This window comes from Oculina patagonica, chromosome 3, assembly GCF_052425735.1.
Source record: "Oculina patagonica isolate OP01 chromosome 3, crgOcupat, whole genome shotgun sequence".
In the NCBI taxonomy this organism is placed as follows: Eukaryota; Metazoa; Cnidaria; class Anthozoa; order Scleractinia; family Oculinidae; genus Oculina; species Oculina patagonica.
This window is the reverse complement of record NC_135760.1, coordinates 14,500,903-14,570,404: the sequence shown is the minus strand read 5'-3', so window position 1 is coordinate 14,570,404 and position 69,502 is coordinate 14,500,903. Positions and strand designations below refer to the sequence as shown.

Here is a 69,502-nt window from a genome sequence, read left to right as displayed (position 1 = left end):
TCAAGCAGAGATCCAGTTGACCGATTGAAATCCTTGGTATCAAGAAATAATGAGGAGTTTTTTTTCCGCAGCAATAATCCGTGCATGTTCTCCAGAGCTTTGAGTTTTTTTCCTGTTTTAGTGCATTTTTTCCTCATAGTCACCAAACTGCTACATTCTTTATTTAGCTCATTCATGCAGCGAAGCACGTAAATGAATGAGATATTAAAATAAATAAGATGTAGACGGAAGTTGTAGTTAGCTCCGTGGACGGAAGTTGTAGGCCGTAGACGGAAGTAATTTTACATAGTACCCCTCCCCCTTAGTAAAAGTCAAAAATAAATTCCATGAAGTTCAGTTACACATGTAGAAAACAAGAACGCCTTTTATTATATCGTAATAAAAAATTAATTCCCATAAAGAATGATGCGTCATTCTTTATGGGAATTCTTTATGCGTACCGTATTTACTCGAATAAGCGCCGTGGCGCTTATTAAATTTTTCGCGCCTCAAATGCGGCGCTTATTCGAGGGCGGCGCTTATTTAAAATTTGAACGCCACAAAGAATCTTATTTTTTACTGTAATTGAAAATAGCGTCTTTTGATTGTCAGTATTCGCCTCTTGCTGAAGAGAGAATTGGCGCTAGCTGTTGTGGCAAAGTTCGCGGCCTTCACAACGTTTACAGAACTACGTATTTTAAGAATGTTGGATAGAAAAACTAATGGGCGAGCGGTAAAACAATCACTTTGAACTGCAAAACATCGCCTTTGATGGAAAGAAATGTCCAAGATTGTTTTAGAGTTGCGCTGTAGTGCTGCTTTTTGTTAAACGGAATTCCTCGAATAAGCGCCGCATCGGGACTGCGGCGCTTATTATCTTTTTTGTCCCAAATGCGGCGCTTATTCGAGGGCGACGCTTATTCGGGGGCGGCGCTTATTCGAGTAAATACGGTTATGCGTCATTCGATTGCGTGCGTCAACGCACGCTGACGCACGTAATCGAATAATGAAAATCGGAGGTAACTTGGCATGGTACCCCTCCCCTTTTAGTTTTTGCTCCGTGGATGGAAGTTGTAGTTTGTTCCGTGGACGGACATTCTTCGTAGACGGAGTTAATTTCACATGGTACCCCTTCCGCCTTAGTAAAAGTCGACTGAAATAGATTCCACAAGGCTCAGATACACATGTGGAAAGAAATGAAAACTTTTTATAGTGTAATAACTAAATTAACATCAAAACACAGTTTCGGAACTTCTAAAAATTTCAACGTGGATCAAGAAGCCGATATGAACATGTTCTTGTTACAGTCAAAACACCTCAAGCGTTCCTGTCAAGGGTGGATTAATGATTCCGTTATTGCAAATTTGATTTCATTCTTGAATTGAATATTTCAATGTTCAAACGGCGACTCGATTGTGTGAAATCCTATTACCAACCACGAAAAACGTTCGTGCAAAAAAGTATATTCCACAAAAATTTACTCCTCGCTTTAATCTTGAAATAGAGCGAAGACGTAATCGAAATGTGTATCAGGCATTTCATTACTATGGTCATCAAACCCTTATGGGTTTCATTTTTTTTGGAAAGTGTTAAATGTTATCGTAATAGACTAAAATGTGTTTACAACTGCACATCCGTCGTTTATCTGTATTTTTTTCATAGATCAGAAAGAAAACAAAGTTACGTTGCATTGCGAACATGTTTTAATTAATCGGGCGTGGCCGATTTATAGTTTACCCTTTGGTCGTCCTAGAGCATAGTCTCCTGTCGGCCAAAAAGACGGGGATATCATAGCTTGGGGTTGCTACAAAACCGCTACGGGTGACGCATACCGCAATGGTTTTCATTTTAGTTTTGACAGGAAATCGTTGCAGGCACACTTGGTCGACTTTTGGGTTAATGTGTAATCAGGTTGTGTTTTTTTGCTTCGGCGGAAGGACAGAGAAAAAAGCTTACGGGGCAAAGCACAGTATGGGGCCCAGTTCTCGGCCACTTTTGACGTAAACTTGTATTTCTTACCTCAGAAGAACCGCAGGAACTTGAAATTTCTCCCAGAGCTAGCTACATTATTCAGCTTTTTGGTGTAAAGCTATCGATCGGTCAAAAATTAATTTGCCCGAGCAATAATAAAAATAAAAGCTCCATTTGTGGGCCCAGTTCTCGGCCACCTTGGCCCAGTTCTCGGCCACTAAAAAGCTTGTGCGCAATTATCTGTAAAAAAAAATGCTCAATTAATTTTCACAGTCATAAAATCACTCTGTAAACCTATTTATGTTATATCGATCCCAAATTATTTTTATGAGGCTTTGTTTTACTTTAGAAAAGAAGGATTTTAACGCGCCTAGTTGCCTATGTGCAGGTTCTGGCAAAACCGCATTGTGTGACCCGTGCATTTAGATGGTTTATTTTGCAGTGAAAAGGTCTTGAAAGATTTAGGTGTTGTAGAAATAATAGACAAGACAAGAGTCAGCTCAAAACTTAGAGATAAGATTGAACTTTATTTTTAAAACATTTATTTCTTTCATTCTGGCAGCAGCAGATGAAATTATATTAATAACAGCAAAAGTGAGTCCGCTATGCGAACATGTGTGGACTTTCTTTTGAATAAAAGTTGACATTATGAAGTAATCAATGAGTTACTGTAGCAGTCAACGACTTCAAGTTTCGAATCGAGTAATTCGAGATACAAGGCGAAAAAACAAAGAACTTATCAATCAATTTATTTTTTACAAGACTGTTGGAAGAACAAATTGTTCTATTACTTGTCTTATGTACTACGCTTCAAGAAACACACGTTACCATTGCCGCTTGGGATGTCACGCAATTTCAATGAGCGTGGTGTGACCCTTTGTCACGTCGTTCACGACAAGTGCCTTTTTTCATGCAAATAAAAACCTAGAATCCTACAAGAACAGCAGTTATTAGACCAAAAGTCTTTTCTTACCGCTAGCAAGATAGGATACTATTTTCATTAAAAAAAAAAGAAATGTTGCGTGGAGCACGTGAACTGTCTCGCATCGCTTGTTTACACAACCCTTACTTTTTGTGTAAAGCTTGTGTAAACAGCTCATCGAAAAACTTGTTAACCGGGCAGAGACTGGGCCGAGCCCGGTTCATAAATCGCCCGGAATTTTTTCGTCGTAGTAGTAGTCTTGTCGGTAAATCGTTCCAGACCCGCTCGGCCGCTTCCTTGGCCAGGATTCAAATCACGCACTTTTGATATTTATTCGGCAGGAGCTATTAAACCCGGCTATTAAATCACTCTTCTATTTTAAATTTTATCTAAAACCCTGATTTCTGTTTAGCGTGAAATATATATATGTTTGTGTTATACAAGCGTTTGGATTGCGAAACCGGTGATTGTTTTGACAGCTCCAAACCGCTACGTCAGTCACGCAATGTTTTTGCAGCAAGCTTTACGCATAACTGCTCTTTTAAAAAACGGCTGGTAGCCAGAGCATTTTTGAGCCGGAATACTTTGAAGATGCTTTTCATTTAATAGGAAGAATTATGTCCATTTTCATCCGTGCACAGTTGAGCTGGCAAAGTCGCGTATCAGAGACGATTGAATGTTTGCACAGCAAAATAATCTTATTTTGGTTCTTGATGTAAAACACTTCCCAAGACTTCAGTAAACAAAATTGTAATGTATAGTATTTCTACGAACTATGATGGTATTTGTGAAGGGATCCGTAAAGCCAGCAAGTAAAACAAATGGTCTGCAAAATGAAAATGAAATCTTGGCGCGGGTAATTTAATACATGTAATTAAATTCTACCACGGCATACAAAATTTCATGTTTTTGAAATTTTCTAAATCTTTTTGCCTTTTAAAATGTTTCTTGACCCCATCTTGAATAAAAATTCATCTAAAACTTTTTTCATGTTTCTTTTTTCTTTTTTCACGTTTGTATTAGTTGCCTTTTTAGGCTTTTGAAACGAACACGGCATCTATTTATAGATTGAGGCACCTTGTGATGTTTACATATTTGCGTCATTTGTCGTTTAAGTAGTTCACTCGGCCGCTTTCTTGGCCAGGATTCAGATCCCGCACTTTTGATATTTACTCAGCAGGAGCAATTAAAATTTTATCTAATACACCGATTTCTGTTAAACGTGAAAGATATATTTTTGTGTTTTTATTCAAGCGTTCGACTCAAGCGAGTTCTGGAGTCCGAAACCGGTGATTGTTTCGACAGGTCGCTGAGGTCAAAGCTTTTTTACATCAGTCACGCAATGTTTTTGCAGCAAGCTCCTGCATTTAAAAAAAGGCTCCAGACTCTACTTTGAAGATGCTTTTCATCTAGCAAGAATTGTGTCCATTTGGACTATTTCCATCCGTGTACAGTTGGGCCGACAAAGTCCGTGTGTCACAGACGAATTGAATGTTTACACAACAAAAGAACCTTATTTTGTTCATGATGTAAAATCTTTACTTGCACACTTTTCAAGAACTCAGAAAACAAAATGGAAATGCAAAGTAATAATATAATAATTTCTACAAACTAGAATGGAATGTAAATCGTTAAAGCCATCCTGTGAAACTGAATAGACGGCAAAAATGAAAACTTGCCCTTTGGCGCGTATAATTAATTAAATTTTATCACGGCATGCTATTTTCACGGCTTTTAAGGATTCAAAATTTTTAATGCAACTCAAATGTTTCTTTGCCTCATCTTGAATCTTTTTTTCACATTTAGTTGAGATTTTTAGAAGCATCTGTTATCTAATACGTGTGGTCTAATGCATGCCCTTTTTTAGTCTTTTTATTTTCTTTTGTAATTTTGTTTAGAAATTTTTCTGTTATTCTTGATATTTGACTCGTTTTATTCGTTTTTTTTTTATTATTTATGTGACTCGTTTTATTCGAGGAGGAGCCAATACTGTAATTTTCTGGTTACTCCACTCTTTTTAGCGAGGAATATAAAATATATATTTTTTGTTTCTCATTCAAGGGTTTTGAGTTTCAGTAGTCGGAACCGAACGGCGATGGAGAAACGACCTGCAATGAATCACGCAATCAAGAACTTGCGTTTGCGTGACTGCTTCCCAAAATTGACGTGAAGAGCTTGCATGTTTGAAAGCTGAAAAGCTTTCTTATCTTGTTCTTATTCCCATTTTTTTGGTGTGGTACATTTTTAAAAATGTTTAAAAACGCGTCTTAGTTTTTAACCAAATCTTTCAAATTGTTTCTTTGTTTTGGTCGGAGATCATTTGTACTGCCATTTAACTGGTATGAGTTCATTTATTCAAGATTGCACACAAAACGTTTTCAACACCTAGGTTATTCAGTATTCGGAAAAAAAAATAAAAATTTGAAAGCCTAAGCAGGAATTTGTCCAAGCATGGACAAGCAATCCACAGACTTGCGTGTTACTCAATATAAATTAAATGGTATTTTAAACGTTTTTGCTGTATTTGTCTAATCAGGTAGTTAAACATTAACTGCCCGGTTTTAAGCATTAAGCTTTAGGCGTCTTGTTTTCTTTCAATGAGTTCTTTTTTAACCTTTTTGGAATAACAACGTTTCAATAAGCTTTCACAAATAATTTCTTAGTAGCTTGCGTAGAAAGGCGGAGAAATATATTTTTCTGTTCACGAAATATTCACTTGGAGTCGGTGTTTTGAGAGGCGGCGAAGGACGTTATTTAAACCGACAATTAGATTATTTTGTCGCACGGTTTGGATATATGCATATTCTACGGTTCGATGTTATTTTTATTCTTTTCGTGACAATGTTTTAGTTCAGTGCTAAATTCGACATCGGTCTTTTGCTAAATATACTACTTGAGAGAAATGGAGCTGGTGAATTATATCCCGGAGTCCAAGACAAGTAAAACAACATGATCAGCGAACTTGTTTTGATACAACTCGTTGTGCATTCCTTGTGTGTGGCAAAGCTGAAAGAAATAAATAACCAGACATTTGATTCGTTTTAATATGCGAATCAAAAGTGCTCAAGCCGCACAGAAAAACAAACAATACGGAAAGTGAGTCAAAAGTGTGAAAAAAAAAGAAACGTGACCTGCGACCGCAGTTGTTCAGCTTATTAGATATGCAGGATATGCACATTTCGGCCGTCGCGATTGTTATTTCACTTTTCATCTACGCCACCGCTGCCTTTGAGGTTGTTCCTTGATGTATATTTTCCAGCCACCACACGCTCTTCGAAAGATGTGTCAAAAAAGGCTTCTAGATTCAAGAATAAAGTGGGACTTACTCGATACTGATCGAATTTCTGGGTTTACTGCCTTGGCTGCCCATCTCACCGAAACTTCGGATTCTCCGATCACTGTCGAAAACTTCCGAAAGCACTAACCCGAGTTATCACGGAAAGTGACCCCCCAATCGGAAAAAACTGCATGACAACAATGTGTAGACTTTAAAGTCCACACAAAAACCAAGCGCTAAGCTGTGATAGCGAGCAGGGTGGCCGAGAACTGGCAAATACGCAAACGTCGCAAGAAAAAATTTCGAAGTAAATTAAGACCAAAAAATACAACGGTTCAACGAAAAGTTAACTAAAGCAGAAAGCTGAATTATTCTACGTTTCACATGCCAAAAATTAGCTCGTATGGTGGGGGCTTTTGGATAAAATACGAATTTAACTACATCCATGAATTTTAAGGAGCCGTAAACAAACAAATTTTTCGGGAATGCAAATTCACCTACCTCCGCGTAAACTCGACGTGTGAGCTTTCTATATCGAATTGAACGATCAAACTCAAGATACTTAAAGCACATGAATCAGTCTATCGTTTGAAGGAAATACCTTTTTCTTTTAATTCAACTGGAGTGTGAAAAAACGCGTTAAACACAAAGTGGCCGAGAACTGGACCCGGCCGAGAACTGGGCCCCATACTGTACTGATATTCACCATTGTGAAATTGCACTTACTTTGACAAAGTTAAAGTTATTTTTGTAAATGAAAAAGGTAACGTCATTGATGTCACGCAGTGTTTTTTTTTAGCAAACTAGATGGTTTGCTGGTTTCTGACTATGAATGGGGGTGTGATCTTGCGGTATATTTTTTGAGCCTGACTCCGCCGTAAAACTTTTTTTTTATTTAGCAAGAACTGTGTCGATTTTCATTTCTGAACAATTGGTCGTCAAGTCGTTTGTCACAAAGAGTAGAATGTTTGTACAGCATGTTTGGAATTATTTTAGATTTGGTTAGTAAGACGCTTCTGAAGACCCGAGCAAAACATTGGGAATGTACAGTATTAATAGGAACTTGAATGGAATTTTTCACAAGTTGGATAAAGGTATCAACTGAAAAAAATGGACTTCAAAATGAGAACTTGGATTTTGTTGTAATTAAATTTTATCGCGGATTGGATGCATAATATCACGGCTTTGAAAGTCTTCAAATAATTAGAAAGGTTCCTTTCTTCCTTTTGATCTTATTGTTATTTTCATGTATTGATTATTCGAAAGTGGTTTTCGTTGATACGAAAAAAAACGGGTTTTCACTGAATTGCTTGAAGTATTTTTAGACGTGATAATATTGGCTTAATCAAATTACATTGTCCACGAAATATTTGTTATTCTTTTGTCTTGAAACTTTGAGGAAATTGAAATTTTTGTTTGACAGTAGTGTATGAAAGGCATTTTATAGAACTGAATAAAAAATAAGAAACATTGATAAAGGTTATTTCAAAGATTCATTTTGCCTGATTTTGAAGGGTTTCAGGAGTTTTAAAAAGTGCTGGTAAACGGCTGTATGTTGTTTGTGATTACAGATCTTATTTAGTTTCGAACGCTCTAATTTTTGAAAGGTTAAAACAGGTTAAAACCGGGCGGTTTCATGAGTTTTTTGGGTAGAAAGGTACGGTGGTGGTCAAAAAAAAAATGTTTAGAAAGGAATGACTGTAGTAGCACGTAAGTCGGAGGTTTGCGTGAGTCACGGGGTATAGTATGCGTGAGCTGGATTTCCGGCGTCATAACGGCATGTTTTGTTTACTGAAAGATACACTCGACGTTTAGTTAGCTTAGTCGGCTTGGGAAACTATTTTAAAAATGAATGTTGTAATAGTTAATTAATAGTAATCTAGAATTAACCCACTCTCGATTGGAGTCTGTTCTGGATTCGCGCTACCTTTTCGCCGCGAAGGAATTTTGTAAAATTTCGCTAGTGGAAAGAGGTACTGTAAGAACAGTATCAATAACTCAAAAGGAGGAACTTCTTTGTAGCTCTGAATTAAGACGTATGATAAAATTTTAGAATAAGAAACTTTCGATATATGGTTTTCATATTGTTTTTGTCAATTTCCTTTTGTGGCAGATTTTTTGAGAATCAGCTTTTCTTTCGTGTGATGACAGACACAGGACAGAACGAGAGGTGGATGAGAAAGATGCCGAAGATGAATAGGCACCGAAAAACGACAAGAACCGTCAAGGACTTATCTTTAGAGGGCGGGGAGTTTTGGCATACTGTATTTCGAGGACTGGACTGGACTAGTAAAACGCGGACTAGTAAAACGCGGACTTGTAAAACGCGGACTAGTATAACGCGGACTAGTAAAACGCGGACTTGTAAAACGCGGACTAGTAAAACGCGGACTCAGGTAAAACGCGGACTTGTAAAAGGCGGACTAGTAAAACGCGGACTTGTAAAACGCGGACTAGTAAAACGCGGACTTGTAAGACGCGGACTTGTAAAACGAGGGCTTGTTAAGCACGGACTTGTAGAACGCGGACTTGTAAAACAAGCGCTTGTAAATCGGATAAAACTAAACGGTTTAGCGAGCGAAACAATTTGTGTTTGAAGCTCTTGTGTGTTTCTTCGACGGCATATTTCTAGCTTTTCTGAGCACTCTATGGTCTGTTTTAGCGTGGAGATGTTTTTGCAGTATAGCACATGTTCGTTCTGCAAACCCCTACTAAAACAACGGGATTGATGCTATGAGTTGTGTGCATATGTTTCTTTCTTTCCACTACTTGACGTCTGTTGAGTGCAGTCGTTTGTATTGCTCGCACGAGGTAGAACGGGGCCCGTCCAGAAATCAACAGTCAATGGTAAATAAAGGTGACGGGCCTACACGACTCCTACGTTCGTGACATTAGAATATTTGCCGTTAAATGTTTAAATTCGGTCTTTCGACCTTATTTGCTTCTGACTTCTTTCTGAGGGTACTGTTTTAATTTGGGGGCAGTATGTGGTAAATAAAGGTGACGGGCCTACACGACTCCTACGTTCGTGACATTAGAACATTTGCCGTTATATGTTCAAATTCGGTCTTTCGACCTTATTTGCTTCTGACTTCTTTCTGAGGTTACTGTTTTTTTGAGACATTATGTATTGAAGAGAGCCGTAAGATGATTGTGGCCAAGGAAGTGTCTAGAGGCGTTTTACAAGTCCGCGTTTTACTAGTCCTCGTTTTACTAGTCCGCGTTTTACTAGTCCGCGTTTTACTAGTCTAGTCCAGTCCAGTCCAGTCCACAAGTTAAAGACACATCAAGACCACCCCACTGTGAATTGCCATAGCACAGACAAAATTATAGTCAATATCTTATGTGTTTTTAAGAGAATTACATAAGAATCAAGGCATGTCTTGTCTTGCCTTACATTGACATGCAATAATTTGGAAATACTAAGCTCGTAACAGTTTAAGACAGAATCCATCAGGAATTTGAGTAACATTAATTTTAGTTACGCAAAAATTGAGCACCAGAATAATTTAAATCCTTGTGTTCTTTCATACCTTGTTAAAGGCTTGACATGTGATAACACCAACATAACACCAACAACAGTTCTTTATCAGTGGGGATTGAAGAAAAAAATGGAAACATCATCACACAGAGTGACCCCCATGCAAAAACACTCCAGGATGTCACGGGACTGTTTGGTGTCCGTCTGCCAATTTCTAACTTCAAATTCCAATGTTAAATTCACATTAAATTTTCAATATTTCTTAGTTGTCTAAATTTTACTAATTCTTTTAAAAAAACTATCACCTGCCAAACATCTCCAAAAATCACTCAAAAAATTACAAAATACCGCAATACATAGATACATGGGATGAGTGAAGTTTCCTTGGATTCCTTGAAACACCAACAAGATATTTCCGTTTAAGGTGGCTGATAATGGGCTTCAGTATTTCCCAGTCCTTAGTTCAGGACTAAAAGCCTTCATCAATTGCTATTACAGTAATGGTATGAAACAAATGTTCAATCATTCATCAACAAGTTGTGATCATTTTCTTGACAATAGTAGTTCCCCGGTAAACAGTTGTAGTACTGTCCCATCAAAGTGCAATGCCTGGAAAATACCGAAAAGCACACGACCTTCAGGTGAAACCGCACCTTACAGTATTACCAATACACTGCACTTTGCTAAGTCTTAAAACTTTACATTTTCTAGTCGTCTACTTCAATCGTTTATTTGTATTGTGTGAAATACATTTATAAATTGAAACCATCATGTCATTAAGAGTGTATCCATAAGAGGACCAGGCAACAGGTGATACAGCTCATATCACCGATTTCGCCCAAACTTAGCATAAATGTTGGGTATGGTGAGCTATTTACTGTGGCAAAACATCAACTCAAAATATTTTATTCCCTTCAAGTTATGGCACCTTTTGCAAAAATGGCCATTTTTCACTAATTTATGCATATTTAATTAGCTGACTTTGATTGACCAGTTCCACAAGAAAAAAAGACTTCTGAAAATAAATTTCACTGCATTATATTCTGCGGTTATTAGGCTTTAAGTACAATAATTCACTTCAACCGTCTGATTTGATTTCTTCTCCTCAAACGGTCTTTTGGAAGGTACACATTTCGTACTGTTGGAAATAGCCTTTAACTAGTGCCCATTATCTCCCATGAGCAACAACTTATATACATTATTCTTACATGGGTAATGAAATCCATCATTAAACTTCACAAAAATGCCACAAAATGTCTGGGGACTTCAATATTCTATTAGTATTGAGGAACTAAACACACGTGACTTAACGATTTCTTGCTATTTCATCAAAATTCACCGAAACACAGAAGCCATTTATTTGCCTCAATTTGGCACAAAATCGGTACGAAATAGCTAATCAAGCATAAATTTATAGATAACAATCAAAATATTGGCGAAGATTGGCAGTTAGGGCATTTTTCGGAGCGTTTTCAGAGCCATATAATTCGGCAATGTTGTGATAGTAAATGTAAAAATAGCAGCGAAAAATTTTCTTCAAAAGCTCGCTCAATTCATCATTTAGGCACATCAAAGTTAAGAAACAAGAAAGTAATACTACATACATGCCACTTATCGACACACAGATGCTTTCTTTTGAAGAATTTGTTCTTCCTCGCTGCATTTCGATCCTTCGATCGATCTCAATTGACATGTACTGTTGCTTTGAGGCGCGATGAACTTAGCCAATACATCGTGGTTCATTCTTCGTGAAAGGTGTAAACAGGTTGTCAATAAAGACATTCAAAGAGCTGTTTAAAGTTCACGGAAGGACACTTGTCTCAGCCAGTTTGAATGAAATAAATTTAACTGGAAAATAAACAGCCGCCATGTTGTATTTGTACCTTTGAGCCTGCCGTTTCAGTCAGCGGTAAAGCCGTACACTTGGGCAAGTACGTAGTGTAGTCATCATATAGTTGTTTGACTAAATCCTATATAGGGATGTTCATAGAGGGGATACATAGCCTAGCCCTACACAGCTATACACGCCTATACATAGCCCAACACAGCTATACACAGCTATACACACGCGTGTTCATTTGCTTTTCCTCCGCAAATGTTTGTTTTCGTCGGAATAAGTAGCGGATGGTGTTATCTACCCTCTGAACAACCGGGGCTTGATCTTAGCCTTATAAGTAGTGTGCGTTTCTTGTAAAAGTGAGAATTTTTTTCAACTTCTCCATTGATTTTTTTTTGATAAATAGTTGAAGAGAAATATACTGGATGCAGTGTAATGTATGCTATGCAATCGGTTTTGATGCTCTGAAATTGAGCTCTGAAATGTCGGAAACCGTTAAATAATCAGAGCAAGTTTTTCCATCTTATATCAGGTTAAAACTAGTATTAAAAGTTCAAGCAAGCAAACCGTGTACGATCTCCTACCGGTATACGTTGGATCAACTGAGTGATCTAATCGGTTTGACACATAGAAAACTGAAATTGAAGAAGCAGAGACCGATACAACGTAGAATGAGAGAGTTAGTCTTGTACTATATTTCGGCTGGCCAAACCAGCCTTCTTCAGGTACAAAACTAGTATGTTTATTTTTTGTTGTTGTTGTTTCTGTCTTTTTTGGGAGGTGGGGGAGGGGGTGAATATGGACATTCGAAGAAATGGCGGTCAGGTTGTCAGCCTGGCCTGTGTACATCTATTCCTTCTGTTCAAATCGTCTATATTATATTACACTTTGGCAGCTAGGAGACTTAATTTGTACCCACTCTCTTTTTCGGGATCCCACAAAGTTCTCCATCTGTCCATTTACCGATAAACGTCATTACTGCAGTTTTATTAATTTGTTTTAGAAAAGGGCTTTTATGGGGACAAATTTTTCCTCCTGAATGCCCACATTGCAAGTGACGAATTGCGGCTTCAAATGATAATTTTCTTCATCACCGACTCAATTTAAGTGGCTATGTGAGTTACAAAGACGCGAATGCAGACTTTTGTAGAGAGCTTAAACCCCGCATTAAAACTAAACAAATTTATTGCAAGACTAGGACTACGCAAGACGGCAAAACTTATTAGCTAATGTTTCAACCAGCACAGGTAGTCTTCTGTCTTCTTCGAGGTCAACGCGAGGGAAACCCGTTTTATTCTTTGTTGTTTTCTCTCTCTACATTCACACCTTTTATAGATATATGTATATATTTGCTGCGCCATATAGACTGCGTCGCTAAAGGCATTTCGTACTTGATAACTTTGTTCAGTTCAGCACAGTCGCTCCCCCAACTAAAGCACTTGCGCAAGAAACGATTACAAAACCTACCTCGCTATCCACCGTAAAGTGATTTATCCCGTGGTAAACGTTATTCTCCAATTTTGCTGAGTTATTCATTTTTTCCCATTTATGCCCCGGGGGTAGGGGAATTTGGTCCAAAAATGTAATCGTTATGCGCGGTATTAATCACTATTTCCGCCAGGGGAGGGGAATTTGAACAAGCAATAAAAAAATACAAATGTCTGGAAAGTAACTGGGAGACGTTGACATTTTGATTTATTTAACTGTGTAGCGTCTTTTATGCTAAAAATAATTGTTTATGCTCCAAAATGACGCTAAATGGCGGTATAAAACTGCTCCGACGTTTCGGCAATACTGCCTTCTTCAGGGTGCCACCCCCAAAAAGGCAGTATTGCCGAGACGTCGGAGCAGTTTTATTCCGCCATTTAGCGTCATTTTGGAACATAAACAATTATTTTGATTTGGTTGCCGTGCATGGCGACCGTTGAACAGAAAAATCAAGAACTCTGTTTCGGTGAAAGTCAAATGGAACAGTATTTTTTCTGGAAAATCTCTTCGGAGATTGACGGAACGTCAGAAATTTTCTTACCATTTGTAAGGTTTCCCAGTTCTAGTCTCCCATCCTTCAGGTCTCCCACCAACGGAAAGAAATAACAGGAAACTGAGCTACAAATGGTAAGCGACATCTATTTCGGTTAGTTTGCTATTTTTGGAAAGAAGCCTTTCCATTTTTCAGTGGTCATTCCAACCGGTTCTCTCCAACAAATGGTAAGCACCCTAGAGTTCGTTCAGCATCACATTGCGGTAAACACGTCAAGCTGTAGCTTTCCCTACGACAATTTGAAAATATTCTCATTTTCATCACAAACGCATCCAACGAACACTCGCGGAGGAAAAGCAAATGATCGCGCGTGTGGTCACGCGTGATGGACGCGTGATGCCCAGTGAACAGCCGTACCGCTGACTGAAACGGCAGGCTCAAAGGTAGAAATTCAACATGGCGGCTGTTTATTTTCCAGTTAAATTTATTTCATGCAAACTGGCTGAGACAAGTGTCCTTCCGTGAACTTTGAACAGCTCTTTGAATGACTTTATTGACAACCTGTTTACACCTTTCACGAAGGATGAACCACGATGGATTGACTAAGTTCAGCGCGCCTCAAAGCAACAGTACATGTCAATTGAGATCGATCAAAGAATCGAAGTGCAGCGAGGAAGAACAAATTCTTCAAAAGAAAGCATCTGTGTGTCGATAAGTGGCATGTATGTAGTATTACTTTCTTGTTTCTTTACTTTGATGTGCCTAAATGTTGAATTGAGCAAGCTTGTGAAGAAAATCTTTCGCTGCTAACTTTACATTTGCTATATCACAACATTGCCGAATTATATGGCTCTGAAAACGCTCCGAAAAATGTCCTAACTGCCTTTTATTCGCCAAAATTTTGATTGTTATCTATAGATTTATGCTTGATTAGCTATTTCCTACCAATTTTATGCCAAATTGAGGCAAATAAATGGCTTCTGTGTTTCGGTGAATTTTGATGAAATAGCAAGAAATCGTTAAGTCACGTGTGTTTAGTTCCTCAATACTAATAAAATATTGAAGTCCCCAGACATTTTGTGGCATTTTCGTGAAGTTTAATGATGGACTTCATTACCCATGTAAGAATAATGTATATAAGTTGTTGCTCATGGGAGATATTGGGCACTAGTTAAAGGCTATTTCCAACAGTACGAAATGTGTACCTTCCAAAAGACCGTTTGAGGAGAAGAAATCAAATTTGACGGTTAAAGTGAATTATTGTACTTAAAGCCTAATAACCACAGAATATAGTGCAGTGAATTTTATTTTCAGAAGTCTTTTTTTCTTGTGAAACTGGTCAATCAAAGTCAGCTAATTAAATATGCATAAATTAGTGAAAAATGGCCATTTTTGCAAAAGGTGCCATAACTTGAAGGGAATAAAATATTTTGAGTTGATGTTTTGCCACAGTAAATAGCTCACCATACCCAACATTTATGCTAAGTTTGGGCGAAATCGGTGATATGAGCTGTATCACCTGTTGCATGGTTCTGCCCTGTTCTCTCACGGGCACACTCTTAAGTAATAATGCAATCTCGAAAACTTTCTAGATATTATATTATGCACACTAATACAGCTCATGCAAGCCCTGTGACTTACACAAACACAGTTGGACTGAGTGCTACTTAAGTAACTGCTTCGTGGTTTCTGCTGTACTGAACCCTGCCTTTCAAGGCAAAGCGCCCGATTTTAAGCTTCTCAAGCTTCTCAATGTTCTTGTTCTAAATGTAACAGACCTGACAGGCTTACTAAAACCTCAAACTAAATCAATCTCTAAATTTGTTTCGTTTTAGTCCAGTATCCTTCTCAGTAGTATGCCATAACAAGCGATCAACCACACACCATCTTTCTGACATACATTCATCCCTTCACTTAACCTGCGATCAGGCGTTCTTTTTTCGATAAGAAGGGAGGGAGGGCATGATCTCAGGTTAGCCTTTGCTACACGCCCACCCATAATTTAGCGAGCTAGTTTGTTTACAAGGTCCCAAAATTCAGTTTCACATTTAATTACAGTAAACTTTACTTTTACGTTCCAATAATTCGGTGGTGGAAAAGGAATAATTGGACCTCACTTATTCATTATTCCTTTCAGTTTTCAGAGTTACTGAATCGTAGATATTATTCAGTTTCTTCCACGTGAGTGGCCATATTGTATTTTTAGAATCTTTACGAGTGAGTCAGTTAGAGCCATATAGCAGTTTAACCAACATGTCATAATTCATTTCTCGACAATAAACAAGCACGCGGTTACCTTCTACGATCTGAAGAACAGCCAAAAATTATCCAGTTTGAGTGTGCTTACTAAAATATGCCGAGCAAATATAATGCTGTTTGCAGGAAAAAAAACTAATTAACACTCACTTGATCGAAGTCTTTAATAAGAACGGCTAATATGCGAGTAATTTCAAACGTCATAATCGTTCATTACGAAGCCTTGACGACTTGATTAATATACTTTGAAGATTGATTCGTCTAGGTTGGTTTACATTTTTAACGGCATTCTATTTTAAAACTACATATTCAAGTTTACTTATGCCACGTGGTGAGAGGCGATCTTCAAAGCGAGCCCCTCCAAAGCCGGTTTCTAGCGTGCCAGCAGCCAGACCATCTTCCAGCGTGGCGCAACCCGCACCGCAACAACCTGGACTGTTTGGACAAATGGCTTCCACGGCTGCTGGGGTAGCGATCGGTTCAACTGTGGTGGGTACATGTGCTTTACAAAAACAGGAGCCTAACAATAACGCACTTAGCGCAACTGAAACAAAATATGAATTTTCTTTCGATCGATTGATCAATATCGGAACACTGTTAAGCGCGCGCATTGACAACCATGCACGAAATCGAGTATTTTTGCACCAAACTGGAGCATGCGTCACGCCCAAATCTGACATTCAAAACTTTCATCTTAACACACCGTTAAGGAGAGAATCACAGTTGATGCAATGTGTTTCGTTCGTTTTAACGCTATTCGCCAGTTATCTCTTTGAGATTCATGCACTTAGATTAGGTACTCCTCTCGTGAACTTCAGATATCAAGCTGAATATCTTTTTTTGATAGCCTATTTCTTTTTAACTGAAATGATGATTTAAAAACAACGACACAATTCTTGGCGAAGATTCGATTCCTACGCTGGCGCAATTTAAAGAATAAAGATAAAACTATGCAGTGAATAATAAGCCTGAAATCTAAATGAAAACCACTTACTTGTGACAGTCACTGTTTTGTAGCATCTTAGTACACAGCGACTGTTTATCCCTCCCTCGTTTTTAATATTAAGGTTGGCATTCATTTGTCCTTAGGGCGATGCTGTGAGTAGCGCTCTACTTGGTGGCAAGGACGGTGAATCAACCAAACACCAACGTTATGATGTACACGAGCAGGGTCCGTGTCAGTATGAACTACAGCAATTTGTGGAGTGTGCGCAGAGTCAGGGGGAAGTCACACTGTGCCAGGGATTCAATGAGGTTCTCAAGCAATGCAAACTTGCAAACAGTGAGTGTTTAAATTTGTTGAGAAATTCCCAACTAAGTAATAATAATAATAATAGTACACCTATTTCTACTTCGCACTTTTTTAAACGCCCATTGCACTGCCAGAACTTCATACCAACATTCTATATATGACTGGATTTCACCATTGTAAGCGCAAATCGCCGAAAACTTCTCCAAAGTAGACGATATAAAAACTAAAGTGAATGTCAGTCTTTTTTCTCTCCTCCTCTCTCTTTGCTACCTTTCAGCGCTGTAGTTCATTTTTTTTCCTTTCTCGGCATGTTTTTATGCCATTAGATAGCTACATGTACTATTGTAATTTGTACTTCTACTTTCTATGTTATCTTGTATTTTTTATTATTAATATTTTTCGTTCTCGTTGATGATGGAATTACTGTTAATATTGTTAATGTTTGTAAATGTTGATTTTAATAAAACATGTCATTATTAAAAAAAATGTTTTTACGCCAAATCGCAGTGTAATGTACGTGGTCAAAAACACTCAGGTCACTTTTCGTTGACCACGTTTTCATAAATCTAGTTATACATAAAACCAGATAAATCAGAAGGTAGATATTCGGAGTTAACTAGGACCCAGAGTTGTAACATTTTTTTATTCAAGCTCTTTTTTGTTGTTTTTAGATCTATCCTAAAAACTGTGTCCAAGAAAACCTCGACAGCTCCTAGCAAGCGACAATGTTTGGAGTCACTGTGTGTTTCCCTGCCGTGAAATAGCCACGATTGTTCTTGTAATAACAATACAAAACAATAGTCTATGACAAACATTAACTTTGATCGAATATGTTCTTGTACATTCTTGTTTCCTTTTTTGAAAGGTTTACGAAAAAGAAAAACAGGGTTGGTTTTACTTTTGTTAGTTGGCTTGATCCATCATATTAAGGATTAAATGATCAATCAGATGAGATGAAGTCACATCTCAACTAGCCTGCGTAGCAGGCGTCTGTGTAGTTTTTAGCGCGCGTTTAAAAGAGTGCGCGATAGCGCGTTTAAAAGAGTCGGCGATCGCGAGAAGGCTGCGCGAGGAAAAATCGATTTTTTTCTTCGCGTGGACCCCTCGCGCCTTTCGCGTTTCTCCCATACGCGCGCTAGAAACTACGGCGGCTGCTACGCAGGCTACATCTCGACTGCTCCTCTTTCTATTGGTCACGTGGCCAGCGAATTGAACTGCGTTGACTCTTGCTCCACTGCAGTGATCAAATTCCTAACTTCTCCCTACCTTATTGTACCAAATTACTTAGCTTCACATAAGAAGAAAGGATCTGATCATCAAAAGTAAATAAAGACTGAAAACTCGCACTCCACTCTCACTTTATGGTATTCAAATTCTTCGTTTCAGAGGTATCTATGTACTCGCACATCTCGCCATCTCGGCTGTTTTGCTCTGTTCTTTATTTATTTTTTCCTGTTGTTATCATAAAAACTGCTTTATTTGTTCCACTCGTATTATTTGTTTTTATCAGAAGATATTTTTGACTTAATTTTAATCGCCCGCTGTCACGCACCCGTTGGGAAGAGAAACAAACGCCTTCTAAACATAGATCTGATAGATATATAGTCATGCAAATAAAGCTTGTTGTTGTGTTGTTTGGTTGCTGTTTCGGGCTGTTGTCGTTTTAAAATAACGCGCAGAGATAAAATTTAACTTCTTTGCTCCCTGTGTTCCTTCGTTTTTAATTTAAAACAACAAGCGCTACACGAGCATAAATTTTCAATAAGTAACCTTGGGTCAATTCAATAAAAGATAAAAGATTTACAAGTGTAATTTACATGTGTAGCTATTGTTTTAGAGGGTGATAACAAAAGCTACACTTGTAAATTGCACTTGTAAATGTTTTATTGAATTGACCCCTGCACTAATAAGCTTCGGAAATGGAAACTCGCATTATTTTCTTGGTACCAGGGATCTACTTGGGTCACTTCGGTCAACTGGATTTCTTATTTACAAGGAAGATACATGCAAGACACAAGATACAATATAATTATACAAGACTTGGGCCCAACAGTAGTTTATTCCGAACATCGTTTCGTAAGGAAAGATAATACAAGATTACCTACTCTTGCCAACTTTGTTGTACCTAGTAACTGATCGAGTGTCAATAAGGAAAATGACCCTAAATTAGAACTAAACCAGAGGAACTGTTTAAAAGTACGACGGTAAAATCAAGTTACAATGTTCAAGCTATGACTTTGTTGTTCAACAAAGAAAGACTGCTGCTGTTGGCTTTTCTTGACATTTTTTAACGAGTGGGTACAAAAATAGTACAAAACTATAAACAAGACTAGCTCTAAATATCATGATGGACTAACTAGGCTTAATAGTTTGTATATAATAGTGCTAATATGCGTTATTCATATTTATAATGGAAGAAATACAGTTGCAATACAGTTCGAAATGCTATTAAGAGTCATTAGAATACTTATCAGTGTTTGTAAACTTGTCACCAGTTTCACTTCAAAAACTCAAGAGCCTAAAGACATATGGAAACTACAAATAGTGGTCCAATTTTGTTAAATATTACCATGCAAGTGTACTGAAGCGATAAACAAGTGACATTATTGTGATGCCATCAGGAACCTAAGATCTCAACCTGATGTTTTCAAGTTTTGTCCTTGTGCCACTGAAAAAAACATCTAAAAGTTATCATGGCTCCTTTCTTCCTTCAACAACAATTTACTGTTTAACTCCATCTTGACGTACTAGGCGCATTTCTTGTACGAGAAAGATCTATTTGCCAACTTTAGTACTTTTTAGCGAAAAGCATCAGAAGCATTAAAAACTCTGAGACAGTGTCCCTTTTAAGTGACTATGTCACCGGGATTTCGCAGATTTTTGGTCCAAACTGTTCTGAAATTAGTGGTAGGCAACTTAAGTAATAGATAAATACCGAGAACGGAGGTATTAATCCATATACATCCCGAGGGCCGTAGGCCCGAGGGATGTATATGGATTAATACCGACGTTATGGATTAATACCGACGTACAGTCGACCATATGGATTAATACCGACGTACAGTTAGTTAATATTCATCAGGGTTGTATGTTAAATAAAGGTTGTTGAATAACAAAAGAAAATGTGTCAATCATGAAATAACCCTAAATAAACCTTATCTTTGAACATCTAAGGAACATACAACCTTAATTTGCGGACAGAAATCAAGCTACGGCTATAAATATCGATATTTCGAAGACGCGCGGAAACAATTTGAAAACGTTTGCATAACGTTTTCAAATTGCAATCCGTTTCCATCCGAGCCATCCGCAGCCAAAGATGCTCGTTAACAGTTTCAGTGCTCTAATATAGCAATTTTTAATAAAAATGGATTATTAGTTTTAGGTTTCCTGTGACAGAATTATAGATTTTCGCGGTTAAAAAATCAGCTTAAATCCGTGACAGTGTCCCTTTAAATCGCAATTACATGTCACAGTCTGAGGTTATGCTACATTCTCCACGTAAAAACTTTCCCACGCTCCAGCTGAAGGTGGTGACAAAGATGGGTCACTATACCACTGGCAGTTGACTATACCACCCCCAGTGGATGAATATGAATTAACGCCTTGCCCGTCTAAGCGAATATAGCAGTTAGGAAACTGGAAACTTCGAAACGCGACGCTCGAAGGAGTCGTACACACTTGTTCAAAGAAAAATGTTTCCCAGGTGTTTGCAGTAAATTGGCAATTGACCTTGCCTCCTCCAGCACTCTCCCATGCACTCATACCCAGGCTGTCTAGGCGAATAAACACATTCTTGAACGCTACACTTTCTATCACGACTTTTATGTTGTAGGTAAAACTTTCAAGAGCCAATGAAGGGATCATTTCAACCGGGTATATGTAAAATGTCTCCCAAGGCCCGGGTGGTGTATACTGGCAGTTGACAGTCCCACCTCCGACGGATGAGTAGCTTGTTACTCCTTGGCCGTCGCAACGAAGATAGACATCGGGGAATGCTGTAGTTGCAGACCTCAGCGACTTTTTTGTCAAGCCATTCATACGTTCGAGAAAACGGTGAATCATCTGGATAGTGAATCGTACAGCATTATTAGGACATTCTCCGCCAGTGGAGCCCCTGTGAATGCCGAGAACGGTCCAGTACCCACCGTACCATGTGTACACAGGGCTCCCACTTTGTCCCCCGAAAGTATCATTCGCGTAGAAAATTCTGTTGGTTGTGTAGCTCGTGATTTCTCCGCCTGTGATCCACATAGTTCCTTTTGGTTTTTTGTCACCTGGATACCCACAGTTGGTTACAACACGGTTATTTAGCTTTCCATCCGGTACAATGGCTGACCAACCGAAGCCATCGTCAGAATTGCCAGCTCCTGGAAGGAGAATAAGGCCATAGTCGTAGTCTTTACTACGTGAGGCGATATATTCAGGTGAAGCGTAGAGGTCTTTAGATTCAACTTCAATCCGGGTTTTCCGGCCTGGGAACTCTACAGTGATCTTGGTAGCCAACGCTCCATTCATGTACGTCACATGGCCGCTAGTCACAATGGCAGTACGACCAACTTCAGGAATATGGATCTTGAATCCACTTGCGTAACCGGCCACCTCAGTACCACTATATACTGTCAGAAAGCAAATCCATTTGTATGGAGGAGAAGTCATCGGATCTACTTTCACTCGTTCATCCTTACCGCATACTACGTCAGGTGAAGAAACACCTTGTACTGCAGGCAAAGCCACTTCTTGCTTGAGGCTCACGGTCTTAGGTGAAGAAGAGACAGCAGAACCCATTTCTAACTTAACGCCAAAATGGTACAGTGGGTGGCTATCAACTGTAGCTTAGTATTGATAGTTTTTAAACGTTGCTTCAGGCAGAACACTGCAGGCAACGCCAATTCTACTGCAGTGCGTGGTTGTAGGGTAGAATATATAGATACAATCATGATACGTAATTATTTGTGACGTTTTGATGTCACGCGTGGACTCCCGGACGGAGCCCTGACTATGTCCTGCTGTTAAAGTGGAGGTGTAATTTTTTTCCCACGTAGTTTTACATCGGTGGAAATAAAATACTTTGACACCATTCACGCTAGAGTCAGATCTCTGTAACCATTTTACCCTAGTTTTCTTTCTCTTTATTTAATACTTCAATGCTATATATTACATGTATTAATAGATGTTACGCTTCATTACAGACCACTGAATGCAACATGAAACATAACAACTGTTTCCATAACAGCTTTCGCCTCCGTTATTTTGGACGAGGGAAATGATTATATAAGTCCGTTACAATTAAAACTTTATTTAATATCGTTCTGGAATACTATGTTTCAATTTGCATGCCTTTCAACAGAAAAGAGCACAAAAAATTAAATGGACAACAGTTATTAACAAAAGATGTGTAGATGTCACACTTCGCAGTTTCTTAATGGTAACAGTCGATTGAGCAAACAATCGAGTACAGTCTAACAATCAGCAGTAACAACACTTTATTTGTTTTGCAAGACATTGCAACCTTAGCAACCCACAAGTAACTTTAGTTAATCCGTAACTGAACGGGAGAGAAAGCCAATTAGATGCGAGATGAATAAAGCACAAAACTTAGTGTCCCTGTGGTTATGGTGTAATCAAAGTTCCCGCGCACAGAATCACTTGGAGAAGGTTAATAATCAAAGTGGCTAAAAGCCACTAAACTTGGAAAAATTATTATGAAGTAAGAATCGAAATTGCCAAAACAAATTATGTTATACTTTGCACACTTCAGCTACTTCACTTAGTTTGAATGTCATCTAGCTGCTAATCAAGAGCAGGCCGAAAGGCCAAGAGATAGAGTTTTCATCCGTTGCAAATTGTTTTCTTTGTTTTTATATTTCCTTTTTGCCTTTTTGAAGGTTAGGCAAAATAATAATATCTTTGTAGGAGTTTTGGTCTATTTTAAGAAAACTGACATTAATACAATATTTCGGCTGGTAATTAAGCATGTTGATATTATGTAATTTAACTAGAAGTGTAGGAAATCAGAGAACAGGTCTAATTCTCTAGAGGCCGTAAAACACTTGCACGCATTGCGTGCCTATGTTTCACAGGAATTGAGGGAAGGAATGAAATTCACTTTGCTCACTCTAACTCATTTCCGAGTTAAAATGATAGGTTAGCTTTGTATAGACGTAAATAAAATAAATGTTAACTTGGGAACATTGAAAGTGCAATGTCGCAATGTCGGCTGCTTTCCTCTGTTCTTTATTTTTTCCCGTTGTAATAACAAAAACTGCTTTCTTTGTTCCATACGTATTATTTGTTTTTAACAGAAGATATTTTTGGCTTAATTGTAATCTCTTCCTAATCCCCACTGTCACGCACCCGCTGGGAAGAGAGACAAACGCCTTCTAAACATAGATTTATAGTCATGCAAATAAAGCTTGTTGTTATGTTGTTCTGGTTGCTGTTTTTGTTTTGAAATAACGCGCAAAAGGTAAAATTTGACTTCTCTGCTCCCTGTATTCCTTCACATTATATTCATTGAAAGACCCACCAGCGTTAATAAACACGAGCATTAATTTATTATAACGAGTATAGCACCTATGAGGGAAAAATGCACTAAAAACAACTGGGAAAAACTCAAATCTCTGGGAACATTCATGGATACACTGCGGAATGGTACCATGGATCGACTGCGGTCAATTGAATCTCTTCTTGGAACGTCAAGGAAAATACAGGACTTGGACCCAGCAGTATATTTTATTTAGAACATCGTTTTGTAAGAAAAGATGCAGAATATATTACAAGTGTCAAGACGTGGCAACTTTGTTGTACACTTAGTAACTGAGAGGTCTACTGAGTGACTGCAAAAAGGTATCCTTAGTTGGAACTCAAAAGTTACAATGTTCAAGCTCTGGTTTTGTTGTTAAACTCAAAAGGACTACAAATGTTGGGTTTTCTTAACACTTTTTAAAAAGGAGTAAAAACGACAAAAAGTTATATGTGGCTAAATATCACGGACTAAATAGGCTAAATAACACTCTTTCAACAACAACAGTAAAAGCAATTAATACTGGCAAAACTTTCTGGATCAAATAAACTGGCAAATTGTCCAGTCCAAAACACGAAGCAGTGAACATAAAAAATCAAACTTTAAACGATAAAGATCCGTTAGCTGTTCGAAGTACTATTAAACCTAAAAGTATAATGCATAATCTTACATGTACATAAGAGGGTGGCAAACGGTTTATGCGTGACACGTGAAAACGGCAAAAATTAGACCGTGACGCGTGAAAATAGGGTAAAAATTAGACCGTGATGCGTGAAAATAGCTAGAAAAGACACGCGATCCGTGAATTCTGCTGTATCAAGTATACGTGACACGCGAATTTGGTAAACATTTGTGCGGGAAATGGCATCATTATCCCCCCCCCCTCCCCCCCTTTGCTACCCTCACATAAAAGTCACAACAAAAACGGACATGAATTTCCTCAAAACAAAGTAAAAACAGATACAAAATCAAAAAGTGTATAAGTTCATGTCTAAGCCTGCTTTCACTCAGTCGGCCAATATTAAATAAAACCGAAATACGAGTTGAATCAGCATAAGCTATGTTAACCCATGTTTTCCACAAGAAAGGGTCAACAACCAATACTAGTGTTCAATATGTACATGTGTCAGCCTACCTTGGACTTAGTCAGCTCATATCATTGAAACAGAAACACGAGGATTTTCTAATGTAAATCAGAATACTCAATGCTAGCACTTTTTAACAGCCCTGCCTGCTAGAAATACCTAACAGTGTCAATAAACCTAAGGTTCATGTTTACTTAAGGATATAAATCCATACATGCTAATATAAAATCGTCATCACTTGTCACAGTCACAAGTTGTAGGCGGTGGAACCTCAATTAAGGAAAAACTTTCCCATGTTGTTGGTGTATTTGGTGTATTTGGATCATACCACTGGCAGTTGACTGTGCCGCCGCCAGTAGTTGAATATGAATGAACTCCGCGCCCGTCTAAGCGAATATAGCAGTTAGAAAACTGAACACTTCGAAACGAGTAGCCACCATTCGCTTCTTTTTTGCAAAAATACGACTCCCAGGTACTTGGCGGAGTATGCTGGCAGTTCACCTCGCCTTCTCCAGTCCCCTCAAATTGATTTATACCCTTGCTGTTCATGCGGATGATCACATTGCTGAACTGTGCACTTTCTATCACCACTTTCGTGATACCATGGAGGGCCAACGAAGGAGCAACTTCCACAGGGTATATGTAGAAGCTCTCCCAACACGAGGGTGGTCCGACATGGCAGTTGACAGTTCCACCTCCAGCGGGTGAATGATTAGATACTCCATTGCCGTTACATCGAAGGTAGACTTCGGTGAATTCTACAGACTTCAACGATGTTAACTTCAACTCCTTCATAAAACACTTAAAACGGCGAATCATCTGGGCTGTGAATCGTACAGCAGCATTTGGACATACTCCGCGGCTAACGGTGTCGCTGTGAATACCGAGAACGGTCCAATACCCACCGTACCATGTGTACACAGGGCCCCCACTTTCTCCGCTGTTCGTATCAATCTTGTAGACAATCAAGTTATTATCGTGGCCCGTGATTTTTCCACCTGTGGTCCACATGGTTCCTCTTGGCTTTTTGTCATCGGGATATCCATAAACGGTCACAAGACGGTTGTTCAGCTCTCCATCTGGTACAATCGCCGACCAACCGAATCCATCGTCAGAATTGCTGGTCTTAGTTTGTGGAAGGAGAATAAGGCCATAGTCGTAGTTTCTATCGCCTGACTTGTATTCATCTGGTACATAGAGGTCTACAGATCCAACATCAATCGGGGCTTCTCCTGGGAACTTTACGGTGATGTTGAAAGCCAAATCTCCATCTTTGCCACGGTATGTCACATGACCACTAGTCACAATGGCAGTACGATTGACGTCTGGGAGATGGATCTTGAATCCAGTTCCTGAATACGGAACACCTTTAATGCTTATTATTGACAAAAAGCAAATCCATTTGTATGGAGGAGAAGTCATTGGATTGACTTGCACTCGTTCATCCTTTCCGCACACGAGCTCAGGTGAAGAAACACCTTGTACTGCAGGCAACGCCACTTCTTGCTTGAGGCTTACGGTCTTAGGTGAAGAAGAGACAGCAGAACCCATTTCTAACTTAACGCCAAAATGGTACAGTGCGTGGCTGTATTAACTATAGCTTAGTTTTAAACGTTGCTGTCAGGCAGATCGTTACACTACAGGCAACGCCAATTCTACTGCAGTGCGTGGTTGCAGGGTAGAATATATAGATACAATCATGATAAGTCATTATTTTTGACGTTTTGATGTCTTGGACTCCCGGACGGACCCCTGAGAATGTCCTGCCGTTAAAGCAGAGGTGTAAATTTTTCCCGGGAAAACACCATTTACCCTAGAAATGTGTTAAATCATCAATTCTGTATTTTATTTTACCTTAGTTTTCTCCGCTGTTGTCCTTTACAATAAGAAGGTTATAGGGAGTAATGTTATTTATGTTTTAATGCTAACTATTAATAGATGTTACGCTTCATTACTGACCACTGAATGTAGCACGAAACATAACAACTGTTTCCATAACAGCTTTCTTCCCCGGCCTATTTTGCACGAGGGAAATGATTAAGTCCGTTACAATTAAAACTTTATCGTCCTGGAATACTATGTTTCAATTTGCATGCCTTTCAACATAAAAGAGCCCAACAAATTAAGAGGACAACAGTTATTGATAAAAGATGTGTAGATGCCACACTTCGCAGTTTCTTAATGGTAACAGTTGATCGAGTTAATAATCCAGTACAATCTAACAATCAGAAATAACAACACTTTATTTGTTTTGCAAGACATTGCAACCTTAGCAACCCACAAGTAACTTTAGTTAATCCGTAAGTAACGAGAGCGGTATTTTGGACGAGGGAATTGATTAAGTCCGTTACCATTAAAACTTTATTTAATATCGTTTTGGATTGAATACTATGTTTCAATTTGCATACCTTTCAGCAAGTTTCAAGAAAAGAGCACTACAATTATTGATAAAAGATGTATAGATGTCGCACTTCGCAGTTTCTAAATGGTAACAGTCGATCGAGTTAATAATCCAGTACAATCAAACAATCAGCAATTTTGTTGCAACAAAAATTGCAACCTTAGCAACCCAAAAGAAACTTTAGTTAATCCGTAAGCAACGAGAGCGTGAACGGCAGAGAAAGCCAATTAGATGCGAGATGAACAAAACACAAAACTTGGTGTCCCTGTGGTTATGGTGAAATCAAAGTTCCCACGCGCGCTATTCGTATTCGTACAGTTCTAACCACTCAGAGAAAGTAACTTAAGGTGGCTCGTACCGGTTTTTCTTGCGTGGGAAGTCTGGTGACTAGCGCGCGCGTCACGCTTCATACCCACGAGTCACGCGCGAGATTTGAAAAGGAAAACAAACATGGCGGCCGAGTGCGAGGTTGCTTTTCTTCATTTAAAGAAAAAATTCCGCGTTTAACTGAAGTTTTTTCAACAAGAACATTTTAAGTCAACTTAATGTTCGACAGTCAAAATGTTTTCGGATCTCACTGCTCGAGTTACAAAAGCAAATTCGTATGTGCTACGATCGATCTTGTCGGAGATCGTGACTCAATAGACCATTTTACAGTTGTCTGTTCAGTGACCTGGCCTTTGAATGGAAGTGAGGCTGGAGGTGACCTTGTTTTGATACAGACCTCACTGCTTTTGTTGTGTAAATCATGTTGTTCTGATGCTAACTAGTTTTCATTTACATAATAAAGCAGGGAGGTTTGTATCAATGCAAGGTCACCTCCAGCCTCGCTACTATTCAAAGGCCAGGTTACTTGGAAGGCAACTGTAAAATGGACTATTCCACTTTTTTCGTTTCAGCTTATTTGAGTTCACTGTCAAACACATGATTATTCAGACAAAGAAATACTAAAAAGTAAGACCTAAGAGGCACAACTGGCGCTAACTGAAACTGGCTAAATCCCATGAAATCCTGATCCGAAAAGTTTCGCAGACAAAGCGAGGGGAAGTCCACGCGTGTTGCGCGCGTATGTGCCCGCAAAGATCAGCGGTAGCCAGAACTGAGCATGAGTAAATACCAAACTTTTAAAATCAAAAATTTAAAGTGCGCGGAAACGCGCGTGGGAATTATTGAGTTCGCGAAGGCTTTAGCAAGAAAACTAACTCGTGACCCCTATTTTTTATTGCCCTAATATTTTCCTTTTATGTAAAGGAAACGCGGGAAAAAATCTAAAAAAATTCTACGAAAGGAATTTTTAATTACTTACAAATTGCTCTTTTTTGCATTTGCAAAAAATCCGCTTCGTAGAATTTTTTTAAAATAATTATACAGTTTCTTTTTCATATGCTTAAAGTTTTCACGAGAAAAAAAATGGGGGTCATCGAGTTAGTTTTCAAGATATAAGCACTGGAAGCTGAAAAAGGGTCCAAAAAATCATTGCCTACCGTTGCCATGGTAACCACTGATGACGTAAATATTGGTATTTTGGATCAACAACGCAATGGGTAATTTAATTATACAAAAATTTTATTACGATCTTTAATTATTTTTTTGGCCATTTTCTTCCAAACGTCGCACAGTCAAAAACCTGAAAACTGGTACGAGCCACCTTAAAAAAAATAGGTTAGCCTTGTATACACGTAAATAAAATTAACGTCATCTTTGGAACTTTGAAAGTGCAAATAATTCTGCAAGAAGTTGGTAGGTCGGCTTCCGGCCAATCGATTTATGAATGTTTATGGTTAATTGGATAAGAGACATGACTTATAAAGTTGTCCTTAATAAAAGGTGTTTAATAGTTGAATGCAGTCCCTTCATCATTTGAAAGTTACACAGAGGCTGCCCAAAAAGCTTTTAATTTTTTACCTTATTACATTTAGGTATTATTTGCTATTGCTGTGCTTTCCTTTTCGCAGAAGAGTTTTCCCGTCCACCATTTTGAATTTTAATGACAAGAACAATTCTCGTCCCCAGAGCCGCTTGTCCATCTTTTAGCCGGCTGAACCTGGGGCACGAGGAACAAGTGGCTCTGGGACACATGATTTGATTAGCTAGATTTTTAACAAAAATAATTTAAATCTAGCCAATCAGATCAACCGTAGTAACAACAAAGGGAATTTAAAACGGTTGATTTGATTTGCAAAATTTAAATTTCCTTTGATGAACATCTAGCCAATCAAATCATGTGTCCCCAGAGCCATTTGTTCCTCGTGCCCCAGGCTCAGCCGGCTAAAAGGGACAAGCGGCTCTGGGGACGAGAATGGACAAGAACCACCTACCACTCGTTCCTAGACTCCGGTTCTCCGTTCTCGGTTCCATGTTCCTACGTTCTTTCGTTTCCCCGTTCCCATTCCCCTGTTCTCCGTTTCCCGTTCCTTACTTTCCTTTCCCCGTTCCCCGTTCCTTTTTCCCTGTTCCTTATTTTAGTATCGCTCCCCAGTATTTGAAGACTAAAGTTAAGATTGACCTTCCATTGTTGGCTTCATCGAATTACGTGACGAGAAGCACGGTCAGTAATCACTCCATCAGTTCCAACAGTGTTCAGCTTAGCATTGTGCAGTGAAAGCTCAGGTATGTTAACAGACTGATCGGTAACGTACAGTAAGTGTCACAGATTTTAATTTCTTATTCAAACATCATCCTTATAAGTTTTAAATTTTATCATACTTAATTTTTTCTTGGTACACGTAGCACCTACTACTTCCGTCCGGGATTTCGTACGTTTAGTTTCCGAGATTTAGTCCACTATATCTTGTTGAAACTTCAGGACTGCGATGAACGAGTTTTAATATACAAATGGAAATTGCAAGACTCTGGTTTTCAGCCTTGTAGTCGAAGTGATTATCAATCAATTTAGTATTTGTCAAACGCTTCGAATAGACTCATTTCTTTGCTTTCCATAATTTGCCCAAATCTCAATGACGTTGTAGTCACATTCAATAAGTATATTTAAACGGATGAGTTCTAAAATATTTTAGACCACATGTACATTTATTTACGTTAAGTCAGTTTCAACCAAATTTCCTCCCTAATTTGTTACGTAGTGGCATGGTTTTAAATTAAAATTCGCTGTGGCTAAATGACCGGCAGCCCGTCAAGATCTTAACACTAAATGACGGGCGGCGTGAACTTTTTTCATCTCAGTAAATTCTTGTTAAATCAAAGAACTTAGCCAATCCAAACTATTATATATTGATCAAGAAGAGTTGAACTATTCAGAAGAGCGCTATAGATCTTAAATCCAACCTTTTGTTCGCTAGAGATAGCCGGAATACACAGACTATATAGCTACTAGATGGTGTCACGTAACGAAGCGAGCCACAAGAATTGTCACGCGCGCCGATCGTATACCATTTGAAAACTTTCCAGTGAAAGGACCGTTACATTTCCCTTCCCACCGGAACAGCCGTGTTTTTCATCGAGGAGCATGGTAATAGTGCGAAAAAGAAAAATGGTACAGTGACATTCCGAGAACAGAGAAATACGTACAATTAAAGTGTTCCATTTTTCTAAAGATTTTCCAGTGATTTCGTCAGTGGGAAGGATCGTTTCATTTGAATTTTTTACCGGAACTGGTTTCTTTGTACGAATGGAAAGCGCAACTAGCCCAGGGGGGGGGGGGGGGGGTACTACCTATAATGGTTGAAAACTGCGTAGCGTCTTTTATGCTAGAAAAAATTGTTAATGTTCTAAAATGACGCTAAATGGCGGTATAAAACTGCTCCGACGTTTCGGCAATACTGCCTTCTTCAGGGTGGCACGAAGAAATAACGAGTCCGTTACAAATAACGGACTCGTTATTTCTTCGTGCCACCCTGAAGAAGGCAGTATTGCCGAAACGTCGGAGCAGTTTTATACCGCCATTTAGCGTCATTTTAGAACATTAACAATTTTTACTCCCTATAATGGCCTATACGGGGAGGCTCCGCCAGAAAGGGGTACCTTTTTCAGGCTTCAGGTATACAAAAAAAGGGAAGGGATTTTACAAGTTTAGGTATACGAAAGGGTATGGAAATCTGTCATTTAGGTTTTTGAAAGGGCCTTTAATTAAAATATTTCGAACAGATGCAAATGACAAGTAAACGTCATATTTTAAGTCTATACCATGACTTTCAGGTATATGAAAGGGGTACCTTTTTTCATTAAAAGGTATACGAAAGGGGTACAATTTCTGGCAAAATGGTATATAAAAAGGTAAGGGGGTAAGAGCTCGGGGCGGAGCTCTTACCCCCTTAATTTGCCGTACAGTGACACTTTTGTTTTTGTACTGGAACTTCAAAATGATATGGCTTTGTTTTATATTTTTTTTCGGCAGTCTGCATCATTAAAGAAATGAAGTTCCTTGTCATCGTTCCAGTACTTGTTCATCTCTTTCTTGCGGCCACGAAAGCCTGCACGGAGATCCGAGTGACCGCCGAGGATAACTCGGTAGTCGTCGGCAGGAGCTTGGAGTTTTTGATCGATCTGATGTCTTACGTCATCGTGGAACCAAAAGGGCATTCCCATACTGCACTTCTGCCAGAGCAATGTGCTCGACATCCACAGCCAATGATGTGGCAAAATAAACACAGCATCGCATACCTTGATGGTTTAGAGCTGCCCAACGTTGCTTCTGACGGACAAAATGGAGCTGGACTCTCCGTGAGTGCTCTCCTTCTTCCCGGCTTTACCAAATATCAAGACGTCCCAGTAAAAAAGTGTGGAACAAGCGTGTCCTCGTTAGAGTTTCCATTATGGATTCTGGGGAACTTCAAGACTGTCAAGGAAGTGCGTGATGCTCTAAAGAAGGACTCGTTTCCACTGGTATGGGAACAAAAGGTGACAAAGGGAGACCTTCATGACTATTCCTTCGAACTACACTACTCAATTATGGACAAAACTGGTGACGGCATCATCATTGAGTTCACCAACCAGGGAAGAAAAGTACATAACAACACCGTTGGTGTCATGACCAACTCCCCACCCTATGACTTCCACATGTTGAACCTCCGCAACTACGTTCACCTTTCCAAGTTTGCCCACGATCCTTTGGTTCTGGGCAAAGATCAATTTAAACCCATTGGTCAAGGAAGTGGACTCCTCGGGTTGCCTGGAGACCTGACACCTCCATCGAGACTGGTGCGTGCTGCTGCTATGGTGCACTTTTCTGATCCAGTCAAGACTGCTGAACAGGCCGTTAATCTGGCGTTTCACATCATGAACACTGTTGACATTCCCCGCGGAGTGGCTGCTTCCCATGATCATGAAGACTTCTCTGACTACACCTCTTGGATCGTGGTTAAGGACCTCAACAACAAGGCGATGTACTTCCGCTCCTATGAAGACCTCACCATTCGTGTGATTCACCTGGACAAAGTGACGCCTGGCCAACTGCTCAAATTTAAAGTTGGATCGCCTATTGGTGGATTTGTTGACGTCACAGATGAGCTCAAACCTGCTAATGCACGCACCGAACTGTAAGGAACTCTCTTAGCCTGGGCAACGAATTAAAAGAACGTCAAAAGAACTAGAAATAAGCTTAGCGAGTGAACTGAACCGTTTCCGTTGTCTTACCCAATTTTCGAGTTTTCGTGTGTGTATGCTTATTTTAGGGAACATGTTTTCATTCACATGGGTTTAGGTAAATTGTCGTAAGTGTCAAGGGGCACTTGCAGAAAAAGCTTCGTTAAAGAATTTATCGACTTGGTTATGGAACTGACCAGTAATGATGCAAAACTAGTGTACTGCGAAAGCATTGTAAACGTGCATAAGGCATAGTTGTTTCACCAGTTCTAATCTTCATTAATCGCAGTCGTAGGGTGTTGGAATAAAACTTGATGTGTAGTGAATTTGTTCAGTTGTTCTGTTGATATTACAGCTTGGGTCAACAGAGGCCTACTTTGGAGACTGGTGACGTCACGAGAAACAGTCTTACCAAGAGAAAATAAGGGGACAGAGCTGTCCCCTTTTTTTCTTTTGTCTCATACTTGTCACGGATTTACGGTGCGTGTTAGTGAAACAAAAAAAAGTTCTAAGTTTTGCAAGCTCTTCGTTCGTTATCCATCCTAATCTTTTCCGGTTTTAACCGTCCTTGTTCCTTCAGTTTTAATACTTTAAGTTATCCTTGGTGTTTGTCTATCCGTGAACGATATTTTGTAAGTTACTCAAGTTTTGAAGGTAATATAGTACAATGCAAAAGTGACATAATAAATCGTGAAATGGTGATTAAGTAACTGGCAGAAAACTAGTACTTAGTTCCTTGCCCCCCGAGTGAGGGATTGGGCCGGCAGAAAACTCAACCTGTCTTAACCCCCGGCTATATAGTACGCCTCTCATTTCCTTTTCTTTTCGTTCTTTTCGTTCTCTCAATACTCCATTTAAAGATCTAAATCTCCAAATAATGTAGTTTTAAAGTAACCATATGACATTCGTTTCTTCTTGTAAACTGAACAGTTTGGCTGGGCCCCGGGCGAACGAGAAACCAGAGAAGAAAATCGAAAACAACACATGAAGCAAAATGCTGTTCGCAACTTTTATCTCTTATTCAAATTAACATTTCTCTTTAACATGTACAAATGAAATGAAATCATCATAGCAACCAGTAGTAATTACAAACAGACAACGTGTAGTGACACAAGCAAAAGAATTATTAAACCAGGGACATGTCGCAGTGACCGTGTTGCTGTGTCGGCATCTTTATTCAGCTCTGTTGACTTGAATCATAATTATTCATTTTATTTTATTGTTTTTATCGGTGGGCGGTATTGTGTAGTGAAAGGCAGGATTCGTTTGTTTTCTTTGTATTTTTGTTGAAGGGCAAGTTTTCCGTCTTCAAACTTAATAACTAGATGTTCTTTAAAATGATTTTAGATTTGTATTTCGTCTCCGAGGAGGTTTTTGTTTATATACCCGTAGCTTGCGTAGTTGGCGAGATTCGCGACCGAGTGCGAGTGTTTTGTTTAGGGCGATGCAAAGAGCTGCGAAGGTGCGATTGAATTGGGGAGGAGTCGAGATTCGCACGGGGGCTTCGCCTTAGGCTTCGCCTGCGATTTTTCTCTAGCCGCGCTAATTCCGACAGCTAGGCAGGGCAGACTTTAATACTCGCGTTTTTAAAGAAAGTACGCTTAGCTAAATCATTACATCGTCAACTTTGCATAACTGCGGGAACGGAACGATATAAGCTGATAAAGGTAATGTATTTTTCGTAATTATCATATCCCCTGATCCCGTAGCGCTTGTCTGTGACCCGGTAATGTGACGGCCTTGATCCGTGGAACAATTTACAATGATACTAAAATAGCTAAAAAAAACTAGTCTAAAGAAAATAATAAGACTCATATATAGTGTCTAATAGTATCTAATTGTTAAGTCTGAGTAAAACCACTCTAAACAAATTTAAAGTGGGAAAATGTGTACAATAATAGCATGCAATATGCTGCGTGGAAATTTTGCGTGGGATTTTTCAGCCCGCCCGTTGTTTCTAATTGCAGTGAACGACAATAGAGATTTGGCATTGCCATCAAAATCACTTTAAAGGTCAACTGCATAGCAGTGGTGCCTAGACCTTTTATTGTTGGCTTCACTAAATTACGTGCAAAGCAGCACGTTCTGTTATCACCAGATCAGGTATAAATTCTAAAATAATCAGCTCAGGTCTAACAGTGTTCAGTTTCGTCACTGTGCAGTGCAGGAGTCCATTTCTGGCAGTTTTAACTTTATAAAGTCACCTGCTCTCAGATACAGTCATCACCTAAGGTATGTCTTAAAATAAACTGGCCGGTTACGTTCAGTAAAGGGACCGTGTCACGGATTTTAGCTAAATTTAGGCATGGGAAACGACCATCAAATTCGAAGAAATATAAAAAATAACCTCTTGAAACAGTGAAGGAACATTTCAATAACACAGCAAATACAAAAGAAGGTACGGATGGCCAAAAGTGACGAAGATTGAAACGGATTGCGATATGGGTTTTTGAAATATGGTCCGGCGGACCAGTTTTCAAAGTTAATCTCGTCTGCTTGTAACTTTAAATTATAACGCCAGGGAAACACATTTAGTTGCAATGAAGCTATGAATTTGTCATTAGGACCCATAGAAGTAATTTCTTTGCAAACATTAAATTTCATATCGAGTATTTGGCAAAACTTAATAAAATAAACTTAAATCAGCCGTGACAGAGTCGTAGTTTAAACTAAAGTCAAGTCAATGCCAGGACTCGAGCTATGAATCGAGCGCGCAAGGACTTGAGCTCAAGATTCTAGTTGGGGACTCAAGACAGCAGTTATGTTAGTGTTAGTTATGTTAGTCCTTGTTACTATGATATTACTGTAGATTTTACACTATATATTATAAATATATATAGTATTACCCCAACTAACAAATAAATGCTAACCGCAAGCAAACTAATTAAGGCGAAAGCTAACCGCAAGCAAACTAAGGCGAAAGCCAACCGGAGTGAAAGCTAACCTCAAGGAAACCGGAGTGAAAGCTAACCTCAAGCAAACCCGGAATAAAAAAATCTAAGTCCCAAGCTCGAGTCCTTAGCTCGAGTGGTATTTAGGTATCCTCTAGTTTTATTAGACATCATTCAGATCAGTTTTTGACTACATCTTGCAGGCTAAAAATACGGTACTTGCTGTGATGAACGAGATATGTACATAGCCGGAAAGTGTTGAATTACGAGACTCTAATTGTCAGTCTAGAAGTCGATCAATAATTTGTAATCGTGTGAATAAACTTTTCTTCGCTCTCCATTGTAGAAATATTTGGTGTCGAACCATTGTAGTCACACCCATCAGTCTAAGTAAATTCGAGGGAGGCAGGGTTTCCGGCAGGTTAAAAGCCGTTTATTGGGCGATCTTTGCTGACGTCATTGTTTAAATTTTGCCCCATTAGCAAACGACTTTGCGTAGTGAAGGCATCCTGCTGTATCCAAGCCTCCCACGCAGTCGTTCTTAGGGGCGATCATCAAGAGTGTAACATGATCGCACCTAAGAACGACTGCATGGTAGGTTAGCTTTATCCAAAATAACTCCAGAAGTTTAAAAAGCTTGTGAAACTTAATAACCGCCGACATTTTCGGCTCTTTACGTGTAAAATTAAAGAACATATTAGCTTTTAAAAGCTGCACAATTTCTGGAAGCAAAAGCGCTATGATAAGCTCATACATTCTTTGTAAAATCTTGAGTTTTCAAAACCGCGTCAAAGAAAGTATTTAATACATCAGGCAATTTATAGCAAAAGTTAATCGTGTTATGCTCTTTCAATATAAAAAAATGATCAGAAACTAAAGCGCTTATGCGAATGAGGCAGACATTAAATACAAAGACCTTTGCACCTAAAAAGCTTTCATTAGCCCGAATCTTTAATACCCGATTCCCTCTATAGCGCGCGCCTGCAGGGAATCACGGTAGTTGTATTCATCAAACCACGCGCGAGACTCAGCAGCGTGCATCGTTGCTGAGTCTCGCGCGTGGTTTGATGAATACAACTACCGTGATTCCCTGCAGGCGCGAACTATAGAGGGAATCAGCCATTCAATCGATCTAAGGCATTTATTAATACACTTGATAGCACCGTATTTACTCGTTATGAGTGACGCGGCGCTCTTTAAATTTTTACTGCTTCGGTTGCGGTGATCATTAGGAGGAGGCGCTTTTGTGGGCAGCATTGTAAGTAATAGTAATTAGACTGAGTGGAGTACAATTCAGAGAGTAATCGGGCCAGTAATTTCAAAATCGACAGAGCGCGCAGCAGACTGATTTGAAATTATGAGCACGATAACTCTCTGAATTGTACGACACGAGGTCCACTTACTAATTAATCGTATAAACAACAAAATTCGAGGTTAGGAAGTCTTTGAAAACCTTTTCTGTAAGGAAAAGTCAAAGGTAAATTCAATTGGTTGTTCAAAAAGCAGGAAAACAGCAAGAAAGAATACGCGACAAATAGGCCCGCGCAGCCGCGCGCGGAACCAATCAAAATCGAGAATTTTGTTATAAATACGATTAAACATTTACTTATATAAATTGCAGTGGTATATATTGGTATCCGCACACGTGTGATATCATTTTTAACTAATCAGCTCGCAGAGTTTGCAATTTTTCAATGCTCAATGAGCAAAAGTTTGTCGATATTAAGTCGAGACATCTTCGGATCTTCCTCGGCAATCTTCGGCAATCCGCGGACAATGTTCGGAATCATTTGTACGTTCTTCGGACAACATTTTGAAAATCTTCGGAAAATGGTAGGAAATCTTCGGAAAATTGTCAAAAACATCGTAATAAATTTCATATCTCCGCGGCGCGCAACCACGTATTATCCTCTATGTAATCCACTAGAATAAATATTTCCGACGCTGGTTAAGCACTGTTTGAATTCCTACTCGTTTTTTAATTTGTCTCTTCACACAATTCAGTCTGACAATACTTCGATTAAATGCCACGTTGTTGTTAATGAATCAGCCGGTTCGTGATCTGGGTTGCGTTTTTTTTTTTCCTTTTTGTCAGTAGGGCAATAAAGGTCACGCATGTTGATTGGCTTAAAACAGGCCACCTTTTACCATACCCTTGAAATTGCCTGGATGAAGGAAAGGGAATGATAGAGAGGGATTGTTTCAAATTACTTGCCAGGCTCCTGGTAACAGTAGAATGGGTGTCCCTGTTCTTGGCCACGGCTGCTGCTGGGGCCCTTGATGCGAGTCCCAGCTCAGCTCGTTCCTTTTCCACTGTTCTTCGCCTCGTTTTCCTTGGTTGTCCTCTTTTCCTTTACCCGCTTGGTGCCCAGGTTAATGTCATTTGTGTTTTTTTTTTTTTTTTTTAAAAAAACAAGAGAATCGACTAAAGAAAAATCATTAAATTTGTTTTTTTCTCTTAGCTTTTCACTTGACTTGTCGAACATGAAGCTACTTGTCGTTGTCCAGATACTGCTTCATCTCTTCCTGGCCACGAAAGCCTGCACGGAGATCCGAGTGACCGCCGAGGATAACACGGTAGTCGTCGGCCGGAGCATGGAGTTTATAATCGATCTGCTGTCTTACGTCATCGTGGAACCAAAAGGGCATTCCCATACTGCACTTCTGCCAGAACACTGTGTTCAAGATACTAAACCTTTGACGTGGCAAAATCAACACAGCATCGCATACCTTGACGCTTGGAACTTGCCCATTGGTTCTGACGGCCAAAATGAAGCTGGGCTCTCCGTAGGTGCTCTCCTTTTTCCTGGCTTTGCCAAATATCAAGACGTCCCAGAACATAAATGTGGATCAAGCGTGTCCTCACTAGAGTTTCCAGTATGGATTCTGGGGAACTTCAAGACTGTCCAAGAAATGCGAGAAGCTCTAAAGGAGGACTCGTTCCCACTGGTATGGGAACAAACGCTGAAAAAGGGAGACTTTGAACACGCCTTTGAGCTACACTACTCCATCATGGACAAAACTGGTGATGGCATCATCATTGAGTTCACCGACCAGGGTCGAAAGGTGTATGACAACAACATTGGTATCATGACCAACTCCCCGCCCTATGACTTCCACATGCTGAACCTCCGTAACTATGTTCAGCTCTCCAAGTTTAACCACGATCCTTTGGTTTTGGGAAAAGATCAGTTCAACGCTACAGGCCAAGGAAGTGGACTCCTCGGGTTGCCTGGAGACATTACCCCTCCATCAAGACTGGTGCGTGCTGCTGCTATGGTGCACTTTTCTGATCCAGTCAAGACCGCTGAACAGGCCGTTAATCTGGCGTTTCACATCATGAACACTGTTGACATTCCCCGCGGAGTGGCTGCTTCCCATGATCATGAAGACTTCTCTGACTACACCTCTTGGATCGTGGTTAAGGACCTCAACAACAAGGCGATGTACTTCCGCTCCTATGAAGACCTCACCATTCGTGTGATTCACCTCGACAAAGTGACGCCTGGCCAACTGCTCAAATTTAAAGTTGGATCGCCTATTGGTGGATTTGTTGACGTCACAGATGAGCTCAAACCTGCTAATGCACGCACTGAACTGTAAGGAACTCTTTTAGTCTGGGCAACGAATTAAAAGAACGTCAAAAGAACTAGCTTAGCTAAATAAGCTTAGCGTGTGAACTGAACCGTTTCCGTTGTCTTACCCAATTTTCGAGTTTTCGTGTGTGTATGCTTATTTTAGGGAACATGTTTTCATTCACATGGGTTTAGGTAAATTGTCGTAAGTGTCAAGGGGCACTTGCAGAAAAAGCTTCGGTAAAGAATTTATCGACTTGCTTATGGAACTGACCAGTAATGATGCAAAACCAGTGTACTGCGAAAGCATTGTAAACGTGCATAAGGCATAGTTGTTTCACCAGTTCTAATCTTCATTACAGTCGAAGCTCTTATAAGCGGACACCCTCGGGACGCGAAAAAAGTGTCCGCAACTGGAGCTGGCCGCTTACGAGAATGGTTCTTGTAAGCGGCCACTAGAGGTGTAGGGGATAGATGGCCGCTTACGGGAGCTTGCCCAGCTAACATAATGGTAATATGCATGTTAGTGGTGTTTCGAAATGTAACCGGACGTGGATGACGACAAAACAAACACTGAAATATGGTACTGTAATAGGCCTTATTCGTATTCTCGGTATTGGACTGGAACTAGCTTGCGATGGAGGCTAATGCGGGTAATCTTTTCAAATACAAATGACATGAAGCTCTTTCTAATGATATTCCCCCGTTTTAACCGTCCTTGTTCCTTCAGTTTTAATATTATCCTTGGTGTTTGTCTACTGATCCGTTAACGATATTTTGTAAGTTACTCTAGTTTTGAAGGTAATATAGTACAATGCAAAAGTAACATAATAAATCGTGAAATGGTGATTAAGTAACTGACAGAAAACTAGTACTTAGTTCCTTGCCCCCCGAGTGGGGGATTGGGCCGGCAGAAAACTCAACCTGTCTTAACCCCCGGCTATATAGTACGCCTCTCATTTCCTTTTCTTTTCGTTCTTTTCGTTCTCTCAATACTCCATTTAAAGATCTAAATCTCCAAATAATGTAGTTTTAAAGTAACCATATGACATTCGTTTCTTCTTGTAAACTGAACAGTTTGGCTGGGCGAACGAGAAACCAGAGAAGAAAATCGAAAACAACACATGACGCAAAATGCTGTTCGCAACTTTTATCTCTTATTCAAATTAACATTTCTCTTTAACATGTACAAATGAAATGAAATCATCATAGCAACCAGTAGTAATTACAAACAGACAACGTGTAGTGACACAAGCAAAAGAATTATTAAACCAGGGACATGTCGCAGTGACCGTGTTGCTGTGTCGGCATCTTTATTCAGCTCTGTTGACTTGAATCATAATTATTCATTTTATTTTATTGTTTTTATCGGTGGGCGGTATTGTGTAGTGAAAGGCAGGATTCGTTTGTTTTCTTTGTATTTTTGTTGAAGGGCAAGTTTTCCGTCTTCAAACTTGATAACTAGATGTTCTTTAAAATGATTTTAGATTTGTATTTCGTCTCCGAGGAGGTTTTTGTTTATATACCCGTAGCTTGCGTAGTTGGCGAGATTCGCGACCGAGTGCGAGTGTTTTGTTTAGGGCGATGCAAAGAGCTGCGAAGGCGCGATTGAATTGGGGAGGAGTCGAGATTCGCACGGGGGCTTCGCCTTAGGCTTCGCCTGCGATTTTTCTCTAGCCGCGCTAATTCCGACAGCTAGGCAGGGTAGACTTTAATGCTCGCGTTTTAGAAGAAAGTACGCTTAGCTAAATCATTACATCGTCAACTTTGCATAACTGCGGAAACGGAACGATATAAGCTGATAAAGGTAATGTATTTTTCGTAATTATCATATCCCCTGATCCCGTAGCGCTTGTCTGTGACCCGGTAATGTGACGGCCTTGATCCGTGGAACAATTTACAATGATACTAAAATAGCTAAAAAAACTAGTCTAAAGAAAATAATAAGACTCATATATAGTGTCTAATAGTATCTAATTGTTAAGTCTGAGTAAAACCACTCTAAACAAATTTAAAGTGGGAAAATGTGTACAATAATAGCATGCAATATGCTGCGTGGAAATTTTGCGTGGGATTTTTCAGCCCGCCCGTTGTTTCTAATTGCAGTGAACGACAATAGAGATTTGGCATTGCCATCAAAATCACTTTAAAGGTCAACTGCATAGCAGTGGTGCCTAGACCTTTTATTGTTGGCTTCACTAAATTACGTGCAAAGCAGCACGTTCTGTTATCAGCAGATCAGGTATAAATTCTAAAATAATCAGTTCAGGTCAAACAGTGTTTAGTTCGTCACTGTGCAGTGCAGGAGTCCATTTCTGGCGGTTTTAACTTTATAAAGTCACCTGCTCTCAGATACAGTCATCACCTAAGGTATGTCTTAAAATAAACTGGCCGGTTACGTTCATTAAAGGGACCGTGGCACGGATTTTAGCTAAATTTAGGCATGGGAAACGACCATCAAATTCGAAGAAATATAAAAAATAACCTCTTGAAACAGTGAAGGAACATTTCAATAACACAGCAAATACAAAAGAAGGTACGGATGGCCAAAAGTGACGAAGATTGAAACGGATTGCGGTATGGGTTTTTGAAATATGGTCCGGTGGACCAGTTTTCAAAGTTAATCTCGTCTGCTTGTAACTTTAAATTATAACGCCAGGGAAACACATTTAGTTGCAATGAAGCTATGAATTTGTCATTAGGACCCATAGAAGTAATTTCTTTGCAAACATTAAATTTCATATCGAGTATTTGGCAAAACTTAATAAAATAAACTTAAATCAGCCGTGACATAGTCCCTTTAAACTGTAATAGAGAGTCGTAGTTTAAACTAAAGTCAAGTCAATGCCAGGACTCGAGCGCGCAAGGACTTGAGCTCAAGATTCTAGTTGGGGACTCAAGACAGCAGTTATGTTAGTGTTAGTTATGTTAGTCCTTGTTACTATGATATTACTGTAGATTTTACACTATATATTGTAAATATATATAGTATTACCCCAACTAACAAATAAATGCTAACCGCAAGCAAACTAATTAAGGCGAAAGCTAACTCAAGCAAACTAAGGCGAAAGCCAACCGGAGTGAAAGCTAACCTCAAGGAAACCGGAGTGAAAGCTAACCTCAAGCAAACCCGGAATAAAAAATTCTAAGTCCCAAGCTCGAGTCCTTAGCTCGAGTGGTATTTAGGTATCCTCTAGTTTTATTAGACATCATTCAGATCAGTTTTTGACTACATCTTGCAGGCTAAAAATACGGTACTTGCTGTGATGAACGAGATATGTACATAGCCGGAAAGTGTTGAATTACGAGACTCTAATTGTCAGTCTAGAAGTCGATCAATAATTTGTAATCGTGTGAATAAACTTTTCTTCGCTCTCCATTGTAGAAATATTTGGTGTCGAACCATTGTAGTCACACCCATCAGTTTAAGTAAATTCGAGGGAGGCAGGGTTTCCGGCAGGTTAAAAGCCGTTTATTGGGCGATCTTTGCTGACGTCATTGTTTAAATTTTGCCCCATTAGCAAACGACTTTGCGTAGTGAAGGCATCCTGCTGTATCCAAGCCTCCCACGCAGTACCTTATTCTCACTTAATTTCGCGAGTACTAAATTTCGCGATTTTCGCGATTTTGAAAAAATCGCGAAATTTAATACTCGTGAAATATAGGACACGCGAAGTTTAAAATCGCGAAATTTAATAATAACATAAAAAAAATAATGAAACTCGATGTGTTTTATCATAGTTATTTTAACATATGTGAGCTTCATGTTTAGGTGTTTTTTGTTTAATTTTGTCCATAAGTTATCTTCCACTCCATCAGTCGCACTGTTCTAATTGTTCTCTGCCGCCAAGTTCCTCAAACTGATCACGCTCTGCAGTTGTAGATGAACCTATTCGGGATTTAGACTGTTGAATACCTTTTGTTTTGTTATGTGTATATTGTTTTGTTTGCTGTTTTTACGATGACTCCTGTTAATTATGTTGTTACAGTTTCGAGGTCAAAGCTTTATATTGAAGAATGGATAAAAATCGCGAAATTTAATACACTCCAATTGTACCTTTCTCTCACAATCGCGAAATTAAATACTCGCGAAATATGGCTCTTGATTTTTCGCGAAATTTAGTGAGACTAAGGTAGTTGTTAGGGGCGATCGTGGGGAAGAGTGTAACATAATCGCACCTAAGAACGACTGCATGGTAGGCTAGCTTTATCCAAAATAACTCCAGAAGTTTAAAAAGCTTGTGAATCTTAATAACCGCCGACATTTTCAGATCTTTACGTGTAGAATTGAAGAAAATATTAGCTTTTAAAAGCTGCAAAATTTCTGGAAGCAAAAGCGCTATGATAAGCCCATACATTCTTTGTAAAAGCTTGAGTTTTCAAACCCGCGTCAAAGAAAGTATTTAATACATCAGGCAATTTATAGCAAAAGTTAATCGTGTTATGCTCTTTCAATATAAAAAAATGATCAGAAACTAAAGCGCTTATGCGAATGAGGCAGACATTGAAAACAAAGACCTTTGCTCCTAAAAAGCTTTCATTAGCCCGAATCTTTAATACCCGATTCCCTCTATAGCGCGCGCCTGCAGGGAATCACGGTAGTTGTATTCATCAAACCACGCGCGAGACTCAGCAGCGTGCATCGTTGCTGAGTCTCGCGCAGGGTTTGATGAATACAACTACCGTGATTCCCTGCAGGCGCGAATTATAGAGGGAATCAGCCATTCAATCGATCTAAGGCATTTATTAATACACTTGATAGCACCGTATTTACTCGATATGAGTGACGCGGCGCTCTTTAAATTTTTACTGCTTCGGTTGCGGTGATCATTAGGAGGAGGCGCTTATGTGGGCGGCATTGTAAGTAATAGTAATTGGACTGAGTGGAGTATACAATTCAGAGAGTAATCGGGCCAGTAATTTCAAAATCGACAGAGCGCGCAGCAGACTGATTTGAAATTATGAGCACGATAACTCTCTGAATTGTACGACACGAGGTCCACTTACTAATTAATCGTATAAACAACAAAATTCGAGGTTAGGAAGTCTTTGAAAACCTTTTCTGTAAGGAAAAGTCAAAGGTAAATTCAATTGGTTGTTCAAAAAGCAGGAAAACAGCAAGAAAGAATACGCGACAAATAGGCCCGCGCAGCCGCGCGCAGAACCAATCAAAATCGAGAATTTTGTTATAAATACGATTAAACATTACTTATATAAATTGCAGTGGTATATATTGGTATCCGCACACGTGTGATATCATTTTTAACTAATCAGCTCGCAGAGTTTGCAATTTTTCAATGCTCAATGAGCAAAAGTTTGTCGATATTAAGTCGAGACATCTTCGGATCTTCCTCGGCAATCTTCGGCAATCCGCGGAAAATGTTCGGAATCATTTGTACGTTCTTCGGACAACATTTTGAAAATCTTCGGAAAATGGTAGGAAATCTTCGGAAAATTGTCAAAAACATCGTAATAAATTTCATATCTCCGCGGCGCGCAACCACGTATTATCCTCTATGTAATCCACTAGAATAAATATTTCCGACGCTGGTTAAGCACTGTTTGAATTCCTACTCGTTTTTTAATTTGTCTCTTCACACAATTCAGTCTGACAATACTTCGATTAAATGCCACGTTGTTGTTAATGAATCAGCCGGTTCGTGATCTGGGTTGCGTTTTTTTTCCTTTTTGTCAGTAGGGCAATAAAGGTCACGCATGTTGATTGGCTTAAAACCGGCCACCTTTTACCATACCCTTGAAATTGCCTGGATGAAGGAAAGGGAATGATAGAGAGGGATTGTTTCAAATTACTTGCCAGGCTCCTGGTAACAGTAGAATGGGTGTCCCTGTTCTTGGCCACGGCTGCTGCTGCGGCCCTTGATGTGAGTCCCAGCTCAGCTCGTTCCTTTTCCACTGTTCTTCGCCTCGTTTTCCTTGGTTGTCCTCTTTTCCTTTACCCGCTTGGTGCCCAGGTTAATGTCATTTGTGTTTTTAAAAACAAGAGAATCGACTAAAGAAAAATCATTAAATTTGTTTTTTTTTCTCTTAGCTTTTCACTTGACTTGTCGAACATGAAGCTACTTGTCGTTGTCCAGATACTGCTTCATCTCTTCCTGGCCACGAAAGCCTGCACGGAGATCCGAGTGACCGCCGAGGATAACACGGTAGTCGTCGGCCGGAGCATGGAGTTTATAATCGATCTGCTGTCTTACGTCATCGTGGAACCAAAAGGGCATTCCCATACTGCACTTCTGCCAGAACACTGTGTTCAAGATACTAAACCTTTGACGTGGCAAAATCAACACAGCATCGCATACCTTGACGCTTGGAACTTGCCCGTTGGTTCTGACGGCCAAAATGAAGCTGGACTCTCCGTGGGTGCTCTCCTTTTTCCCGGCTTTGCCAAATATCAAGACGTCCCAGAACATAAATGTGGATCAAGCGTGTCCTCCTTAGAGTTTCCAGTATGGATTCTGGGGAACTTCAAGACTGTCCAAGAAATGCGAGAAGCTCTAAAGGAGGACTCGTTCCCACTGGTATGGGAACAAACGCTGAAAAAGGGAGACTTTGAACACGCCTTTGAGCTACACTACTCCATCATGGACAAAACTGGTGATGGCATCATCATTGAGTTCACCGACCAGGGTCGAAAGGTGTATGACAACACCATTGGTATCATGACCAACTCCCCGCCCTATGACTTCCACATGCTGAACCTCCGTAACTATGTTCAGCTCTCCAAGTTTAACCACGATCCTTTGGTTTTGGGAAAAGATCAGTTCAACGCTACAGGCCAAGGAAGTGGACTCCTCGGGTTGCCTGGAGACATAACCCCTCCATCAAGATTGGTGCGTGCTGCTGCCATGGTGCACTTTTCTGATCCAGTCAAGACCGCTGAACAGGCGGTTAATCTCGCGTTTCACATCATGAACACTGTTGACATTCCCCGTGGAGTGGCTTCCTCCCATGATCATGAAGACTTCTCTGACTACACCTCTTGGATCGTGGTTAAGGACCTCAACAACAAGGCGATGTACTTCCGCTCCTATGAAGACCTCACCATTCGTGTGATTTACCTCGACAAAGTGACGCCTGGAAAAATGCTCAAGCTCAAAGTGGGATCGCCTATTGGTGGATTTGTTGACGTCACAGATGAGCTAAAACCTGCTTATGCACGCACTGAACTTTAAGGAACTCTCTTAGCCTGGGTACCGAATTAAAAGAACGTCAAAAGAACTAGAAATAAGCTTAGAGTGTGAACTGAACCGTTTTCGTTGTCTTAGCCAATTTTCGAGTTTTCGTGTGTGTGCTTATTGTGAGGGAATACGTTTTCATTTACACAGGTTTAGGTAAATTGTCGTATCCGTCTTTCGTATGTGTCATTTGGGCACTTGCAGGAGAAGTCGGAAAAGCTGTAATCTTAAGCAAAGAATTTATTGACTTGGTTTTGGTAGAAATCAGTTAGGATGCAAACCAAGTGTTCGCGAAAGCATATGATTGTAAACGTGCATAAGACATAGTTGTTACACCAGTTCTGTCCTTTCAGTTAATAATAGCAATCGTAGGGTGATAGAATAAAACTTGATGTGTGGTGAATTTGTTCAGTTGCTCTGTTTGCTTGGGTCAACAAAGGCCTAATTTGGATCCTAGTGTCAAGAGAAACAGTCTCGCTTGTCCTTCGTTGTCCGTCCTAATCTTCCACGGTTTCACCCGTCCTTGATTTCTTTAGTTTTTTACCCCCTTGGTATTTGTCTATCAGTGAATGATATCAGTTTCCTTCGATTTGAATGTAATTTAGTACACCGCAAAAGAAGCATAATAAATCGTGAAGGAGCAACTCAACTAGCAGTAAAAATATTGACAAAGTGTGTTTTACCACGTTAAAGAAATGAATACGTGCTTATTCCAACGGCAGCGCAGACACGCAAATTAGCGATTTGACCATGCCTTCTGTTCACTTTCTCAATATTTATTCTTCAACTTGTTTTTCTAGTCTGAACAACAAGTCTGCAAAGTCACATGATGCATCATCCGGGAAACAACAAGGCTGGCGTGTTCGTCTTCTTTCTAACTGGCTAATTAGAATCGAGAAATCTTCGGCTGTTTCCACGAGGATATGTCAAAAACGCGGGAACTTGCACGTTCCACCAGACAAGATCGGACATGATCCCAGTTTTTTCGAATTTTCGGTCCTGGAGGTTTAGCTTTTGAGCTAAGAGCCCAAAAACTTATCTTCTCTTGAATTCTGGATCAGTACGCTGCAATTCTTTCTGTTACATCCTGAACTTGAAGATTTCAGCTCCAAAAAAAATCGATTTTCTAACCTACATAAGAGCCACGCGGTAATGCAAAAGAGCCCTGGTCTATTTTTTTCTATCTTGGACTGATCTTGAATCTAGCAGCATTGTACTGCCAGGACCTTAAACCTTAAAATCCCTCAGAAACTCTGGTTAGAGGGTTGAACAGACTGCCACAGGTTGCCCAGCTGTAAACCCATCACCTGTACCACCACAGGGCACTAGTCTAGGTTCAGCGTCACACATTGGACACAGTTTATTACGCACTGCTGAAGAACGCATCCAAATAATCAAGTTTATTCTTTCTCCAGAGTGGATAGGTAAGGCTCCGTGCATGTGTTGACCTCTGTGAAGAAGTCCATAGCTTGGTGTGTGGTCACACTCACTACATTCCGTCTCTATCAGGGGAACCTAGATGTGAAAAAAAAGTCTTTTTAGAGATCCACCGACTATTTTGCATGAAGCACGCCACCAAACCCCAAGTTTCCCGGGAAGTGTTGACGCATTCGTATTCCCTTTGAGTGATGTATTCATCACCCACAGCGAAAAGTATTCCCTCGATAGTTTACAACAACTTACTAGTTGGTGGAAGGATTGAATAAAGCCCCATCACTATTCTCCTATTTTACTTTAACAAGCATATGTCTGAAAAAAAGTTTAAATGGACGTTAAAAAGTGGGTGGGCAATTGGCCATGTTCTCTGTAAGATCTTTTAAGATCTTTAAAAAGGCCTTAAAATTTACAATGGAGTTTTATATGGTGTGACCTAGCTAGCCAAGTGGAAATCAGTGCTACAAGTGCTACAAGTGGAAATTTACCTCACCATTTTTGTGCTCCACTGTACAATATACTCTATTTCTAAAGATAACCCTGGTTGGTACTTGAAATTACCAGTCAGTGAGAGGATCTTTACCCACTCTATAAATTTTAGGTAAGTAAGTACTTTATCTAACCACATAACACGGATGAGTACGAGACATATTTAAAGAGGCTTTGTTAAGGATTTTACCAGATTTTTTAACAGCCAAAATTTATGTTTGTGTTGTAGGAAACCTAAAGATAATGGACAATTTTTATTAAAAATTGCTATATTAGAGCACTGAAACTGTTAACAAGCGCCTTTGGCTGCGGATGGCTCAGAGGAAACTGGATTGTAAATTAAAAACTTAAGGCTTAATTTTTCAAGTTGTTTCCGTGCTTCTTCAATTTTAAAAGTCGTAGCTTGATTTCCTTTTTTCATGGGAAAGTTGCCTACCACTTATTTTGGAACAGTTAAGACCAAAAATCTGCAAAATCCCCGTGACGTAGTCCCTCTATACGTGAACGTGCCAAACTTAAAATAACATTGAAATAATTCAAACAGAAAAAGGACAAAGAAAGGGCATAATGGTGTAATATGTCTGCAATGTTTTTTTCGTAATCATGTAACATCCAAGTGCCAAGTATTTTACCTGTCTCATGTCACCAAAGAACAGCTCTCCTCCACTAAACTCCTTTCCTAGTGACACATTTAAAGTGACCTCGGCATTATCATAATGATAACTAAGATCTAAATCTTCTCCTATCTTGTAATGTACAGTGAATGCCTTGTGTGAGTCCAAGGAATCGCCCCCACATTCAGGATACAGTAATCTTGTGATGGGCATCAGATAGTTTGTTCTCAGAGGTGAGAAGAAACCCTTGTCAAAGCCAAGCTCATTAAGCAAGATCTGAGAATGTTTGAATATTAGAATCAAATGTCAATTGTACGTCTCAGTGAAAAAATTCAAAACAACTCTGATATCAAATACCTTTTTTCATAGAAGTGAAAAATTTTGTTTATTGGCCTATTGGAAGATTACTACGTGTGGCATTTGACTGATTAACAGTCAACCAACAGTCACATAACATAGAGTCGATGAAATTATTTACCCAATGATTCTAATAGCTACTGCTTAATGTATTGTTGTTCCTAACATTTAGGCCTATAAAAAAACAGGCAATATATGGTACTAGGTAATGTTAATTTAATTGTTACAGTAACTTTTGATGGTTACTTTAAAATTCATTATTATAATTTTAATTGTTATTTAACTATTTAATATTTCTTGAAGCTAATTATTCATTAATTTTTGCAAACTGCAACAATCTTACCCCATAGTTGTTCATTGTATTGGGTCTTCCTTTGGGGAGATCTGTATTTTCAAAGTTGTTTATTTCTTCCATAAACTCCCGACAAAATTCTGGTGTAAATACTTTAAAGGCATACACATTTTTGGCTGAAACAAAAATATATATTATACAAAAAAAATCAGTAAATACCAATGAAAAAAATCATTTTTAACAAACTTGATCCAAACACAAATTTTGGCAAAAATAATTTGTCTAAAATAGGTGTGTGTGAGCAAAAGCACTGTTCCTTATCTATGTGAGTAGGAGTCAAGTATGTTTCTTGTCGGAAATTTGTCCCCAAGATCAAAATTGCCTGAGCCATAAATTTGGTTTTGTTAAAGACGATGTCAGCTGCCAGAGCAACATAAACCATGTGAGAGGTGCTGAAACTATATATATGAACTGAAGTTCTCAATGGGGTCTTGTAAGAGAGGGGCAAGGAACCTCATGGACCTGAACTTTAGTGCCGAGGTGAAAACTTCTATAATAAGCAAATATTGTCACAGTCTAATATTACTCTGGGTAAATTGTACTTAAAGAAGGGGCTTTAAATGTAGAAAGGCGTACTTGCCATCACACTGTTTTACCATAGAAAGTAATCCAGCAGCAGTGGCCTCCATACTATCTCTTGCATAATGCACCAGGGAAAGAAAACTGTCAGCAAGGAATGACTCCTGAAATTATAAAAATTATTTTTTTTACATAATCATGTACATAACAATTCTAATTACTAGATATTTAACTTTTTAGTCCTTTATCTATTGAAAGATAGAGGTGTGTGCTTAACTGCCTCCAGAAAAGAGAAATAAAAAATATTGAAAGGTCGACCGGCAATTCGAAAAGATACATATCTGCAATGAAGGGTTTTACATTTCGCATCACTTTCGCCATTTTGTGGCAAAAATACAGATACAGGAACTGTCTGCACTCAGCCCCTTGGATGGTTAAGGTAAACAATCTGATGTACCACTAGTTCAATCTATGATGCTTCCAAAATAATGTTAATGCAAATGCCCAGTCCATAGCCTGTTCCAGGCTCTCTTGGTCAGTGGGGCGTGTGAGCAAAATAACAGGTGGGCATGACCAAAGCAAGCGAAGGGAAAAAGAGGAAGACCTGCCATTTTTTTCCTTCCCAGCACCCCCCCCCCTTTTTTTTCTTTGCTTGCCCACTTTCTTCACCCTCACCCCACTGACAGAGAGCCTGGAACAGGCTACCCAACCCATTGCTCTGCTCAACATTAGAGGTGGCAAAAAGTAAATCCAAGACTTTGCATGAAAGTGAGACAAATATTGTTTCTGCAAGTCTAAGATTTTTCTTGGTTTGCAAAAAAAATCTAGACTGTCCACAGCCCTCTATTTTTTCGTGTTTTTTCGATCGATGAGCGCGCGGTGAGAACAGCGAAAGAACTGGACGCCAGCGCAAAACGGAAGAAGCAAGGGGGTGGGGGGTGGGGAGCGAAAAAAATAGAGGGGCTGTAGACATCTTTGGAAATATTGAATTTCCCGTTTCTCCAGAAACGGAAAATTCCCATTGGTTGAAAGGCGGAAAAGGGGCATCACCTTGACAACGGTTGATCATGATTGCTTGCAGGCGGCGTCTTGCGGTTGCTCGAGCTGCTCAAGTTGTCATCACTATTGACATGCTGTGATTTGCGATGGATCGATTATTGAAACGCTCGTTGGAGAAACGTTTCGTCGCTCAAAGACGAGCAGAAAGAGGCTGTTCGCCACCTTCTTTGTTCGAAGGACGTAGTTGGAATTTTACCAACTGCGCTACGGAGAAACAAATGCAAGAAGATGGGAATGTTGTTGTTTCGCCGCTAAAAGAATCATGAATTATAAAATTGAATCACTTGGCCGGCATAACTTTTGCCTCGCCGAAGATAGGTGAGGAGAACGTGACATTCTTTTGAATCGCTGGTCACGATCAATTTGCCTTGTAGGAGATTCTACGCCATCTATCGGTCGCGCTAGAGATTTCTTTATTAATTCAACATTGCTTGCTGCACTTCTAGCTTAGCTTTAGATGCACAAGATGAACACACTCTACTAGAACGAAATTCGTCTTCTTGCACTGCAATTCCCAAATCGACCAAGACGTCTGCCAACTTTCGCCGTAAAACACCTAATTTTCCGTAGAGATATACGATGTCTTGCCGAAGTTCTCCAAGCGAATCGCGAATGAGCACCGGCATATTCTGCAAAATCGGAGGGACTGCTTGATTTCTGCTTTCTGCCTCTTTTTGCAGGATTTTTGGGGGTTGAACAAGTCGTCTCAGATGACATCCTCAACACCGAAATAAAACCTCACGAGTTGTTTTGTAAACTGACACTTGTAGTCAATTAAACAAGCACTTTACCGCTCAAATTTTATTGGTCCGATTTAATTGAAAGGTCAAGAGGCAGAGTTGTAAGTTACAAGGCGATGACAAGGGGAGAAGTCTAATTCTTCCACTTTTATTCAAAGATGTTTACAGCCTCTCTATTTTTCCTTCGCTCGCTTCCCGCCCCCCTCCCCCCACGCGCTCACGCTTAAAAATCGAGAGGCTGTGGACAGTCTAAAAAAAATCAGGACTCTGAAGCAAGCAAAACTATCTAATTTACCTTCAAGATGTACACATGAGGATGCAGTGGTTTATAATTTGCAGCAATAATCTTTTTCCGCTCCTGTGAATCCCTTCCTATCATTTGTCTCCTTTGTATTTCATCCTGCACCTAATTATTGCATTTGTCAAAAAAGTCTCACAAAGAATACATGTAAATACCTTGAATTTACTACTAAAGAAAAAGGCTGAATTGATTTTCTGGCAAAGATCACCAATTGAAATCCTTTCTACCACAGTTCACCCCTACCTCCCTAAAGCTTCAACGACGACGACAACAACAAAAAACCATTCCAGTTTTATGTGGTAAAAACCTTCACCCAATAACAATTAAAATAGAATTGCCCTGACACATTAATAAAGTTGTTGATTGATTGATTGATCACCCAAAATAAATAAGTTGCACTGCTAAAAGTGACTAAATTAAATCTGCATAATTAAATTACCTGCTTAAGGACCTTTTGCCACAGTTCATCTGTCTTACAGCCTCTGTCATTAAGTGTCTGTCAGGTATAAAAAAATTATGAATGTAGAACTTCTCTTTACCATCTCGCAACATTGACGCAGAAAGGCTACCAGAAATATATAGGTCCTGATCATTTTGTTTCAAACTAGATTCTTTCAAGGTTAAATAATAGACTGCACAATGGAGCCAAAGTCTAACCATTGCCATCATTGAAAAACTGACCCCAGTATGCAGCTGAGATGACAATTTCTTGTTGCCAGGGAAACCCTTAAGATGTCTGAAATATTAAGTTGAACGTACAGCAAGAAAGAGATTAAAATAGAGTCTGTCATTCACTGGCTTTTTAAAATGGCAAGGAAAATTAAACTACACTTAGAAACATTCATTTTAACCCGGTTTCAAGTCTGGAAATCATCCATACATGCAGGAAACGTAGCCCCTCTACGGAGTGCAGTATGTGAATCTTTTCGCCGAGAATGTGCCACTAAGGTAGCCTGTGTTTATGTTTAAAACTCAAAAAGAAGTTTGAGGTGGGAAGTAAAGCTGTCAGTGAGTCACGTATGTATAATCTAAGCAGTACATTAGTTCACACAGTTGAATCCCAATAACTCAAACCCTCAATAACTTGAAAATCTCGCTAACTTGAACCTTTCTCGATCCCCCTCTAGGTCATTTTCTTAGACTTGAAGAGTTATGGGGATTCAACTGCATTATAAAGTTTGCATTTGAAAAACATCTACATACCCTCCGATATTCGCTTTGAAATTGCTTTTCACTTTCAAACACAACGTGAGCTTCATAATCCTTCAGAAATATATTATGAGTGAAAAAACACTGGCAAACAAAATGCTCTTCCTCGTCCGCCATTTTGGATCTGAATTTACATAAAGACCAGCCTCGTCCCCAGGCCATACCGCGCTATGCGAGTGAGCGGAGGAGGACTGGAACCGAGCGCGATAGCGCGAGGCCTGGCACAAAATGGCAAAAAAGTCCCAGTTTAGCGAGAAAAAGTCCCAGATATAGCTCGACGAAAATATACGTTTTTCTGCGAGGAAAAGAAAATATTTCTGGTTCATGAGGAAACTGCATCCCTTTTGAACATTTGTGGACTATTTTAGATGGTGGAGACGAACTGTAATGCCGTTTTTTTCCTGCCTTGCAGAATGGTATTGGTCGTATTTAATAGAGTTAAGAAAATTATTCTGTTATCATTGTTTTCGTTCACTACTCGTAGTGATACATGGGTCTACATGTATCTAGAAGTTCTTTGTGGTAAGTAAATTACGTTCGCCAGGTACTAGTAACTGTGTTAGTTTTATTTAAACCTGAAAGGCGTCGATCTCAATGTTTATAGAGCTAGGGTCGGGATTTTCGACCTTTGTTGTTTACAAATTTATGTGCGAAAACAAAGAAACAATTCAGCTTACTTGAGAGAAGAGGGCTAATCCCCCGATGCATGTATTAAAGCTTGTCATTGATTACCTGTAATTTTTTATTTAGCTTTTTAGAGAAAGAAAAAAAATAATCTAACTCTCGTAAACCAAAACTTTATTTTGATCTTGATGTAGCCTGTCTTTTTCTTGTATACTCTGGCTCATTTCATGAGCAGGAGATGTTAATCCAAATCCTGGGCCATGTTCAGGTTATATATAACAAGTATGCTTCAATCATTTTCGTCAATTCAATGAGCTTATTAAATAAAAATTACAGCTGGTCATGACTTATTGCAGATTCCAGGTGTGAATTGATAACATTTCCATTGTGTAGCACCACTAAATAGCCAAAGGTGTGGAAATTTATTTCAATTTCCCTCAGTTGCAGAGTTAGCATTTCAGCTGAAGTTTATATATTTTGCTGCCAATTTTCGTGTAGTTTTGACAAATTTACCTGCTGAGATGTTCAAAAAGAAACAGAAGTGCACTGCTTTCCCCTTTAGACAAGGTACATACTGCATCATTGTAGACATAGCTCGTTTAACAAAGTATGATTCTTCTGCTATTCTCTCTGACATTTACTTGCAAAGAAACACATAAACACAATATATATATACTGTGTTTATATGTTTATTTGCAAATAAATTAAAATATCAAAATATATAATGTTTAAATATTGTTTGAACCGCTCCAGAAAAGCTGGTTACTGGGGCTTTTGGACCAGTTTCTTTTTAATTTGTGAGCCCCATTCTGCATTTTTGATAGCCCAAAAATATTTGTATTTTTCCTCACATGGGTACACTGGCTATTTTTCCCATTCCTTAAACTACCACCTTTTTAACTCCTACTTGCAGAGATATTAAACTGAGCTTGACTGACACACACACACACACACACATAAACACAGTACAGTATACAAAAGTATTTACATGTATTCAACTCTTGCAATATATACTAAAACTAGTAGTTATTGGAATTTAGGGAAGTGCATTTGGTAGGGTGGGGTGATTTGGGGAGGAGGCAGGGAAAGCTGGAGGCAGTGGAAAGTGTTATATTATGTTTTCATATTCTCTTGATATTTGAGGTCTGCCCATAGAAAATGTATGACATTGCCAGCTGATGAAACCTGATCTGCTTGTACCAACCCATCTTTCTAAAGCATAAGAAAAGAATAAAGCCTTTTGATTGATTGTGCCAAGCTAAGTGGCTAAAGGTCTTTAATGAATCCAAATAGAGTACATTGTATATCTAGAAGATACTCTGGATAATGTTTGTATAGTAACAATAGTAACAATATAAATATAACATTAACTAACAGTAACAAACGACTTTTAAACTGAAATGAAGCCATTCTAAACATTTTGATACCAGTCCATTCGGAACAGTTTTTTGTTTCCTTACAATCATAATCTTGTCAATGCTTAGTGGCCGAAGGGAATTTGGTATGTTATAGAGTCTCACAAGTCTGAAGTTCACAAGAGAGAAGTTGAATCTGTTAAGCAGCTGAGTTGACACGAATGTCAGTCGTTTCGCCTACAAGTATTTTCGCCTACAGGTCGATTCGCCTACAGTGAAGTCTATTCGCCTACACGACCTGAGTTGTTTCGCCTACACTTTTTTTTCTCAAATTTGAAGACTTCATCTTTAGTAGGTCTTAGTAGAGCGTATTTCTTAAGGTTGCGATCGGGGATTTTTATATACTCGCTGGTCACGCGTAATGTTTGACTAGTATGGACTAGGGGAAGACACAAGGCCTGGGACTGAGAAAGGATGTTCTCGCATCGCGCATAACTTAGCGGTGCTACCTACGAAAATAATTTTTTTCATTAAGACATGAAACATATGTGTTACTCTGATTGCTTTAAAAGTCGCAAGAACATCTTTTCAAGAGAATGCATGGGTGAACTGGTTTTACAATAAAGCTTACTACGTCTTCACACTTAAATAACTTTTTTATTTTAGTTCAGTGGCTCTTACTAGTTTTTGACAACAGTTCTAATCTTACTCTTTGTACTTAATTCAAACTAACTTTTGCTACAATTTCTTACGTGGCAAATGCTATTGATTGCTACTATTAAATAGATATTCCTAAGACCCTTATTGTTTCCTAATGGTTAAAAAAATACAACTTTTAGTTCCGTAACTCTGGCTGACATAGTGCGCGATCCTAGGACTAAATTTAAGCGTTAAACAAATACTTTTGGTTTTTAATTGTTCTTAACCTAGCTTATTATTGACAAGAATTTTAAACTCTTTATAATTATTTAGGTATTCCTCTCTTCTATCTTTCGGAACATAGCAAGCTTTGTTGTAGGCGAATCGACTTTGGTGTAGGCGAAACAACTCAGATTGTGTAGGCGAATCGACTTCACTGTAGGCGAATCGACCTGTAGGCGAAAATACTTGTAGGCGAAACTACCGGATTCCGTTGACACATTACAACTCGGTATCGTCACCAACAGTAGGCGAATTGCAGCGTTTGTTTCCCAGAAAACAAACCACTACACAGCTTTCTAATTTTCTGATAAGTAGCTTTAGTCATATATTTCGCTACTGATACTTCGAATAAATAGTTACAACTTCACTTACCTTGGATAAAACTGCGAAAAATATTCGAAAAAAGCGAAGGCAAAGGAACAAACAAAGCACACACGAAAGCACAGTTGGAAGTACTGATGGATATCAGCTTTGAGCCTTTTATCTTTTCTACCTTAAATAAAAAATCTCCAATTACTTCACGAGTTTGCTGGCAGACATGGATGAAGGAATCCCAGCCTAAATCTGACGCGTTTTTAAGTTCTTCAAGAAGTTGACTGAAGTTCAATCGTTGGACAGGCTCCGCCATATTGGATTTGCCGTTTATTGCCAGGCGTCCTAGGCGAACTTCCCCGACAAGCTTGGCGGGTGACGTCACATCCAAATTCGCCGAGGACGACTGGGGACGAGGCTGCATAAAGACTGGTAACTAGTAAGTTTGACAGAAAGTGATGCTTCACGGGACATTTTCAGTAACCAAAGCAAACATGGCTTCCCTCGAAGACGATTTTGGATTTTAAAAATTTGGATGTTTGAAACTTCCAAATAGCAATTTTGCTTATGACTTCGTGGAATTATTTCGTGGAATTATTTTTAACATTCAGGAACGTCGAGGGCTGAACCTAAAATTCTGAACGTTAAAAGGAGAGGCTTATTAACCGATAGTTCAAGTCGAGAACTGATTTGACTTTTTTTCAGCTTTAGCATTTTTCGATGATGACTTTTCGCTAACATTTCCGCTGCTTGATGAAACAGAAGCATTGCTGTTGACTTCGAAATAGTTCAAGCTTTTGTTGTGTGGAAATCACTGAAAATCGAGCTCTAAAATCTCTGGTTCTTGTCCTACCAAAGTGCATAAAGTAAAAAGACCTCTATGGATCTGTATCATCTGTTGACACTCATATTATTCTGATTGTAAGCAGCTTCGTGTCCCAGTGAAATACTTGCTACAATGGCTCATCTTCTTGGCAGTCAAGCTTGCCTGGACAGCTTAAAGCAGGACGTCACTGATGTTCAAACAACAGTCATGGATTTATTGTCCAGAGTGGGACCTGTCAGAAGTCCTTCGTGGAAATATCCTGATAAAATATCTTGTGAACTTGATATTGATGAACTGCTGGAAAGATATTCTTTTTCCAATGATGATGACCACTGCAAACTGTCACACATCATACTCTTTGAACTTTTGATTGACAGGTATATACAATTGACCTGTGGCGGTTAAATTTTGTGTTTAGTTTGAAATTTTTTAACCACTTTCAACCGGCACAACTTTCATTCTGGTGTGAAATGAGAAAGTCATACTGTGTTTACATAAGCTCTTTTTATTGGGGTGTGAGTTTTATACCGCTATAATTGCAGTGTCATTGTAACATGACACTAGAATAAATTTTCATACCAGAATGAAACATCTCGCTCCGGTGCAGCAACTCGGGTGAACTAGTGCCTGTATGTCTCACTCGGGTATGACGTTTTGTGGTGGTATCATGTAAATGAACACCAAGCCACAAATGGGAACTGGGAGGAACTCGCACCGATATGAAATTCGCCCCGGTATCATGTACATGTAATCACCCCCTAAGATGTAATCATGTCTTGAGTTTGGGACAAAAAAATCTGGTCCTCACTGGGAATTTAATTCACATCCTCTCAAACACCGGGCAGGTGCTCTATCCACTCAGCTATGGAGAGACTCATGATGAGCAAGGCCATTTACTAGTCAAGGTTATATTTGACACGTGTCCAGTATACTACTAGGATTGTTGATCCTAGCAGTAGATGTGTGGAAACACAAAGAAAAGGGAGAGAAAACTCTAATAATGTGGCATTCATTATAAAAATTAACAACTCACATATTTCTAATTTCTTTTGCTAGGCTTGTTCTACTGCTACAAGGTATGGCCCAGTATAGTGATCAACTGCTAACCTCATGTGCTGGCAGGCCTGGAAGTGGTAAAATTCTTGGTTCTGCTATGTCTGTTGGACTGGTGGCTAAAAAGTTCTGGAATAAACTGGTTCATGTTCAACAGACAACACAACAGCTTCAGTTTGAGGTAAAGTGTAACTTTCCTTATGATAATAAGTCTCTCTAAAACTTAAGTCTGCATTCAGGCCTAATGGCCCATCAGGCAGGAGCTTATCTCGGTTTCCTTAGAATTAAGCAACTAGGAGTATTTCTACCCCTGGCTGATATGCTGGTCATTGCAGGGTTACCGCCAGCATTCGCTTTGCTGATACCCCTTAATACACCTGGGTGGAGAGAGGCACTATGAGAATAAAGTGTCTTGCCCAAGAACACAATACACTGACCATGGCTAGGGATCCAGGACAGACCACTCAATCAAAAGTCCAACATGCTGACCATTAGACCACTGCACCTTCCACCTCCAAAAATAAGTCTACCGCAATATGCCAGATAATAAAAATTAAAAAATGGTTTACAACAGGGGCGGATCCAAAAATTTTTTTATGAGGGGGTGCACATCCAGGATTTTTTTTAGGAGGGGATGCACCACTAAGGAATGACGTACCTGACTGGTGACGTAAACAAATTTTAAAAGCAAATACTAAGCTGCAGGTCATCTCAGAAAGGGGTGCGCACCCCCTGCACCCTCCGCCTAGATCTGCTCCTGTACAAACTTTTGGTTATTTTTTTTACTTTCATTTCTAACATGTGTACAGGTTTGCTTGATATGTTGATATGTGCCAAGAAATCAGATGCTAAGAAATGTTGAGAACTGAAGAGTTAAGCAGGTGTTTTTTTTTTTTCTTTAGAGCAAAACCAAGAACAAAACAATGTCCAAAATGGAGGACACCATAACAGATCTACGAGATGAGGTGAAACTCTTCAAACAAGCTTTGGATAAAAAATCAGGAAAATCGTCTGTTGTTAAAGGGAAAATTGAAAGTCAGAGTGCAAATAGAACTTCTGTGAAGTTTATTCTTTCCCCATCTGAAGAATTATCACTTGAAAGTACAACTCCTACACAAGATCTAACTCTTGCTGTAGAAGATGTTGCTAATGCAAAGACTTGTCAGGAGTCGTCAACACAGACATACGACACAGCATTCATACCTTGCGAAGCTTGTGCAAGAACCCAGCAAAACCTTATTGAAGTTGGTAGTATGGTTATTAAAGTGTGCGAATCTCAAGGTCTACCTTCTTCATTAGCAAAGCAGAAAAAACTATTGCGACAATCACTCATGGCTGCTGCTGATGTATCAAGGTGGGCATCTGAACAAAACCAGGACCTTGGAAGAATAAATGATCATTTAGACAACTTGTATGCTCAGATTAATCCATTGGAAGATAAACTTAGCAGATCAAAACAAGCCTGTACTAATCTTGAGAAGCAAATCAAAGACTTAGAAAATCAACTGACAGATGAACACAGTAAAATCAGGGAAAAAGAAGAAGAATTCAAAGATGAGCTCAAAAAAGTTGTCACAGAGAAAGATCTACTGTTATCCGATGCAGAGAGAATGAATAATGACCTTGCAAGAGGAAAAGATGTCCTTCAAGACATGGTTGTTAAATTGGAAGAAAAGAAAAAGAAGTATAAAGAGACTGTTAAAACTCTTGGTAAGTTTGTGAGGTCACTAGTTGACAAGTAAAGTTTGACGCTGTGTAAATTTGCAGTAAACTCAGTGATACACTGAATGTATTCCTAGGAGTCAAATCCCATGTAGTTAATAAGTGTAAAGGCAATCAACTGAAACTTACTGCAATTTCAATAACATTCTGCACTTTAAAGTAAGAAACTGGACCAAAGCATAATTTTTACGCTGCTGTCAATTATCTTAGTGGAAAGCTCAGGAAGCAGAGCAGTATACTTTTATTACCAGTAACAAGTTGAGAAGGTTGTGTCTTGTCATTGGTGGATTTTAATCCTTTTGCTTCTTTTTGTAGGGTGTATTGGTGCATCAAAATCATGATAACGGCGGTGAAATGTGGTTCTTCGAAAAATGTGAGTCTTGCAGAATTTTTGCCAAAAATTTTAGAGACTCAAGTCGTCTTAAATTTTTCAGGGATGCCCTTGCAGTCTTGAATATTTTTGCAAGGCTAAGAAAGTCTTGGGCTTACAGAAAGTGTATCAGTCTCACGATTTCACAAAGTTTCTAATTTACCAGTCAACACCCCAGTGATTGACAGCAGTGTAAATCAAAGGCTTGTTGTCTTTTAAACTTCACAATTTGTGTTGTTGAAAGGCACAGTGAGTTAGCAGCTCTTTTTAACAGATGTAACATAGATAACTTTAAAATAAAATTCCTTTTCTTTGATCCAGGGGAAGAAAACTCAAAGCTGTTAACAGAATTAGACAAGGAGTCCAAGGAGGTGGCAAGGCTAACAGTTGTAGAATCTGAAGTACAACGGCTGAAAGTTGAGTTGGACGACGTGCAAGCCAAACTTAAGAATACTTCCATTGAGCTGGGCAAAACACAAGCCAGAAATAAGACCATGGAGAAACATGAACAAGTAAGATTATTATTGACGTTTTCTGATTAAAAAAAAGAGTAACTTGGTTTATTTCCAGTGCAATGCTTAGAAAGTTAAGAGTCTTGTTAAATGGTTAGTGTATTGGATTTGAGAACAGAATTAAACTGGACTCTTTTTGTGCTAAACATGCAAGAACCTATACTGTCTAACACAGCCCTGGGTATTCATGTAAGGGTGGGTAAAAATAGGACAGGGGAAGGACGGGGGTGCCACTGAATTCTATAAAAAAAATTCTACCATGTACAAGACCAGGAAATTCTTCTTTTACAACTTACAATTTTTCAGGAAAACTGCAGCAAATAACATTTGAGATCCCATTCCAAGCTCTCTATCGGTACCTTTTAGGAATTCCTTGTGAAATTCCAGCTAGCATACCCATCATGCGAAACCCTTGGATTTATTCTGAATGAAGATGTCTTGAAAACCCTGCACCAACCATCATGAAAAAAATTTGTAGACGAATGCTTACAGCAACATTTTAAACCAGGTTGCTGTTTAAACTTATAAATCAAGGTTGACGTTAATTAAAAATTTTAAAAGCTAAACGTTTTGGTCACCTCGGTGACCTTCATCAGTTAAAATGCGAATGAGATTGCAGTGAACATAAAATAATAAAAAAACTAGTGATAAAAAAATCATAAAAAGTGTTTAAAAAAGTAATCATAACAGTGTATGAAAAAAATTTGTTTTTTTATTTCAGGCTTTGCAAAGCAAACATGATGCACTTCTTAAACGAGTGGATGAGTTGGACAATGAATGTGAAGAATTAAGGGACAGGGTTCTGGAAACAGAGGGAGAGAGAGACGAGCTTCAAGGTGTTGTGGAAGATTTACAAACTGAAAAGAACAATCTTTCTGAAGAGCTTGATAACAAACAGGTAATCATGCTTGATTTAGCCTGTTATTTGTACTTTTGTAAGGTAAAATGCAAGTTTAATTATATGATATATAAGTTTGACTGATATCAGATGTAATTTGGCATAAAAGCAATTTTGAAACAGCTGTTTACAAAAGTCTCGATCCAGATTGTGGAAGCAATGCAAGTTAAGTAAAAGCGCAAAAAGAGCAGTTTCCACTTGAGTGTCGAAAGTAATTTGCGTTTGCTTTGGTTTTGCATTATTACGCTTAGTGAGTGGTTTATTAATCTTGCGCCACTTTCTCAGTAGCCTGCAGAACAGGCGGTTTATTTTTAGCGGCCCGCAAAATAAACCGCCTGTTCTGCAGGCTACTTTCTCAGCCAATCAGAACTAAAACCAGAACTAAAACCAGAACTAAAACCAAAACCAATCGTGACTCGCTCGCGCACGTTTTCCCTCGCTTCCTGCCGGCTACATGTATTTGCTTCGAGATTTGATTGGTTCACTTTTTGTGTGTGTCCTTTTTGATTGGCCAGAGTCTCTCTCTCTTAGTTCCTTGCCCCCTGGTGGGGGATAGGGCCGGACATCAATGCTCGCCATCTGTCCCTATTCTTGGCTACAGCTGCTGCTGCAGCCCACGATGTGATTGGCCAGAGTAATTACAGCTAATTACTTTGCTTTTGGTTTTACGACACTCAGTTGATAACTGCCCTAAAGTAAAGGGAGTGGGGTAACAATTTTTGTCTTATTTCTCTTTATTACGCTTGTGCTAATTTTTTAACAGTTTGCTTGTTAAGTTTTCTCGTTCCGTGCAATCTGACAGCTTCGAACTGACCGCCAAATGTTCCCCTTCTACATTCTCACAGACTCTTCTCGAAGAGCTTAGAAATGAGAAAGAAAAGCTACTGCGAGAAGTGGAAGAATTTGAATCAAAGACGAGTGAACTTGAACAACAGCTCAAGGAAAGCGAAGAAAAACTTCAACTTGTGGTCGAGTTTCCATCCATTGACGCCAAACAACAGAAGGCTTCCCAGTCTGACAAGGAAGTCATGTTTAATGGCGAAGTCCCGTCAGAGGCAGATGTGGCCCAAGATATGGAGCGACAAGTCATGGCCAACAACATAAGAATTATGACGCTTGAGGAACAGAATGAAAAGTTGAGGACCTCAATCGCGTTTTTAATGAATGCTCGTGAAAGCATTTCTAAGAAAAAGGTGAGTGGACTGGAAAATATTTGCCATAACGTAGAATATAGAATTTACTACCAGAAACACGCACCAAATTATTTCCATTTTCTATCTACATGTAGTACCTTAACCTGGTAAAATCTACCACCAAGAAATCTGTTCATAAAAGTTCGTAACAGGAGCAATAATGGACTGTTCGAAGCCCTCTCTTTTCTATTTTTTTCTCTCTGTTTTCTATTTGTATTTCTATATCTTTTTTAATAGTTGAACACGGGGAAAGAATCGCGAGAGAGCTGGACACCAGCGCAAAACGGGGGGCACTCAACCCCTGACCCCTCGTGCTTCGCATTGACGTTAGGTTCGCTCCCTGTTTCTCTCACGCGTTCTTTTGCGTTGAAAAATAGAGGCTGTGAACAGTCTAGAGCAACAACTGTTACAATAACTGATTATCAAGTTGATGATTTTGTTTTTTTCTTATCAACTGTTTCTGCTTAACAATGTATTTAATAATATTATAACGTGCCGATTTTTAAAGGTGATCGTTCTCCCCACAACTCATAGTTTTTTATTGTTATTTTCTAGGTACAGGAACCTGTTGCCTTGTGGAAGTCACACAGTGAAGAAACTGGGCTAATTGAAGAACAAGGAGATTTTCTACGAAGGTATCAATTCTATTGTTTTGTTTTCTTGTTTTGGAGAGCAAATCACTTTAAAAACCAAGACTTTTATGTCAAAACATATTCGTTGTTTTTTTTTTAAGTTTAAAATGGTTGTGTGTGCTGTCGGTGCTGTTGAAATATGACGCATCAATAAAAATAAAATTATTGTTCAGAGATTTATTTCAGTTGCTTGTGGAGTAACTTTCAATTTGCACCGTTTGAACATGAACTGAAAATATTCTACAGGCTCAGATAATGACTGCATGTAGCGCCTTGATCGTGTAGACCACAAAAAATTCAAATAAATATATTTTTAGGTGTGGATGGTTCATTTTATACTAGTAAGCAGACTCAGTTTAACTCTCTTACCGTATTTATTCGATTAAGCGGCCTGCGAGTGGGCGCTTATTAAATTTTCACCTTTTTTCGCAAGTAGTAAGTTTATTTTACAACAAAACAATGGATAATAATAAAACGTGAAGATATACCAAAGCCGAATTTTAACTGTTCATTGAAAGTTTCTGTAAAATACTAAAAAAAGCGCAGTTAATTTCAATAATAATCAAAGTACTCCTCTTGTGCACTTCAGTACTTTTTTGAAGGGGGTGGGGGTGGGCGCTTATTCGAGGTTGGGCGGTTAATCGAATAAATACGGTATACTACAATTTTTCCACTGAGTGCATTTTATAATCTTATTTGCAGATCTCCGGCATTCGCTTTTTACGAAGAAAACACCGACATGACACAGAAAAGGCCTGCGTCAGCAATCAGAGAAGGACAGCGGTCTTATTCAGACAATTACATGTCAAATCAACTACAGCCCCGCCCCCCTGAGAAACCTAGAGCCCAGTCCGCCAAGACAAGAACAAAAACAACAACTTCAAGATTGGCGGAAAAACGTCAGAGTGCCACTCTGAGCGCGAAACTTGCCGCCAGTGGCAAACATGCTGCAAGTATCTTGGGAAGACTTGCGGAAGGAGAGCCTCAGAGACACGAATGGGAACATTCCCCCGCCCCCACCTGGGACGTGACCGCCCGCGAGGGGAGGGGTGGGCGTGAGTTTGGGCGCTCGAGCCCTGCCTCAACGCGGTACACCCCGGTGAACGTGTTTGTTTGTACAAGTTGTGATAAAATGTACAATACGCAAAAAGATCTGGACATTCATAAATCATTTTGCTATGGAACGGTCAATGAAAACTATACATGACCAACTAGAGCTACAACATTTCACTAAACATATTTATAAGTTTGCAAAGAGTATTACGAACTCATACAAATCTGTAAAGTAGTTCTGTGCATTAAATGTACATGATACCTCTTAAACTGGGTCCCTGATACTGTAAGAAAATGTCGTAAATTAACGAGCGCAAATAATTTATAACAACCAAGATATTGGGATGATTAGACATTTTTTGAAGAAACAACTTAAGCCTCTGAAGAAACTTGGAAGAAACTGGTTTTGTCGCTTTTTTAACCGGATGCCAAAAAAGCTGTCTCATAAAATCAGATACAGCAGAAACTCGGTAACTCGAACTCGGATAACTCGAACTCCCCCGCTAACTCGAACTAACTTCCATTTTCCTTGGATTTGACCTCACTTTTAAGTCATTTTAACTCGGTCAACTCGAACTCGGATAACTCTAAAACCCCGCTAACTCGAACTAAATTTAGTTTTCCTTGATCAAATTTTGGGTCAAACTTGGGTTAACTTGGCAAAATAAATATTCAATCGACCCCGATAACTCGATACCCCGCTAACTCGAACTGTTTTTCGTTTCCCTTCAGAGTTCGAGTTACCGGGGTTCTACTGTATTCATATGATTTCTGCGATGTTTTCGTGTTCTACAAAACCATGGCAATCAAAGAACGGTTGCTGCAGCTGTGTTTTCAGGCTGTTATACGTCATTGCCTTATGACGTATTACTCTTTTATAACCAATGCAGGAGAAACATTTATCTAGTCCGATGACCGACGCTGTAGGGCGTTTGCACGTTTAAAAATATAGTTGTTTTTTGACCAAAAAGCGAAGATTTACAAAATTACTCTATTTTTCAGCTGTAAACCTGTGTTGTCAGTTCTGAAAAAACTGAAGCTTTTATTAGTTTCTTGTTTTGACTTTGCATCTTTTATACTGAACAATTATTCACCGAAGTGGAGGAGAATAGTAGTAAGGATTTGATTCAATTTTTCTATAGGAAGGCTCATGCATACCCCACCTTGTGTCATCTTTAGATGAAAAAAATAATTACTGCTGAAGAATTCACTGTTAGAAGATAGAAACCTCGCTGGCTGCTAGCGCTGCTGAACAAGTACCGAGAGACACTGAATTGAAGAGACGATGTTTGCAGTAACAGAATATTGTTCCAGTGCTTTCAACTACACCTTAAACCCACTATATCCGCGAGGGGCTAGTTCAACCAGACGCAGGTGTCGCAGGTGAACAGGAGACTTTTGCCGGATGAGAACTCACGCCCTTGAAATCCTGCCAATGATCACTGTATAAAGCTTATTAGTACATACCACACAAGTGAATAGTGCTTTTTGCACGCTCTGATTGGTTAACTCGGAGGTGATTTATAGCAAAGTACTTTCACTAACAAGCAGCTGAAGAGAAACAAAATGGCTTCACGTGTCGCTTTGGTTACCTAAAATAATGTTTTGGTCCTCTTGTTATTCAGCTCGACTGGTATATACTAAAACATTCGCGGCTCAGGAAATATCCATTACTGTTCTGGGCTTGCTTATCGCCGCCATTGCCTGCATAGCAAACGCCTTAATACTCTTGGCGTTATACAAAACAAGAATATTACGCACTTTATGCAACTATTTGTTGGCTGTGTTAGCAGTAGGCGATCTATTCGTGGGTGTCGTTGCTCTGCCGTTATGGATAGCTAGGTCGCTCCTGGGCATCGCAGACGAAGAACATCTATTAAGTGTGTGGGTAGATGCTGTCTACCTTATGTCTGTCGCTACTTCAACCTATAACTTATGTGCTCTGACTTTGGAAAGATATTTTGGAGTGATTTTCCCTATGCAGTATAGAGCCATTGTGACCAAGAGACGATGTCGATTTGTCGCGATGTCTGTTTGGATCGTTTCAATCTGCATCGCAAGCCTTCGCTTTGCAGTAAAAGAAGACGCCTTCTGGATAACGGCGATCTCGGCTGTTTACTTTCTACCAGGCGTTGTTATCTCGTACTGCTATTTCCACATCTTCAGAGAATCTTCACGTCAGATGCGATCCATTGCAGGACAGCAACAGGCAGTTAATCTTAACCGCTCATTTGCTGAGAGAATTCAGAACAGAAAGGCTGCCATAACGATTGCTATCATCATAGCGACCTTTTATCTGACGTCTCTACCAGCTTTGGCCTTCTCTTTGACTGAAATCATCACCAGTGAAACTGCGACATGTGACCAGATCATGTCACACGAATCATGGGGAACGTGGGCGCTTTTCTTGGCGTACATCAACGCAGCAATTAATCCGTGGATTTATGCAATCAGCAAAAGAGAATTCAGAACGGCATTGAAAAGGTTTATGTTACGTAATCAAGTTAGTACTCTGGAAAGGGATTGATTCTTTTAGATAGAGGTCAGTAAAGTTTAACCTAAGTTTTAGCTCTCTTTTTTTTTTTACTTTTAAGCATATTTCAAAAGTCCAGTCGCGAGTAGCAAGGATTTTAGTTCACAGTTTATTTATGCGGCAAGGTAAAGAAAATTCAGAGTGGCATTAAAAAGCGTTACGTTACGTAACCAGGTCGGCAAATGGTTTGATTTTTTAAGATAAACACAAAACTTAACCAAAGCTTTACTTCCTTTGTTTTAACTTGAAGAGTTTTTTTTACTTTTAATTTTATTCCGAAAATTGAAGTCACGAATGCTGACAGGGATTTCAGTTTAGGGTTTGTCCAATGCGTTCCTGTTTCAATAGAACGTAAGTACATATTTGCACCAAGATAAAAAAGATATGGCGAAGATTATTAGATTATTTTTCGGAGATCTCCATCTTCTTTTAGCTATCTTTAATCCCCCGGGGGGGGGGGGGACTCCCATATGAAAGTGACGGGGATGCTCGTCGTCTCGCTGAGTGGTGTAAATTTCGGACTTTGGGTCGCGCTTAGAGTGTTCTGGACAAAATGACAAAATTTTTAGCCGTCAGGGTCTTTTTCAGGGTTGCATGCGAAGAAACATGTAAATATATATTCTCTTTTCAGAATTTTGGTATCTTTTAGGGGTCTAAAATAGCTTGAGCCACGCCCAGATTGGTCTCTTTTAGGGGTTATTTTCAACAATTTCCGACGAGCATCCCCGTCCCTTAAATATGGGAGTCCCCCCGGGCTTAAAACAGCCTCATGGCCAGGAGACCTTCACTTTTCGTGATTAAGTCAGTCTAAAGCCGTTAAGGGGAAGTATCACAGGTAATTTGTTTTTCGTCAAAGCTGTGCTTTAATACCTCTATTTGTTTGGAAAATTTAGAGAAAGATACCAATCGAATTCTTGAGAAAAGAACAAATCATGATCGTTTCTAGCGTATTGTGAAAACAAAAAATGCAAGACTCTGGGGAGAACTTGAAAACTTTCGCCGCCGGAATTTTACAAGTTGTAAATTCATTTCCCCCCTTACCCTCTATGGCCCTGTAGGGAGTAATTTATAAAGAACTGGACTAGGTTAAAAATGAAAATTTTCTTTTTTTTTTAAAATTAAACAAGGTCCCGTGAGTGATACTTCGCCCTTAAGAAAAAAATGAGTTCCACAATTTTTAACATTTTAACACACTTTTGTGTCTTTTTTTACTTTACTGTACATCATCATTTCATTATGAGTTGGAGCCCGCGTTGGATACGAGGTGGTAAATAGCCAACGAGGCGCGAAGCGCCGAGTTGGCTATAACCACTCGTATCCAACAAGGGCGAATGGATTAATTGTTTTATTAAATTTTTCTGAACTCTAAACGTTTAAATATCGTAGCTGAATTTTATTAAATTTCATTTTAAATGTTAAAAAACGACCGGATGTGGGTGTAACTTTCTTTGTTGATGTCGGTATGGCATTTTCTAGCATTTCTTGTATTTCTTCAGTAGAAAGCTCGCAAAATCTACTTTTTTCGTCCATTTTGTCCGAAGGAAATTTCGCTTCCCAGCGAAAAATTTTAGCTTGGCAACAGTAACGCAATCATTTTCCAAATAAGGTCAAACTAAGGTATACGAGCTGACAACCGGGATTGAGTGAACCAATCAGAATGCTAGAAATACAATATCCGTGGCTGAAAATTTAATAATAGCTAATAAGTAAAACGTATGTATCTTTTGAACAATAGCGGATCTAGGGGAGGGGCCCGGATTTAACATGAAATTCTAAAAACAAGGGAAAATATGCTAATCTGAAGTGCTTTTTGGCGATCCAAGTGTAACAAAGGCAAAGAAAGCGATCAACGCCTGGGGACGAGGCAGAAGCGAGACTGTTTCTCTTGACGTCACCAGGTTCTACTTTTTCTTCGCCCTTCCCAGCCTGCCTTGCAACCCTAGCCACATTCCGCCCCAGTCTTTTATCGCCTTTAGGAACAATAAGTAGGGACTGGGAACGAGTCTGGGCTCCAATATCAGGCCTTTGTTGACCCAAGCTGTAATCATGATATCAACAGAACAACTGAACAAATTCACTACACATCAAGTTTTATTCCAACACCCTACGACTGCTATTAAAGAAAGAACAGAGGTGGTGTAACAACTAATGTCTTAAGCATGTTTACAATATTTTTTCAGTACACGAGGTTTGCATCCTAAACTGATTAGTACCAAAACCAAATCGATATATTCTTTACTAATCAAAGCTTTCATG

At 39.3% G+C, this 69,502-nt stretch overlaps 8 protein-coding genes across 8 annotated transcripts in view; 6 read left to right on the top strand and 2 right to left on the bottom strand.

The window, feature by feature from the left end:
• Nucleotides 1-15,923: 15,923 nt before the first annotated feature.
• LOC144645663 (coiled-coil-helix-coiled-coil-helix domain-containing protein 2-like) lies at nt 15,924-18,600 on the top strand. The gene is made up of 3 exons (XM_078505217.1): nt 15,924-16,193; nt 16,794-16,986; nt 17,628-18,600. Exons 1-3 carry the CDS (start codon nt 16,026-16,028, stop codon nt 17,636-17,638), a joined length of 372 nt encoding a protein of 123 aa, XP_078361343.1. The 5' UTR covers nt 15,924-16,025; the 3' UTR covers nt 17,639-18,600.
• A 10,893-nt stretch (nt 18,601-29,493) lies between these two features.
• On the top strand, nt 29,494-33,106 carry LOC144645662 (penicillin V acylase-like). The gene is made up of 2 exons (XM_078505216.1): nt 29,494-29,578; nt 31,323-33,106. The coding sequence occupies exon 2, from the start codon at nt 31,340-31,342 to the stop codon at nt 32,465-32,467; it is 1,128 nt and encodes a 375-aa protein (XP_078361342.1). The 5' UTR covers nt 29,494-29,578; nt 31,323-31,339; the 3' UTR covers nt 32,468-33,106.
• A 1,508-nt stretch (nt 33,107-34,614) lies between these two features.
• Nucleotides 34,615-39,560, top strand: LOC144646818 (bile salt hydrolase/transferase-like). Its single transcript, XM_078506507.1, has 2 exons — nt 34,615-34,741; nt 37,863-39,560. The coding sequence occupies exon 2, from the start codon at nt 37,885-37,887 to the stop codon at nt 39,001-39,003; it is 1,119 nt and encodes a 372-aa protein (XP_078362633.1). The 5' UTR covers nt 34,615-34,741; nt 37,863-37,884; the 3' UTR covers nt 39,004-39,560.
• A 1,661-nt stretch (nt 39,561-41,221) lies between these two features.
• LOC144646826 (penicillin V acylase-like) lies at nt 41,222-46,571 on the top strand. Its single transcript, XM_078506518.1, has 2 exons — nt 41,222-41,345; nt 45,025-46,571. Exon 2 carries the CDS (start codon nt 45,047-45,049, stop codon nt 46,163-46,165), a length of 1,119 nt encoding a protein of 372 aa, XP_078362644.1. The 5' UTR covers nt 41,222-41,345; nt 45,025-45,046; the 3' UTR covers nt 46,166-46,571.
• On the bottom strand, nt 46,565-53,378 carry LOC144646827 (2-oxoglutarate and iron-dependent oxygenase domain-containing protein 2-like). Its single transcript, XM_078506519.1, has 7 exons — nt 53,237-53,378; nt 52,473-52,529; nt 52,028-52,138; nt 49,995-50,097; nt 49,406-49,530; nt 48,724-48,981; nt 46,565-47,683 (listed from the first exon to the last, which is right to left on the bottom strand). Exons 1-7 carry the CDS (start codon nt 53,357-53,359, stop codon nt 47,426-47,428), a joined length of 1,035 nt encoding a protein of 344 aa, XP_078362645.1. The 5' UTR covers nt 53,360-53,378; the 3' UTR covers nt 46,565-47,425.
• A 3,560-nt stretch (nt 53,379-56,938) lies between these two features.
• LOC144646819 (uncharacterized) lies at nt 56,939-65,225 on the top strand. Its single transcript, XM_078506508.1, has 8 exons — nt 56,939-57,657; nt 58,337-58,514; nt 59,236-60,043; nt 60,747-60,937; nt 61,659-61,835; nt 62,681-63,028; nt 63,584-63,663; nt 64,363-65,225. The coding sequence occupies exons 1-8, from the start codon at nt 57,413-57,415 to the stop codon at nt 64,865-64,867; spliced, it is 2,532 nt and encodes an 843-aa protein (XP_078362634.1). The 5' UTR covers nt 56,939-57,412; the 3' UTR covers nt 64,868-65,225.
• Nucleotides 65,226-66,313: 1,088 nt separating this feature from the next.
• LOC144647509 (octopamine receptor beta-1R-like) lies at nt 66,314-67,240 on the top strand. The gene has a single exon (XM_078507306.1). It carries the CDS (start codon nt 66,314-66,316, stop codon nt 67,238-67,240), a length of 927 nt encoding a protein of 308 aa, XP_078363432.1.
• Nucleotides 67,241-69,319: 2,079 nt separating this feature from the next.
• The window catches only part of LOC144646817 (penicillin V acylase-like), a 5,931-nt gene continuing 5,748 nt past the window's right edge, over nt 69,320-69,502 (bottom strand). Inside the window, exon 2 of the mRNA XM_078506506.1 lies at nt 69,320-69,502. This exon is cut by the window's right edge and continues 1,338 nt beyond it. The gene's annotated coding sequence lies outside the window, so the exon portion shown is untranslated.

Coding starts and splice junctions, on each gene's coding strand:
- LOC144645663 (XM_078505217.1), top strand. CDS start 16,026: ATGCCACGTGGTGAGAGGCGATCTTCAAAGCGAGCCCCTCCAAAGCCG. Junction 16,194..16,793: donor TAGCGATCGGTTCAACTGTG/GTGGGTACATGT, acceptor ATTTGTCCTTAG/GGCGATGCTGTGAGTAGCGC.
- LOC144645662 (XM_078505216.1), top strand. CDS start 31,340: ATGAAGTTCCTTGTCATCGTTCCAGTACTTGTTCATCTCTTTCTTGCG.
- LOC144646818 (XM_078506507.1), top strand. CDS start 37,885: ATGAAGCTACTTGTCGTTGTCCAGATACTGCTTCATCTCTTCCTGGCC.
- LOC144646826 (XM_078506518.1), top strand. CDS start 45,047: ATGAAGCTACTTGTCGTTGTCCAGATACTGCTTCATCTCTTCCTGGCC.
- LOC144646827 (XM_078506519.1), bottom strand. CDS start 53,359: ATGGCGGACGAGGAAGAGCATTTTGTTTGCCAGTGTTTTTTCACTCAT. Junction 52,530..53,236: donor TTCAAAGCGAATATCGGAGG/GTATGTAGATGT, acceptor TATACCTGACAG/ACACTTAATGACAGAGGCTG. Junction 48,982..49,405: donor ATACAATGAACAACTATGGG/GTAAGATTGTTG, acceptor AAACATTCTCAG/ATCTTGCTTAATGAGCTTGG.
- LOC144646819 (XM_078506508.1), top strand. CDS start 57,413: ATGGCTCATCTTCTTGGCAGTCAAGCTTGCCTGGACAGCTTAAAGCAG. Junction 57,658..58,336: donor TTTGAACTTTTGATTGACAG/GTATATACAATT, acceptor TTCTTTTGCTAG/GCTTGTTCTACTGCTACAAG. Junction 60,044..60,746: donor AGAGACTGTTAAAACTCTTG/GTAAGTTTGTGA, acceptor TCTTTGATCCAG/GGGAAGAAAACTCAAAGCTG.
- LOC144647509 (XM_078507306.1), top strand. CDS start 66,314: ATGTTTTGGTCCTCTTGTTATTCAGCTCGACTGGTATATACTAAAACA.